This window comes from Salvelinus namaycush, chromosome 10 (genome assembly GCF_016432855.1).
Source record: "Salvelinus namaycush isolate Seneca chromosome 10, SaNama_1.0, whole genome shotgun sequence".
In the NCBI taxonomy this organism is placed as follows: domain Eukaryota; kingdom Metazoa; phylum Chordata; class Actinopteri; order Salmoniformes; family Salmonidae; genus Salvelinus; species Salvelinus namaycush.
The window spans coordinates 21,506,147-21,578,235 of NC_052316.1; the positions used below are offsets into that span (position 1 = coordinate 21,506,147).

General features: G+C 42.5%; 2 protein-coding genes across 2 annotated transcripts; one reads left to right on the forward strand and one right to left on the reverse strand.

The window, feature by feature from the left end:
- The first annotated feature begins 799 nt into the window (after positions 1 to 799).
- On the forward strand, positions 800 to 7,696 carry lrrc40 (leucine rich repeat containing 40). The gene is made up of 15 exons (XM_039002515.1): positions 800 to 1,087; positions 1,329 to 1,510; positions 1,691 to 1,764; positions 3,500 to 3,629; positions 3,747 to 3,870; positions 4,020 to 4,159; positions 4,298 to 4,470; positions 4,758 to 4,848; positions 4,996 to 5,041; positions 5,200 to 5,305; positions 5,482 to 5,589; positions 5,776 to 5,886; positions 6,142 to 6,219; positions 6,332 to 6,517; positions 6,839 to 7,696. The coding sequence occupies exons 1-15, from the start codon at positions 940 to 942 to the stop codon at positions 6,942 to 6,944; spliced, it is 1,803 nt and encodes a 600-aa protein (XP_038858443.1). The 5' UTR covers positions 800 to 939; the 3' UTR covers positions 6,945 to 7,696.
- Positions 7,697 to 10,322: 2,626 nt separating this feature from the next.
- On the reverse strand, positions 10,323 to 58,410 carry LOC120055212 (leucine-rich repeat-containing protein 7-like). Its single transcript, XM_039003133.1, has 25 exons — positions 58,389 to 58,410; positions 57,991 to 58,193; positions 55,621 to 55,738; positions 55,372 to 55,450; positions 53,327 to 53,416; positions 48,163 to 48,219; positions 46,235 to 46,298; positions 41,342 to 41,416; positions 40,777 to 40,921; positions 37,790 to 37,862; positions 33,673 to 33,802; positions 32,920 to 33,035; positions 32,096 to 32,165; positions 31,866 to 31,965; positions 31,291 to 31,415; positions 31,007 to 31,207; positions 30,678 to 30,847; positions 27,684 to 27,784; positions 24,574 to 24,757; positions 16,931 to 18,734; positions 14,882 to 15,001; positions 13,615 to 13,848; positions 13,229 to 13,321; positions 11,674 to 11,748; positions 10,323 to 10,430 (listed from the first exon to the last, which is right to left on the reverse strand). Exons 1-25 carry the CDS (start codon positions 58,408 to 58,410, stop codon positions 10,323 to 10,325), a joined length of 4,557 nt encoding a protein of 1,518 aa, XP_038859061.1.
- Positions 58,411 to 72,089: the final 13,679 nt, after the last annotated feature.

The following is a 72,089-nucleotide window of genomic DNA, read 5'->3' on the forward strand; positions in this document are numbered from 1 at the left end:
TTTTATTTTTTATTATTGTCCTATATATTTTATCTTCCAATTCCAATAAAAAATCAAAAAAACATAAAACATCACAAATATATTTTCTATTTATGATTTTTTATTTTATTAAATAAAACAAACAAAAATAAGAAATAAAAATCACTACAAATGTAGGCTACTACAACCAATGACTACAACTTAATGTGGCCAGCTGTGACCACGGGATGCTGACGTGACGGTAAATCAGAGAGGAACAGGCGAATATTTGATTGAATCTAGTAATCCAACTAGAGATACTGTATATAACGACGAGAGAGTCTTGTGTAGTCATCCCAAAGGCTTTTTGGTTTGCTTATTGTGGACAGTATTTTGACGGGAGTAAACTCTCTCGCTTCGCCTCATCCTCTTTTTATTTTTAACCTTTATTTAACTAGGCAAGTCAGTTAAGAACAAATTATTATTTACAATGACGGCCTACCCCGGCCAAAACCGTTGTTATTATACGTCAGTGGATCCAACTCATCCAACAGCCACAGAGTTTCTAATACTGTACTGTCTTTGACTCAGCTGCTGAACCTATTCCGGGTCAAGGTTTTCACGTACTACCAAATTAAGAGTCCATATTGAAATCATGAAGCATCATTGGATAAAATAGCAAAAAGTTAATTATATCGATCATTACTAATTCCTATTTCAGATAGAGGTACAACAATGAACAATTCAATATACATCGCTTTTCACAACGTTTCTAATTTTGAAAAATGACTTTTACAATTAAATATTCACATTTGAACCGGAAATGATCGTTTAACCCAGAAAGGCTTACGAAATGCTTGGCTCTTAAATATAGCTTTCTATCGGCAATTTACAAATACATAGCGAGCTAGCTAGCTAACATCATTGGCATGACTAACAAGCTGGTTTGACAAAGTTAGTGGTACTAACAACATATGAACAATGTCACGCTTTAAAAGAGGTGCCAAAGGGGATTCTAGAGCAGGATTTAGAACAGAAAAAGAGGAACCGGCTGCTGTCCCTTATGGATTGTTGAAAACCGCCAGAAAAAGCGGGCAGCTCAATTTGTCTGGGCGAGGGCTGACTGAAGGTAACTGTCAGGGAAGAAAGACTCTGCCTATTTATCATGATGACACATTAAAATCATGCTGCATCATTGAATAAATAGCAAAAAGTTAATTTTATCGATCATTACTAATTCCTATTTCAGATAAAGGTACATCAATGAACAATTCAATATAGGAAGGGTATGGTGTTGATTGAGGACCACTTGAATGAGTGCATGTAACGTTATGGTAATGCTAACCATTTTACCACTATTCTCCACTTAGTCCCACAAAGTGTCTGGAGGCTGAACTTAGACACACCCGAGGAGGCCAAACAGAACCTGTCCTTTGGGGCAGATGATCGCTGGTGGGACCAGACAGATCTGACCAAGCTGCTTCTCTCTTCAAACAAGCTGGAAGCTCTGTCAGAGGATGTCAAGCTGTTGCCAGCCCTTACTGTTTTGGATGTGGGTATTGTTTTTTTATGACGTGTTTTGTGTTGCCTGATTTAAGAAGTGATAGACTAGGCCCTTTCAAAGCTTCAATGGAAGGTCTATGCTCCAAGATTTATGGGAGAACTTACTTTGACAAGTTTGATGTTTACGATGACCCTCTGACATTCTGTCTTGTCTTTCCACTTTCCCAAGGTCCATGATAATCAGCTTACCTCTTTACCCACATCTATTGGAGAGTTGCAACATCTTCAGAAACTCAGTCTGAGGTATGGGAGGATTTTGTCAACTAAAGTTACTCAACAAATGAGAACAGCACACCAGGAATGACTTCCATTATAAAGAAAGAAGAGGTCTCTTTCCTCTATAGGCTGACTTTTTCTGAAATGCTGTCCATTAACTGGATGGGTATAATTTGTGGAACATTCCAACAGGAATCTGTTCCAAAAACTTTGTAAAGTACAAGGTTGCTAACAAACAACGCATACAAAGTAACATGATCAATTCACCTAGCTAACTAGCTGCCGAATAGGCATCAACTCACCACGTAGCTTATTCTTAATGTTTGTCGATAGGATACCAGATTGAGGACAGACATTTTTCGGAATAAACATTGTGAGTGAAAAACTTAAGTAAATAGCCCACTCCCTACCCAGTATCTTATTCTGCCGCTATACATTTTATTTGTCACATGTGCCGAGTACAACAGGGCAGGGGGGGGGGACCTAAAAAAAAAAAAAGAGATAAGAATAGCAAATAATTTAAGAGCAGCAGTAAATAACAATAGCGAGGCTATATTCAGGGGATACCGGTATGGAGTCAATGTGCGGGGGCACCGGTGTCGAGGTAATATGTACATGTAGGTAGAGTTATTAAAGTGACTATGCATAGATAATAACTGAGAGTAGCAGCATAAAAGGGGAGCAATGCAAATAGTCTGGGTAGCCATTTGATTAGCTGTTCAGGAGTCTTATGGCTTGGGGGTAGAAGCTGTTGAGAAGCCTCTTGGACCTAGACTTGGCACTCCGGTACTGCTTGCTGTGCGGTAGCAGAGAAAACAGTCTACGACTAGGGTGGCTGGAGTCTTTGACAATTTTTAGTGCCTTCCTCTGACACCGCCTGGTATAGAGGTCTTGGATGGCAGGAAGCTTGGCCCCGGTGACGTACTGGGCCGTACACACTACCCTGTGTAGTGCCTTGCGTTTGGAGGCCGAGCAGTTGCCAAACCAGGCAGTGATGCAACCCGTCAGGATGCTCTCGATGGTGCAGCTGTTAAACCTTTTGAGGATCTGAGGACCCATGTCAAATCTTTTCAGTCTCCTGAGGGGGAATAGGGTTTTTTGGTGCCCTCTTCACGTCTGTCTAGGTGTGCTTGGACCATGTTAGTTTGTTGGTGATGTGGACGGCAAGGAACTTGAAGCTCTCAACCTGCTCCACTATAGCCGCGTTGATGAGAATGGGGGCGTGTTCGGTCCTCCTTTTCCTGTAGTCCACATTCATCTCCTTTGTCTTGCTCACATTTAGATAGAGGTTGTTGTCCTTGCACCACACGGTCAGGTCTCTGATCTCCTCCCTATAGGCTGTCTCATCGTTTTCGGTGATCAGGCCTACCACTGTTGTGTCATCAGCAAACTTAATGATGGTGTTGGAGTTGTGCCTGGCCGTACAGTCATGAGGGAGTACAGAAGGAGTACAGGAGGGGACTGAGGGAGTACAGGAGGGGACTGAGCACGCACCCCTGAGGGGGCCCCTGTGTTGAGGATCAGCGTGGCGGATGTGTTGTTACCTACCCTCACCACCTGGGGACGTCCCGTCAGGAAGTCCAGGATCCAGTTTCAGAGGGAGGTGTTTAGTACCAGGGTTCTGAGCTTAGTGATGAGCTTGGAGGGCACAACTTTGTATGCGTTATTTGTTGGCAACCTTGTTATTTACAACGTTTTTGGAATAGATTCCTGTTGGAATGTTCCACAAATTATACCCACCCCCATTATCTCTCTGTTGCAGTCACAATAAACTGAAAGAGATACCGGAGGAGGTATGGAGTCTGAAGAACCTCACCTGTCTCCAGCTGCAGCAGAATCTACTGGAGCACCTGCCAGAGGGAGTGGGACTGCTCGCTAACCTGGATGATATCGTAAATTCAGAACTGGGCATGAAACACTACTAAAATGTGTCAGTGTAACAAAGTGATTATCTTAGATTAACTCTTTGGATGATCCTCGCTGACTTGTTTTTGTATTGTTGGTGGGAGGATCTTTCCAACAACCAGCTAACTGCCATCCCTGACAGTCTTGGCAACTTGAACCATCTGGTGAAGCTGAACCTCTCCCACAACAAGCTGAAGAGCCTCCCCTCAGGAATCAGTGTCATGAAAAGTAAGACGGCAATGGCAGCAAATGTTTTGCTTTGTGTGTTGTTTAGGTTTTGTATGTACTGCCTACCTGTTAGAAATGGATGCATCCACTGTTATATTCTTGACATGAACATGGCTGAAGCATAACATCCTGTATGAACGCCTCCACAGATTTGAGACTGCTGGACTGCACACACAATCAGCTTGAGAGCATACCTCCTGTCTTGTCTCAAATGGCGTCTTTAGAGCAGCTCTATCTGAGACACAACAAACTGCGCTTTCTTCCTGAACTGCCCTCCTCAAGGCTCAAGGTTAGGATACTGATGATCAGATTTCCTTTGAGAAGGAACTTTTGAGTCTCAATGAGATCACCTGTATGAATTAATTGGTAACAAGTGCCCTATGCAAGTGCCCTATACTCTGACAGCTTTCTATCACCTGTCTGGTAGGAGCTGCATGTTGGTAATAACCAGATTGAGGTGCTGGAGGCAGAGCACCTGAAACACCTGAGCATTCTGAGTGTATTGGAGCTGAGGGACAACAAGGTGAAGACTCTCCCTGAGGAAATCAAACTACTCCAAGGCCTGGAGCGCCTAGACCTAGTCAACAATGACATCAGCAGGTAGGTTTGCCTGATCAGATCTCCCCTGGTCTCTCCTCAGTGGTTACTGTACTTGGTCCACCTCACAGGTTGTGTGCTGTTATTCTTAACTCATTTGTTTATTATTTAGTTGATTTAGCCTCTTCCATCAGTGCATATAACAGATTTATACACAGCACAAATATAAACCAATTAAATAAGAACAAAACTCACAAGTCAAAACACCCCAAAATGTCCTGTGTAGTGTTTAGCTGCCTGGATATCTTATGGCTGTGCTACTGCATTTCTCCCTTGTATGCGTGAGCCAGTCTGCCAGCTGCCCTTGCCCTCCTGCCCAAGCTGAAGATCCTGACTCTAGAGGGCAACCCTCTGAGAGGCATCCGCAGAGACCTCTTGACTGTGAGTTAGTTAGGACGACATCTCATTACCTTCTGGAAGCTACTACAGTTTCACCACTACAGTAGAACCTCAATTACCTCACTGTAGAGTTGCAATGTAGCCAATTGCAGAGTCTGTGATAGGATATGACTTTTGTGTCCTTCACAGAAAGGAACCAATGAATTGCTGAAGTACTTGAGGGGTCGAATAAAAGGTACAAGGATGTTTGTCTTTTTCTGTCTATGCAGAAGGTTCTCGTATTCAGTGAATAGACCGTTTTTATTTACTTTGCAAGGTTTTGTGGAAAGGCCACTGTTGATTTACCAGACTGTCTCATATCATTGGACTGACATTTTTCATTTGGATCTGTAGAGGATCCAGATGGCAAAGGAGATGAGCCTGACACTGCCATGACTCTGCCCAGTCAGGCGAAAATCAACGTGCACACAATTAAAACACTGAAGACATTGGACTACAGGTGTGTGTCAACTATTATTTTTGTGCCGTGTTTGAAGCTCAGTTAAGACATTCTGGGAAAGTTAAACTCAAACGTTCTACCACAAAATGATATTGCATTGCCACAGCATGAAGATAGTTGTGATGTAATGAAGTGTTGTCAGTAAACTGTTGCTTTGTGTGTGACCCTGGTTCCAGTGAGAAGCAGATGGCATGTGTTCCTGATGATGTGTTTGATGCTGTGGGAAGTGAGCCTGTCGCCAGTGTCAACTTCAGCAAGAACCAGCTGGCTGCAGTGCCTCCCAGGTACCTTGCTTGTAATCAGTGACTTCACACCACAGTCTGGGCCTATGGAGGAAAAACCCTCAGTGTGAGAAGAATCACACCACTCCTAAAAGTCACCACAAAGCCATTGATAGAGAATGTCAGATACAGTAGGACTGTTGTGGTGATAATGTTGGATGAGTTTGTGAGTCTCTGCTTGGTCCTCAGGGTTGTGGAGTTGAAGGATTCTGTTTCTGACATCAACCTGGGGTTTAACAAGCTGACCAGCCTCCCCTTGGAGTTCTGCATGCTGCAGCAACTGGCACACATAGACCTCAGGTACACTGACAATCAGCCTCCACAGCACATCTGTCAGCTCAAATATCAGAAGGCCTTGTCTTTCCAAATAAAAGTACCGTTTGTGTTGCGGAGGTCAGTGAAACGAGAGGCTAAACCTTTTTTAGACTCCGAGGTATGCATTTCTGGTGGGAGCATTGTTTTAACCCAGTCTTAAATTGGTACATTTGCTTAAGATGGTAAATCGGTGCATGTGAGACATTTGTAATATGCAGTTTATGTTGGCTTTTCCCTCAGAAACAATCTTTTGACATCTCTGCCAATGGAAATTGAGGCCCTAATGAAACTGCGGAGCATCACACTGTCATTCAACAGGTAAGCAGTCTGGTCTTAAAGGGATGTAGTCATCGTGCTGTACATAGAAAAATGGATTCAAAAACGGATTCAAATTCAAAAACGGATTCAAATTCATGTCATATTTTGACAGGTTTAAGTTGTTCCCAGAGGTCCTGTACCGGGTTCCTAGCCTGGAGACCATTCTTATCAGTAATAACCAAGTGGGAGCCATTAACCCACTGCAGCTCAAAGCTCTAGACAAGCTGTCCACTCTGGACCTGCAGAACAATGACATCATGCAGGTGCCACCTGAACTGGGCAACTGTACGAGCCTGAGGTAGGGACCGGGATGTGACACTGGGTTTAGGGGACAATATATGATGTGACGAAGATATAAATGGACAGGATTTCAAAAAGCGTGGTAATATCTGGTTTTATTTAGATAGGGGTGGAAGCTGCAGGAACTGTGCTATTTGTGTCAGGTAAATGTTAAATCGCAATCAGAAAAGGTATATGCGCTAGGGCATCCAACTCAGTGATCCATATAGTTGTGATTTTGCTCCGAGCTGTTGTTGTATAGAGGGAAGTATGTGTTTGTATATCAATATTTTAAGCTGTCTTGAAGCTGGTCTCACTAATTCTCTCGTCTTTCCCTTAGAGCCCTCATGCTGGATGGAAATCCTTTCCGCAACCCCAGAGCAGCCATTGTATCCAGAGGAACTGATGCTGTCCTGGAGTACCTACGAAGCAGGATCCCTACATAGTCAACTGCATTAAAGCCAAATGAGATACAACACACCAAATGAGAAAGTACAATTTTATGATTAATCAGTGTTTGTTTTTGCCTTGAAACTAACTGCCATTATTCTGTAAAAGTGTTCATGACATTCGAGCCTGATGATTTGAAGTGTACCTTCTCTTGTTTGATCTAAGATATAAAGTTTGAATGATTACTACTGGGAGACTGCTGTAACAATGTTTACAAGATCTTCTACCAAAGGCAATATTTTAATTGCATTCCAAACTGAAAAGCCTGTCTTAGTGTGGGTTCCTTTTCTCAATATATGGAAAAACAATAGCAATTCCACTATGCTTATTCTTTAGGAAAGTTTTGCATTCAATGTTTAATAACATAATGCATGGGTTTCATTTTGAATGTATGGCAATTGCAAGATAATCTGACACTTCTACTGATTTGGCCTTGGCCTGTTTGATACTCTGATCCAAACGAGACATTTTAAAATGTTATATCATTCTCAAGAATTCATTTGTAATGACATTGAGATATTTGTTGTTACACTATCTAATAGCCTGGGGGAAAAAACATCTGTGTCCTTCAGTCACTTTTTATGTGAGACAGAAGACCTTGTATAAAAATCACTACTTCTGTCTGCATGCACTCTGTCATTGTATTCATGAAAACTGAGTAAGACAATTGAACCATGTCTGTTTCAATGACTCCAACAACTATAATGATTGAAATCCAACCACATTAAATGTGTACAAGGCAGATGTGTTTGGTGCTTTGATCCTTTGTTATTGTCTTTAATAAATACACAGTATGATACTGTTTAGAAAAATAATATTTTTATGTGGCAAAACACAACCTAGTCATGGAAAGTCAAGTGTGATGGATGGCAGTAAGATACCAGACTTACCATGAAATATTACATTTTAGTCATTTAGCAGATGCTGTTATCAAGTGACAAATTAACTTCATAATTTAGGGGAAGAAAATACTGGTTTTGATGGGATTGTATAAAGACCACAGAGGACCATGAAAAATAACAAGTGACATTTTTATTATTTGTACAATATACTTTTATACATTATTCAAAACACTTCTTAAATACTGAAAAATTGTACTTCCAAAGCCGAAAATGGCTCTGTATTTGCTGCACAGCATTTTTCGTTCAATTTTATAATCTTTTTTTAATAAAAATGTATCTTAAATATGTACAGATAGCATCTGCGAAATGCAATCTAAACACACAATATATACTTTACCAATTACATTTCTTTGTGTTAATACAGAAATAAAACTGGAAGGTTTAAACTTGCATGTGCAAATAAATAGTATAATAAATTATTACTAAATTTGTCCAACTAAACAGAATAATTCTCTTTTAATAGTTAAAATTACTTTTTGCACAAAAAATGAAGCAGCATTCAAGTCCAATAAGTCTTCATACTGCAGAAGCTTGGAGTACATTCACAATCTATGAATAAATTATCTCAATGTGTTTTCATTCACAATTATTTACATCAATACTGCAATTTGACTGAATATTACCATATATTCGCTTTTTTATATTTAATTGTATTTTAAACACATACAAAAATGACTATTTTTATATTCATATATATAATATTTGTATAACACAAATTCACAATTACTGTAGAAATACATTTGATAGTACAGCTTTTCTTCAAGTCGTAAGATCTTCATCCATACTCTTTCATTGTCCTTATAAAATCTCGCAAATTGAACAAAGCTATATATTTGAGCAAAGGTATATCAATATATTCCGAATAATTACCTGAAAACATTTAGTAAAAATAATTATATTATCAAACTTTCTGTAACAATATCTTGAATATTTGAACTCATAATTGACTGCATACCGAAGTACCACTTACCAGCTTAGCTTGGCACAAATTCAACCAGGGTCCCTCCATAGGGTTATAGGTGCTTAGTTTTCTCAAGAATGTCACATTTGATGCTACATTTGACAAAAATGTTATGAAAAATTCAGGGCTCATCAGGGCTCATAAGGAATACGTTTTTGATTGGGATAAAATGGCACCAATTTTGACAATATAATAATCTCATCGGTTTGCAAAAAGAGAGAAATCTCTTTATAAGAGAGATCCTAAAATCTATTTCAAAACACAGAATGTATCCCAAAAACATATTCAAAGACCATGCTGTAACATCAGAGCTTAAAATGAACACCATCCAGAAATGTAGCAGGGTGAAATGCTTATTCTGGGCAGCGGCATTGTTGAAAAAAAACATCATAGTTCTCGCATTAATACTTTTCCAATGATGCGTACTCATAATAAACTGAGCTTGAAATGAAGTTCTAAAAAGTAATTGGTGTTCCACAGAGTGGTGCTGAAAAGCTAAGCAATATTACTCACACCACTTCAAATCAGTGCGAACAAAACCGCTCAAATGTTTTTTTATAGAAACACAGACAAACAGATGAGAAACGATGTTACAATTGTGCTTAAGTGCACAAACAATGGATTTTTCTGTACATGAATGTGGGGGTATGTATACATTACATACTCCTTGGCACAATTACGGGAAACCACATAATATAGCCAGCAGATGGCCCTCTAGGGTAGTCTTGTCATGTTTAAAAAAAGATTTTCAGAGGTGGGATAGAATATTGCTTCTACTTCAATTTTGCTCATGTGTGTAAACATATACATATACATTATTGAGCATTGAGCACCTACAAAAAATCTAGTTCACAGAATGCAGTGACTGGTTGGGTACAGAGATCAACATAGTTTTAAAACAATTAAATAAACCGATGGGAAAACCTATAATAAAAAATAAAAAACTGATTATAAGTTGGCCCTGTATTAAGGTTGGAGACAAGTGCGATTTCTTTCTTCTGTAACAAAAAAAATTATATTTTCAGTACCATTCCCCTCTCTACTGTTCATGTCTTTATTGTAAATGAAAATATTTACACAAGGCATATACAAAGTTGAGGCAGTGTTTATGGTGAATGTAATTCCTAAAGAGCTAGTGTGTTTTCATGCTCTGAGAGTAAAATGAGAAGCTACAATGAAAAAGGTACAAAATAAAAGGCAATATAAATAAGCAAAAAACTTCCAAATAAAAACAAAGATCAAATAAAAATAAATAACATGAAATTACTCCAACCTACAGCCTCGGGCTGAATGAGAAAAATGACTTTCATTCACATCAACTCAGAATATACATTTCCTGTTTACACAAAATTCATAGATAGGTTATAAGATATGTATCCTATAGTACATTTGGCACTAGTATTTGCCATTGGTCCAGCAATTGGCAAATGTCTCTGTTCATAGATAAAAATCGGTTGTACACATTTCCACAAACCGTTTGGGTGAGAAGCAATGGTGTTATAAAAAAATATTTAAATTGTGCTCTCCCTCAAGATTACCAAGTCCACAGGTTTCTGGAAATTCTTCAGAAGAGACACAGCAGTTTCATGTTCCATGTGTAAAAAACTATGTCCATTGCCCTGCAATGCAAAAATGAAGCAGAAGGTGAACAGAGTGAAGGGGGTGAGGAGGGGCAGGGCGGGGCAGCACGGAGAGGACTGGAAACAGTCCTAGCTCAGGAGATAGAAACACAACACTGTCAAGGAAAAGAGGAGAGGAAGAGCAGAGAGATGCACACAGGAAGAGAAGGCGGTCATGCTGTAAAGGAGAGAAGGAGGAGAGAAGCTGGTCTTTAGAGGTCTGTCCTTCAGCTAACACTTGTATCTGTGGAGAGAGTAGAGAAGTGCCTGCTTCTGCAGGCTACGGGTGGGTGAGGAGCAAGGGGCGAGGGGAAAGGGGCGAGGGCTTCTACTAGCACACATTTAAAGCGACACAGATATAACAGACATGCCAATAACTGTAGAGACTATTCCAATCCCATTAAGTTATATTGGCACAGAGAGCCTGACTTGTTCATGTAGGCTTCACTGTCATGGGTTTGGATTTATGACTGACAAATATAGCCTGAACAGTAGCTTCACATGGACCAGGAATCTGACAATCTACAGGGGTACAGTGCCCTCTCTGAACTATGGTAAACACTTACTTTGACAGCTTCATCCCTATGTACTGTATGTGTGATGGTGATTACCCTTTTAGACAGCCCTCTACCTAAGCTAAATACACCACCACATCATAGTGTGCAATTAGTTTCTTATCACATTGGGTAGAAGAACTCTGATGCTCATCCTAAAAGGTTTACTCCTGAAGTATTTACGAGAAGAGATTTGAGGATCTGATAATACTGAAATAGAGGAAGAGACCAGATTCAATCTTTGCTGCAAAGTTGGAAAGATGGAGAGGATAGTTGAGAAAAAATTGCAGAAAATGCTCCAGGGGTTTCAAGGTTATCAAAAAAGTTGAGATCATTACATTGCTGGTCGATACTATATATAAAACATCACATTAGGAATCCTATATATCAGTAAAGTTACTTACTTGTATGTTATCCACTTACATTTTTCAGTCTGTTTCTATGGGCCTTTATTAGGATACATACAGTATAAGCACTATTAGTCGAATACCTGACTGAGGGACAAGTAAAGCATGTTGGAAGTTTGACAGAGGTCAAAAAAGAGGACCATGCTCACTTGGTAGACACATGTACGTCCAGCACAAAATGCCACATGCAAAGCCTCTACTGGCAATGTGGCGGAAGGAGGATGCGCTCTCACAGACTCAGAGGACAATGATGATCGATGCAGTGATGAACAACATGGTTACCTTCAGTATTTTGTCCCCAGGCTGAAGCAGGTTGGAGGCCGGTCCATCAGGCTGTACCCTAGTAACAAAGATACCCTATAAGTCAAAAGTGATATGAGGTTAGGAACCACATGGTGAAGATTGTTTAGAATCTTTGCCTTTCAAACTGGGTGTTTGGCGCTTTTTTTTTGTGTTTCCTCGAACTCAAGTTCTGTGCATGATTTTGATGATGTCATTGTCAACATTAACTTTATAGGTTTAGCTGGACTGTATAAAGCAGACAACTACCGTAAGGATCTGTCACAAGATCAAAAATGGAAGTGTTGTCTGAGTGCGTTAAACTCAAGAACTACATGTACTTACATGGCATTTACATCTAACTTTAATGAAAAGATATCAACAGGACCAAAACAGATACGATAAAAATATATATATTTTTCCAGCTATTTACAAAGTTATGGACCCTGTGGGGGATGTTTTTTACATTTCATGTTTCCAAAAAATGTCTAATCAAGGCAGAGATTATAAATACACCAATCTTTGCATGCGTTTAAACCATATGAAGATGATCATAATACCATATGAAGATGATCATAATACCATATGAAGATGATCATAATACCATATGAAGATGCTTATTCAACACAGTTAAACAGTTAATCCTCACTTGAAGCCCGAATAACGTTACTAACATCTAATGACTCATGTATTACATCAGGGACTCCTTGAGGCATCACAGGAAAGCAGGCCCTCAGAAGATTCCCTCTGTAATCAGCATGCACCACCTTTCAGTGGGGTGCTAAGATGGGGGATGATATGCATACAAAATATACAACACATTCAATGGCTATAACAATGTGTACAAAATTGAATTTGAATTCTATTTCTATGGCTTACAATACTTTCCCCCTGCAAATATAATGTCAAGGAGAAGAAACTAGGGACTGGATTCGCGGAAGATCCACGTTATGCTCAATTGATATTTAAAGGCAATGTTCCCGCTACTGCATTCACGGTAAACGCTGCATATGTCATCTAAATCGGAAATTACCTTTACATTTTTACGTGGATCTTCCACGATACTTCTGCGATAAGGATTTAATCCAGCCCTAGGCTTTGATGTTTCAAAACGACAAGGGAAAAACAACAACAACATTTGAACTGATTTAGAATTTGTTTAAATGCAAAGCTATGGACATTTTTCTCACTGCATCCTTTCTTTGCTGTTACCATGGTAACAAGACAGTATTGAACGATTGGGCATTTGCCAACCTTACGTCTACATTACGATTCATTGCCACAAAAATGTGAGGTATTTTCTTGATTCTTGCTCATTATTGGCATATAATAAAAAGGTTCAAAGTTAACCAAGTCAACTGCAGCACTGCATAGCATACAGCATTGTAGTAGCACCTGTTACCATGGAAACTCTGAAGTGAGACATACAGTGCTGTGCAGTGGTTATTCAAACAGCTTAAGGAACAGACTACAGCAGAGAGAAATGGAACATGTTCCTATGGCACAGGCTGCACAGTATCAGACCCCCACAGAGAACATTTAGCTGCTTTAATCTTACCATGTCAGAAGGCTTGAAGGGGTTCCCTTGGCCACTGATTCCACCTGAGATGCTGAACCCTAAGCCTGGATTCTTCTCTATCCGCACACAGAACTGCCAAACGACACAAAAACTTCATATTGCCAAAAATATAAATTCGATATTGTATTACGATACAATTACGTGTTGCAAATCTCTCCTCTCTATATACCGGTAGCCAGAATATAGGCCTCTCAGAGATCTGTTGTCGACCAGATTGAGAGAGGGAAAGGAAGAGAGAGAGGAGAGTGAAAGGATGCCTAAGAGGAAGAGGGTGAGAGAGAAGTACAAAGAGACAAACACAGATGGAGGGACAAACACAGAGACAAACAAAGAGGTGGAAGTGGAGCGAGGGAGTGATGGCCAACCTGCTCCTGGAAGCCGTCCATGCTTTTCTGGCCTTTGGTCTGGATGAGACAGCGTGCGCTCTGGGGCCGGGGACTGGTGGTGGTGGCCATGGGCAGAGGAGACTGGTACTGTTGGATGGAGATCTTGTTGATGGCGCCCTCGTACTGCTGGTCCCGCACCGAGCGGTGTGGGGGTGTGGCCGATGCGGACGTCACTATCATTGTCTGTGATTGGTGGGGGTGGTGGCCGCCTGCCTGTGGGTAATTCAACCCGTTAGGCAAAGAGTCAGGAAGCTGCAAAGATGCAAACGTCACGTCTTACAAAATGGCGGATAACAGACAGATGAGGTGCAGCATGCTTCAGCCCCTTTCTCTGTTAGTTTGGTTTTCTTCAAGCCTGAATGACCATATAAAGGCTTTCCTGCAAACCCTATCATCCTACATGATACTCTTAGAAAAAAAGTACTATTTAGAACCTAAAAGGGTTCTTCGGCGGTCCCCATAGCAGAACCCTTTTTGGTTCCCTGTAGAACCCTTTCCACAGAGGGTTCTACATGGAACCCAAGGTAGTTCTACCTGAAACCAAAAAGGGTTCTAACTGGAACCAAAAAGGGTTCTCCTATGGGGACAGCCGAAGAACCCTTCTGGAACCCTTTTATCTAAGAGTGTACAAGTAATAAAACAGGATACACAACTCACAGTTTTCTCTGTGCATTAATATTTCATAGGAAGTCCCTGGTCTACCTTTTTCATTATTGTTGCACAGACACTGATGGCTAGAATGTGACCACAATGAAATGACAGCCAAACTAACTGAAAAACAGAGGTTGCCAGGGAGACCAAGCAAGAATGGAGCGCTGCTGGAATGATTCATGGTGCTTAGCAATTACTCCTGACATTTAACAACATTGACATAGCAATCACAGCTAAATAAAGGAGCCCATCTTAAAAGAACAGGTGGAGTAACCTTAAGAAGTACAACAGAGACAAGACAAGGGACCCTTTATGAAGCCTTATGTGGTTATACTGTATGTCCTTGTAATGTCACCTTTGTTTAAAACAATGGATGTGTGGGGGGTGTATTACGGTTTGACATTAAATGTACTGGTATGTCATAAATAAATACATGAATGAGCTACAAGCTCAATGTTTCAGTCAGCAAGCTGGGTGATAATGAGCACTATATCATCAGCATAGTTTAGGCTCAAATTAACAGTGACATTACACCACATATCTAACACTCCAAACAGGCCTCTCTCTGGGTCCTTTGTCAGTGTAAAGCACAAACCTTTTTCATTATATTTTCTGGGGGCACGTCTCTCCTGCCCAGTGAGTAGGGGGCCCACTGAGTGGTGGGAGAGACCACCTCCTGGCCGTTGTCTAATATATTGCTCTGTTGAGAAGGGGTCTGGAGAGAGAATAGGGTAAAGGAACAGGGTTCAGAGTATCATTTCGGCTATGGGGTTAACCTGCGTTTTCTGCCAAAATGACTACAGTTTTACCAGAGATAAAGATGAATTGATTTACTGTGTTAATTATAAGGTTATAATCGTTGATAATAATATGACTATTGACGGAGCACTGCAGCTAGTAAAGCAGTGGGTGTCCTTGGATCAATCATGACCTTAACTTCTTTATAATAGTAAGCGCAAAGTCCTATGCGTATGAATATATTAGTTGGGTTATTTGCCTGCTGTCATTTTTCCACATACAAAACGTTTTTGTTAAGAATAGATTGTAACAGGTTTAGAGATATTCTGAATGATGGGTTGGCTTTCAAAATGATATATTATCTAGGCACTAAAATACCTATACGAGAAAGATACAATCTCCGCTTTTTATTACAATGTGCTTGTCTATGTCCTGAAATGCATGGTGTCTATTCACTAGGCTCCATTGGATTGAGGCTACTGAGTGACACAGTAATACTTGTACAGAGGACGGCTGTAACCCATAGAGCAGAGCAGACACCGTAGCTGACACATATATTGCAGACATGCAACACACTGCAGACATTTTAAGATTTCAGACAACAGATAAAAGACAGCACTTGGCTTGAAGTTGAAATGGGAGGGATTGCCATGTCTGTCATTTTTTGGCTTGTTTCACACCAACACAGTTGGTGTCATTTGGCTGAGAAATGGTATAATACTCGGCTTCACTATGGATTCTATACTGATACTGTAATACATGAGGCTTAGCCCATCACATGTCATGGTGTATCTGTAGACTAGTTTTTGTTTGATGTTGAAATATGGACTATAATAAAAAATATATACGGCCATAGCATTTCAATATTTAAGGCAAGTGATAACAAATATTCACATTCTCCATTGGCAATTGTAGGTATTGGTAATATTGTGCTTCTTATGATAAATGTTGTTTTTAAGCTTTTGTCCTTACAAAACAGTACAAATGCAGTACACACTCTATCACATGAATGTTAAAGGGTTCAACTGCACTGAGGCTGTTTCTGTGTCTTCTGGTTCATACTCACATTGGGTAGAGGTAGCCACTGTGTTGTTTGGTTTTCATGCTTATTCGTGTTATTGTAAAAGTTTATTGTCATGCTTCTGCCGGCATGCGGTGCGGCATAGCCTCCAGAGTACAGCATGCCGAAGTTTACTGTGTTGTGCTTAAGGACAGCGCTCTGATTGGAGGGAAACAACCGCGTGACATGAGTAAATGGGTGAGCCACTGGGTAAACGGGATTGCACCAACACACATTGCGTAGCTGCAACAGATAAAGTGAGCTTGACAAACAGAACAACAACAGTACAGAGTTACTACAGTACCAGAACAAACACATTAAAAACACACTCATGGATACAGTACGATTACGTATACCATACAAGCAACAGTATGTACTTTTCTTTAAGAGATGTATAGCACTGAAGTACTTGCCTATATTATCAAGGGCCGATTTCCCGGACCCAGATTAAGCCTAGTCCTGGAGAGCTTTTTAGTTTAGAACTAGACTTAATCAGTGTTAGGGAAACTCATCCAAATTGTTGTAGTACAGACAGATATACTTGTCTTGTTAAAGTATGATATCATACTAACAGTAATAGTAGAATGAAAATAGAAGAGAAAGGAGGTAGAGAGGAAAACCTACCATGTTTGTGCTTCTTATCACAATCAACATAAGTGATTAACATACATATAGAGAAACATCAAGTGGGTCTGGTGCCACAACTGGCGCACATTACTAAGCAGTGGACTGAACACGTTAATTAATACTGACAGTCATGCAGTCATGTGGTGTGTCAACAGAAGCTCCCATATAGATGTTTTGTGAGCATGTAATAAACTGTGTTTAAGAAGTTGTCAGACTTACCCGGTCTAATCGTTTGGCCTCTATATGTCTAAGCAGCTGTTGCCTCCAGTCTACTGGCATCTTAGAGGACATATCATCAGGCTTATGCTGCAGCTGCATGGTGCGCATTTTCATCTCATCAGGGCTCTTTATATTCTCAGTACACGTGCTCAGATTATAATCTGGGGGCATCTTCTCCAACAGTGCAGCCATTGTGGGTCTGGCAGACACAGGCCTGGCCTGGGACGCCCCAAACGTCTCTGTGCTGTAACTCCTGGCCGACAGGGGGCGTCGCTGCGTCAGGCTCTTTGTAGGGTAGCCCAAGATAGGCTTCTTGGGCTCCTGGTAGGAGGAGTAGTCTTCCTCGTACCTGCCATTCCTCTTGTTGTACTGTTGGTCCTGCTGGGCCATGCTGGGACTGTTCTGTTGCTCCAGAATGCCTTTGAAGTGCTGCCGGCCGTAGTGGTCCGACATCTGCTGCATCTCCTGGGCCTCCTGAACCCTGCGGAACAGAGCCAGCTCTGTGGAGCTGACCAGTGAGTCAGCCCGCCTCAGGAACCCAGGCCGGGAGCGCTGACTAGGGATGGGGAAGGGTTGCTGCTGCTGGGACGGCTGGTTCTCCTCGTTGACTGAGGGCTGAGAGTAGGAGAACATCTGGTCCATGGGAGGGTAACCCCGGTAGCCCCTGGGGCTCACCAGCTCTTTGGGCAGGGTCTTCCCCGGCTGGTTGACATACTCAGGGGTGTTGGGGAAGGGCGGAGGGGCCCTCCTCTCCTGCTGCTGATTCCTCATATCCATAGCCCCCTGAGGGTTGAAGCTCTGGTCGAAGTGGTAGACCTTCTTGGGGATGGCAGGCTTCTGCTGCTGGCTATTTGTGCCGTAGGCGTCATCATCGTCCAGCATGGGGGCAGACTGGCTGCGGGACATGCTCTGCTCCATGGGGGCCGGCATGTCTGGACGGTCAACACTCCCATGGTTCTCTATGCTGGAGCTGTAGCTGTCCACGGGGATGCTGTACACCTTGTAGGAGCCCATGTCTATTTCGTCAATGCTCTGGGACTTCTTGAACTTAGCCTTCACCTCCTTCATCATGGGAGAGAGGCGCTCAGAGCTCTTGCTCATCACCATGGCCCCAGAGCTTGGTCTAATGGGCTTGGATTGGACATGTTGGTACATGCTGGATATGTTGGCCTGCTGGTTGCTGCGCCCCTGACCCTGCCCCGAGTTCCTGGAGTCTAGGTAACCCCATGTCCCTGTAGAGGGGAACGTGCCCGGCAGCTCCCCATGATGCATCTCCTGCTCAAAGTCCTTGCGGTCAGGGTTGGGGCTGTTGCCTGGGGAGCTCAGTTTTGAGGGGAAAGCTGTGCGGTCCTCGAAGGGGCTGGGCGTTCGCGTCCAGTTCTGCCATGGGTTGGGAGGGGGAGGCTGAGGCACTTCATTTTCAGGCGTGGTGCGGACATTATGAAATTGGTGGGAGGGGTGTGGGTGTTGGTGAGGGGCCTCCTGCAGCTCCAGGGGGACGCCCACGATGCGCTCCTGCCTCATGAGGGGCCGGCGGCCCCCGTGGGAGGTGGAGGAGCTGCGGGACTTGGAGCCCAGCATGGGGTTACCACTGCTGCTACTACTGGGGGTCTTCAGAGGAGCCTCCTCAGACACGAAGCCTGTGTTGTCGTAGTGGGAGGTATCGTTCCACTGGTCAAAGGTGTCACTGAGGGGGCGTCGCTCACTGCGCTGCTGCAGTGTGCTGGAGGGAGGGGTCTCTCTGGGGTCTCTCTGACTCAGTAGCGGCTTGGTTTCGATGGGCTTGGGGAACTGCTGGACCAGCCTGCAGAAAGAGCGTAAGCACAGGTATGACAGCGTATAATTTCATTAAGATGTACACACCAATCAAAAGTTTGGACACACATACTCACTCAAGGGTTTTTCTTTATTTTTACTATTTTCTACATTGCACTACTACTATGAAATAACATATATCATACAGTAACCAAAAAAAGTGTTAAACAAATCAAAATATATTTTAGATTTTAGATTCTTCAAAGTAGCCACCCTTTGCCTTGATGACAGCTTTGCACACTCTTGGCATTCTCTCAACCAACTTTATGAGGAATGCTTTTCCAACAGTCTTGAAGGAGTTCCCACACATGCTGAGCACTTGTTGGCTGCTTTTCCTTCACTCTGCGGTTCAACTCATCCAAAACCATCTCAATTGGGTTGAGGTTGGGTGATTGTGGAGGCCTGGTCATCTGATGCAGCACTCCATCACTCTCCTTCTGTCACGTTGGCATAAATGGTCGGGAGACAGGCGCAGGAATGCGTAATAGGGTTTTTTATTTTACTCCAATTTACGGCGTGCCGTGTAAAGGCACGGGGACGAAGCCCAAACAAACACTATACAAAACACAGAGTTGAAACCCAAATAAAAGAGCGAGGAGTACCTTGAATAAATAACACAAGCGCACAATGATATTATGAGACCCGTAATCACCTGCACAATCCACAATGGCACGAAAGACAAAACACACAGCACAGGTACTCACACGCACCAACAGACATTGTAATAATAATCGACAGGACAATGGTAAACCAAGGACACACTCATACAATTACTACAGTTTTTCTCAGTCGCTTTGGTGCATTTTTTAGATCAAAAGTGCAATTCTTGATACTACTTGTACAAATTCCAAATCATCTAGTCATTTGTGCACATCATTAAAGCAATTTCTTATTCCTTTGAACAAATTGCAATTGATAATGTACAAGTGTCAGCTTTTTTCCACAATTGCTCATGTCATGTTGATCAAAATATAGTAGATGGTTCTCTGTTGAATAGTCTTACCCCTCAAAACATCTAGGCATTAGTACCTTGCATAAGCCATTACATGCAAAATTGTTGAACTATTTGTCATAAACTGTCAAGCATAGTTTTACACATTTCTATTAGACCTTTTGTACAAAAACGTGAATTGATGAATCGTGCAGGTGAAATTGACCCTCACTCATGAAGGAATGTAAAGTGTTAGTTCAACCAACAATCAACCAGTTGTCTAAATTGCTCAAAGGTGCATCTCATGAAGAATCAATTGGCAAGCATATATAGACAGACCACAACACAGAGTTGCAATTTTCCACTAATGGATGGACCAGGAAACGAACAGGGTCAACAGCCAAGAGGAGGAGGAAGAGGAGCAAGGATGCGTGGTGGAAAGCAAAACAGAGGAAGAGGCAGAAGAGGACATAGGCGCATATCTGATGACATAAGGGCCACTATTGTAGACCATGTTGTCAATCATGGCCTTACACTGGCTGAGGCGGGTCGAAGGGTGCAGCCGAATATTGGGAGATCAACCGTGTCCTCAATAGTTCAAACGTTTCGAAGAGAGAACAGGTATGTCCACCAATGTACAGTGCACTGTTACTGTATATAAGCAGTATACTGAATACTTCCTACAATGCTTCATATTACAGTAGTCCACTTGTATTTCACAGCATACAGAAATATACTCTATACAGATACATACTGCACCTTACATGCACCCACCTGTATGTTTTACAGTAAAATGTGTGTTCGCATAGTTTTTGTCTATGTGAAAGTGTGCGATGCATCACTGCATTTTTCCCCACATAGGACTGCAAGATTACCTCAAACCGGTGGCAGAGGACGCCTTTTCACACCTCAACAGGAGGAGGCTATTTGCACCATGGTCTGAGCAAATAATGCCATGAGACTCAGGGAAATACAGAGGACCATTATAGAAGACAACGATGTCTTTGAAAACATCCATACGGTTAGCATCGCAACCATCGACAGGGTGCTGCATAGAAACCAGATGAGTATGAAACAGCTGTACCGTGTACCATTCCAAAGGAATGAGGACAGAGTTAAGGAGCTACGGTACCAGTATGTACAGGTAAAACATATATCTATGTAACTACTTTACAGCAACATTTTATAGTGATACATAGTACAGTAAGCATAAACTGCACACATTTCCATTGCTGTGGAAGGAACATGCAATATATGTACATTTTATGTCACTCTTCCTTACCAAAACAAATTCAACTGTGTGTTCTGGGATATAGCGTATAATGGAGTTGGGATCAAGTGAACCCTCTCACAACTTTGTATACGTGGATGAGGCTGGCTTCAACCTGACCAAATGCAGAAGGCGGGGTCGGAATATCATCGGTCACAGAGCTACTGTGGATTTGCCAGGCCAACGGGGAGGAAATATCAGCATGTGTGCTGCTATTTCGGAGCATGGTGTCCTAACCCATATCCCCCTTATAGGGCCATACAACACCCAGCATCTACTCAACTTTTTAGAGACTCTCTACAGGGCTCTCATCCCTGATGATGAGAGGGGTCTGTTTAGAGAGGATTTGCCAAAGTATGTGGTCATTTGTGATAATGTGAGTTTCCATCGATCAAACATCATAAGGCAATGGTTTGTGACCCACCCGAGGATGCTCATAGAATTCCTCCCACCTTATTCACCATTCCTTAACCCAATTGAGGAGTTCTTTTCAGCATGGAGGTGGAAGGTGTACGATCGTCAGCCACACACACAGATGACCCTGCTGGCTGCAATGGATGCAGCATGTGAGGACATCACAGTAGACGCCTGCAGAGGATGGATAAGGCATTCCAAAAGATTCTTTCCACGTTGCATTGGAAGGGAAAATATCCGGTGTGATGTGGATGAGAATATGTGGGCCGACAGACAGGAACGTCTGGATGTGTAGAGACAGCACAACAGTGCTGCGGGCAAAGTTGTGCCTTAGGGGTGGTTTCCTGTGTTTCTTTCTAATTTAGTTTTTTTTCCTTTGTGCCCCTTGGGTTGTCCAGTCTCTTTCAATCAATAACCCACATACAGTAACATGTAAATAGTACTGTTGAAATTGATATATGCCATAGAAGTGCAGTCTTGTGCATTTTCAATACAGTAACTGTCATCCAAACTGTAGCCTAAGTTTACATCAGGTAATACTGTCAAAGTACACAGTTACATTGACAACATGCCTAAACATTTTGACGACCTTGTTCGTGAACAATGACTCAATGACTTATCATTCTGATGACACTGACATGATCATTGGCATGAATATTTACTTTTGAGAGATGTACTAAGGATTTTTAGTGACTGACTAGCTTTAGAAACATATCTATTGAATATTGCAGTTTGTACAAATTGTTCTGAGAAATGCACTTATTATTTTGCACATGTTAGGGATGATGTGAAAAATGCACCAAAGCGACTGAGTAATCACTGGGAATAGGGGCCAGGTGTGCGTAATAAAAGTTCCAGAGGGATCCGTGACACCTTCTTGGTCAAATAGCCCTGGAGGTGTGTTTTGGGTCATTGTCCTGTTGAAAAACAAATTATAGTCCCACTACGCGCAAACCAGATGGGATGGCATATTGCTTCAGAATGCTGTGGTAGCCATGCTGGTTAAGTGTGCCTTGAATTCTAAATAAATCACTGACAGTGTCGCGAGCAAAGCACCCCCACACCACCACACCTTCTCCTCCATGCTTCATGGTGGGAACCACACATGCAGAGATCATCCGTTCATCTACTCTGTGTCTCACAAAGACACGGCGGTTGGAACCAAAAATATAAAATTTAGACTCATCAGACCAAAAGATTCTTGGCCCAAGCAAGTCTCTTCTTCTTATTGGTGTCCTTTAGTAGTGGTTTCTTTGCAACAATCGACCATGAAGGCCTGATTCACGCAGTCTCCTCTGAACAATTGATGTTGAGATGTGTCTGTTACTTGAACTCTGTGAAGCATTTATTTGGGCTGCAATCTGAGATGCAGTTAACTCTAATGAACTTATCCTCTGCAGCAGAGGTAACTCTGGGTCTTCCTTTCCTGTGGCGGTCCTCATGAGAGCCAGTTTCATCATAGCGCTTGATGGTTTTTGCGACTGCACTTGAAGAAACTTTCAAAGTTCTCGAAAGTTTCGGAATTAAAGTAATGATGGACTGTCATTTCTCTTTTCTTATTTGAGCTGTTCTTGCCATAATATGGACTTGGTATTTTACCAAATAGGGCTATCTTCTGTATACCACCTCTACCTTGTCACAACACAACTGATTGTCTCAAATGCATTAAAAAGGAAATGCATTAAAACCTGTTAATTTAAATGCATTCCAGGTGACTATCTCATGAAGCTGGTTGAGAGAATGTCAAGAGTGTGCAAAGCTGTCATCAAGGCAAAGGGTGGCTACTTTGAAGAATCTCAAATATAAAAAATATTTTGATTTGTTTAAAAAAAAATTGGTTACTACATGATTCCATATGTGTTATTTCATCGTTTTGATGTCTTCACTATTATTCTACAATGTAGAAAATAGTAAAAATAAAGAAAACCCTAGGAATGAGTAGGTGTGCCCATACTTTGACTGGTACTTAGAATCCATAGAATAGAGGGTAACATTCATAATCGACCTGAAAATATGCTTTGAAATACAGATGTCTTCCTTGACTTGGAGTTTTGATAGGTCAAATCAAAGGCTGCATTAAAATAGTAAGGTACTGTTTATTTTAAAGTAATGTTTGTCTCAAGCTATACTGCTGACATTTGAAAGGGAATATTTTTTGAAATATTTTATCAAAGGAAAATATGTCCAGATTTGAGCTGGACTGTTTTCCATAGAGGTCTGAAAGTAACAGTAGGAATATCAAACAAGTCAACGTGAATTTTATCCACAGATGAAAAAAGGATTTTTCACTGAGAGCTCCATCTGTAACCAGGATTCAGTCAGAAGAAATGTAGTGTTTCAGTTGCATTTCAATGAAGATGAGAGTGGATAGAGAGCCCAACCCCTGACCTTGGTCTGAGAGAGAGAGAGAGAGAGAGATAGAGAGAGAGAGCTAGAGAGAGATAGAGAGAGCTAGAGAGAGAGAGAGAGAGAGAGAGAGAGAGAGAGAGAGAGAGAGAGAGAGAGAGAGAGAGAGAGAGAGAGAGAGAGAGAGAGAGAGCTAGAGAGAGAGAGAGAGAGCTAGAGAGAGATAGAGAGAGAGAGAGAGAGAGAGAGCTAGAGAGAGAGAGAGAGCTAGAGAGAGCTAGAGAGAGAGAGAGAGAGAGAGAGAGAGAGAGCTAGAGAGAGAGAGAGAGAGAGAGAGAGAGAGAGAGAGAGAGAGAGAGAGAGAGAGAGAGAGCGAGAGCGAGAGCTAGAGAGAGAGAGAGAGGTGTGCTGTGCTGCGCTCTGTCAGTCTTATGGAGATGTATGTTAATGAGAGATTTAAAAGAGCCTTGTTGCACCACTCTCTCCCCTCACACAGCCTCTTGACAGCTGGAGTTCCAACCCTTGTTCACCCAGGTGCTCTACACAACATCCCTGTCTCAAGAAACAGACAGCTGGAATCGATGCCTGCTAAATGACATATTTACACAGTATAGAACAGTACTGGAAGTGACCCAGCTAGCAAGCACTTATCAGACCACAGGTGGCTGAGGCAGCACACCATGGTAGGCAAACTGACATCAGACCATGGTCGGCAAACAGACGATATGGGGCTATGCTGAGCCTCTGATTTTGCCGATGGAAGACCGATCATAGGTCACCGTAAGCTTGCTATCAGGCGTGTGTCTGTAGCTGGCCACTGGTTCTGTGTGAGGACTGTGGGTTGAAAGCCGGTGAGCCACTACCCACCTGTTGGTCCAGTGTTGTTGAGGCACTCCTCCATCCTTCCCAGCAGCCTGCAGGGCGGCCACGTTGCCCGGGGGGTTAGAGGAGCCAGAAGAACCCTGGGATGGAGAGTAGTCCGAGTAGGTGGCCGACGAGCCACTGTTGTTCAGGCAATGCATCTTATCCAGATCTGATTCATCTGTAGACTCTGACAGGGAAGGGCAAGAGAAAAGCATTGACATGTCTCTGATGTCATCTACCTGAAAAATGAATTTGAATAGGGGCTTAAGGAGTTATGTTATTTTCAAAAGGTCACTGCTCATGTTTCTACTTGAAATGTGGGTTAAAGCTGGGTCTCCAGGGGAGCAAAAGCTATTGGAGAGAATTGGATGCTGTTCTCCTCAATCCAACAGTGACTCGTTATGTAATGGATTGCAATAAACATGGGCGATTCCACGCCAAATATTTTTGGTATCTCGGATAGTTCTGGCAATTCTCACATAGGTACTTCATTGGGAGAAAGGATGTTTAACATGCTTTTTACATTTGTATCAAAAACCTTTTTTTGTATAATGAGTAACATTGACATTTTATGCCCTTTATAGACCTATACATGCCTTCTGTAAGACCATATGATCTGTGAACCATATATGATACAGACAACATCTTGGTGTCATTATACTCCTTATAGTGGTCTCTCTAATATGTAGTATATCTTTATGCTGAAATACACATTTTGATGTGTATTTATTCAATGCGATAAATAGTAATATTAGTATTTCTAAACGACCCTTTTTGATTAAGCTTATTTTTTGACATATTGTTTGTAAACATCTCTAATTTACAGAGTGTGGTCTCTGGTACTTTTAATGATATGACCCATTTTATATATAGAAATTGACGTTATAGGTCAGTAACCAATCACAGCCCTCCTTTAGGATTGCACATTCAGCAAGACACCAGCAGAGGGAGTTTGCATTTAATCTATTTTCCCATTCACGGTGTTGGTGGTGCTCATAAAATGTATCAAACCTTCAGAATTAGCAGAGAGACCACTCTAGAAATGTGATGACCTTGTAGAGTATATTGTCCCGAACAATCTGTCTTAAAATGAACACAATCTAAAAGGGTCGTTTTGAGGAATAAATATTTTTAATGTTGAATAAATGAATGTGAATATTTGTATTTCAGAATATAGACATACTACATATTAGAGAGACCACTATAAGGAGTATAATGACACCAAGATGTTGTCTGTATCATATACGGTTCACAGATCATATGGTCTTACAGGAGGCATCTATAAAGGGCATAAAATGGCCAATTTCATCATGATTTTCAAAAAAATCATTTGTGATACAAATGTAAAAAGCATTTCAAACATCCTTCCTCCCAATTGCCAGAACAATCTGAGATACCAAAAATATTATTCCCGCTCCCGCTGGCGTGGAATCGCCCTTATTCTTTATACCGTACCTAATTAGAATACAAAACTCCCCAAGGACATTATATAATAATTGTGCATTGTAGGACTATGCTTTGTAATCTCACATGAGGAAACAACCATGCAATTAGAAATAACAATAGCAAACACAGGGATTTTCACTGTAGAGTTTAGAAAGCTTGAGGCTTTTTCATGTCAGAACAGGATAAGAGCGGAGAGTGAGTGTATTTACTGATAGGGGTCAGCCTCCCACCGATTGAGATATCAGCCCAAATGGCCTGCAGCAACTAGTCAATCAGCTTACTCTCTGGTTTATCAGTTTGAAAGTATGGCCCAAGATATACAGTACCAGTCAAAAGTTTGGACACACCTACTCATTCAAGCGTTTTTCTTTATTTTTACTATTTTCTACATTGTAGAATAATAGTGAAAACATCAAAACTATGAAATAACACATATGGAATCATGTAGTAACCAAAAAAGTGTTAAACAAATCAAATATATTTTTATATTTGAGATTCTTCAAAGTAGCCACCCTTTGCCTTGATGACAGCTTTGAAAACTCTTGACATTCTCTCAACCAGCTTCATGAGATAGTCACCTGGAATGCATTTCAATTAACAGGTGTGCCTTGATAAAATGTAATGTAGAAAATAGTAAAAATAAAGAAAAACCATTGAATAAGTAGGTCCAAATGTAACGTCTCTCGTCGGAAGGCATGGACCAAAGCGCAGCGTGGTAAGTGTTCATGATATTTTATTTCACAAAAACACAAAATAACAAAGTGAAAAACCAAAACAGTTCTGTCAGGTGCAGACACTAAACAGAAACTAACAACCCACAAAACACAGGTGGGAAAAGGCTGCCTAAGTATGATTCCCAATCAGAGACAACGATAGACAGCTGCCTCTGATTGGGAACCACACTCGGCCAAAAACAAAGAAATAGAAAACATAGAAATAAAGAAACTAGAATGCCCACCCTAGTCACACCCTGGCCTAACCAAAATAGAGAATAAAAGCCTCTCTATGGCCATTGGGGAATTATATTATTTTATACTAGTATAATTGTTCAGAGAAAGAGATTTTGTTTAACAAGTAATCATTGTTTATCTCAAAAAGGTAGGGATAAAAATGATTGACACCTCTAAAGATTCTTATAAAGTATTAAAACGTTTTTTTACCCATTTTCCTAGCATTTTTACCCATTTTCCTAGCATGCAATGACTACATCAAGTTTGTGACTCTACAAACTTGTTTGATGCATTCACAGTTTGTTTGGGTTGTGTTTCAGATTATTTTGTGCCCAATAGAAATGAACGGTAAATCATTTATCGTGTAATTTTAGAGTACCTTTTCTTAGAAATAAGAATATAATATATTTCTAAACACTACATTAATGTGGATGCTACCATTATTATGGATAATCCTGAATGAATCGTGAATAACAATGACTGAGAAAGTTACAGAGTGTCAAAGATCATACCCCCAACACATGCTTTCCTTTCACCATTACCAATAACAGGGGAGGTTAGTATGTCTTGGGGGCATGATCTTTGACCTCTAACATCACACATTTTGGTTTTCTGAAATGAGTTTAGAGGAACAGAGAGCAGTGATGATATAACCTTAATGATAATGGTTGTGTTTGTACTGAAGTAGAATCCCAGCGATGGGAGTTTACGGCCTACCTTTCTTGTCTTTCCCCAGTAATACAACCTTTGGTTTGTACATAGACGGTTCCACCAGGGTGGGCCTCATATCAGAGATACGGATATCATTCGGAGAGCCGCTCATAGAATCCTGAGAAAAGTTATTACACATTGTTATTTCTGAACAAAAGACAAAAAGACAAAAACCGATACACAGCTTGGTTAACATTTTCAACGACTTAACTCCACAAGCTCAGTGAGGTTCCTGAGGCAGGAACTAACAAAAGGACACAAATATAGTACATAACTGATCATTATTGTACTGCTTATACTGATAGTGTCATCAGTAACTGATATATTTTCTCTATATCTTAGTGATGTGTAACCCACTGGAGCATGTCCTATCTGTGACTTCCTTCTCTCTTAGGGCTTAGAGGCCCAGCTGCTTGCTACAGGAGAGCCTACTTCCCACACCTGATGTCCCACATCTGCAGCCCTGCTCTGCTCACTGCACCCCCACAGGGCAGGCTGAGGCAGCCGAGCGGAGAGAGACCACCAGGCCTGCTTGCCAGGCGACTCCAGGAACCACATCCCAGGAACACTCACTAAACAGCACTGTCTCACTGGCATATCTGTATCTCCCTCCATCTTCTTTTTCTCTCGTGTAAAAAAGAGATCGCAATATATCCGATAATTCTGCGCTATATGTTTCAAAACATATAATTGAATGTCTATAAATCCATGAGGCTACTATGAGGGTTCAGCATGTTCAGTGTTACATGACACGCAACGACAGCTGCAACCGCTTTCTGCTTTGGGTAAAAATGTCACCTTAAATCACTCCAAAGATTGTGTCCATAATTTACCAGCACCTTCTCTGTGGCTGGGAGTAATTGGTATGCCAGGCTTGATGCTTTGGCCACGTCTCAGAGGAATGCTTGATTAACTCAAAACAAACAGCTGTGAAGAGACTGTAGTGTGGTGATGCCAATAAGTGCTGGAGTTAGCCTTGGCACTGCCAGTCTACTGCCCGTTTGCACACTACTGTGTATACTATATATGCCATGATGCAGACTTTGCATAAAACATTTTCCTCTTCATAAGTACTGCACATTATATACATTACATATCTACAGTTTCACTGTTCATTAGAGAGAGTTATCGGCTTTCATCTTCATATTTCATGATACTCCGACTTTGTTTCTCCAGATGTTTCATAGTCTTTGTCAGCGTGCAAAGAGGCAGTGTGAAGTCACGCCAGCCGAGCCGTGGTTGAGCAGACTGTCTAATGTCTGATCTCACAGCCACTTACTATGAGGCAGAAACAGGAAGAAGCTGTAACGGCCGAGGACGCATTCTCTGGCTGTGGCAGCTTGGGAACCACGCGATGTAAAGAAATCTAAGCAAAACAAACAAACACACATACGAACAAATAAAAGATGGAGAGGAAGTTTTCATGGTTCTACAAAAAAAAGTTGTGTGAGGTAAAGAAGCATGGTTTATGGCATCAGCCCCCCCACCCCTTTATCCCCACACCCCTCCAGCCGTCCAACCCCCCCACCCCCCACCCCTCCATCCCCCACCCCATCCATCCCCCCACCCCTCCATCACCCACCCCATCCCATCCATCCCCCCACCCCTCCATCACCCAACCCCTCCAGCCCCCCTCCCCACCAGCCCCCCAACCCTCCAGCCCCCCACCCAGTGACCCAGTTCTCGTTGTGGCACCGCAGCACCCAAGGGTCTCTTTCTCCCTGGGGTTTTATGGGAGGAGACAGCATGAGGCAATCCAAAGCAGTTATGGACACAAAGTACACAGGACATTGCAGCTCTGTCAGAGGTAGAGATATAGCAGAGTGCCAAGCACAGGAGGACCTTCCAGATATAGGGTTAGGAAAAGAAGTGGTTGCTAGCTGACTCCTTGGAAGTTGGAACCTACTTCCACTGGAAAGGGGATTTTAGATGTATTTTCATTTTACAAGTTAAAGTTAAATCTAATCTACATCTCATCTTAAATATATGCAATGTTAAAAGGACTCACAACCAGCATGAGTGCATTTACAACCCTGATGTAAATGGCCCAAACTCTGGGCTCCTATAGAGCTTACAAAGAAAGAAATGACAGTAAGCAGATACAAGATACATATTGTATGACCTGTTTTATTAATCTCCAGATGCTGACCACTTGACTCTGGGAACAGGCGCTTATTCAGATCTAGCCTCTTGGAGTCCTCTGAATGCAATTGACATTTAACACTGACCTTTGCTCTGTTTGTTCAACAGCCTCTGCTGTTCGTTGTGCAGTATTTCAAGCCTTATTAAAGGCTACAAATTCTGCACCAGGTTGCCCCCTGGGGACTTGCAAATGCACTAATACTTGACATTTGAGTTATGGCCGAGTTAACCTCCATTTCAGCCCCAATATGATATTATGCCAAGATAATGCACCTTTTTGCACACAGCATAAATAAATTCTGAAAACAGCACCTCAGCAGACTACCTGTCTGACACAGACTCCTCTGCGTATTCAGAGAGAGAGCTAACAATTTAACAAAGACCCAGTTGAGGCCATCATGGGGCCTTTGAGGCTTCCAGATGAAAGGATTCTATGATCTCTGCAGGTTTCAATCACATCACCTCTAAAAAGCTGCTGCGCTACAGATCCATGGCCCTGGGTTTAATACATTGCTCTCTCAAACTTTGTCACACCTGGCCATAAGTCAAAAACACTGAAACCTGATACTACATTAATCTATGTCTTTGAAAAAGTTTGGACACACCTACTCAGTTCTTTCAATGAAATTCAGTTCCATGCGTTCAATACAGGTGGTCTCACCTCTACCCGAACTCTCACATTGAGATGTCCAAGGCAACTAAGGACTAAATCTGACATAACGGCCTGAGAGGACCTTGAGGCTGCAGTGTAAACATTCATATCATTACTCTCTCCCCCACCGTGCCCAATACAAGCTGTTGTTTTGTTTTACTTTCCTGGTGTTACAAGGGCGTAATAAGTGCTACAAACTATTCAACATTTTCACAAAGAGATAAGGAAATTGCTCCTGTACCTCTGAGCTCTCAGTCAGATCCTCCTTGTCCTTGCGCTTTGGGATGTCGATGGCAGAGTTGTGGATGATGCCCTGCTCTGTCATCTGAGTCTTGTTGAACTCTCTCTCTCTCTCTAACATCTCTCTTTCCATCACCTGGAACAGAAGATCACTCTGAGTGACTGGGTGACACATATCTATTGTATTCAGCCAAAGAGGACTATGTATAATCTAATCATTTGTTTTTGTATTTGTGTGTGTGTGAGAGAGAGAGAGTGTGGTGGTATGTGTGGGTCTCTGGGTGTGTGGTATGACCCGGTCTGTTACCTCTTTGGGGGGCATGGGCCAGGGGGGCTCATACTGTTCTTGTTTTCGTGACTCCATGTTGGTACCAGAGGAGTTAGTACCAGTGCTGAGGGGAAGCTGGTTCTTGCCCACCATGTTCTGCACTGACTTCACCATGTTCTTCAGGTCCTCTGGGTACGGTGTGGGGTAGCGCTTCAGATTGATCTCAACCTGGACAGACAGGACGAGCAAAATAAGCGGTAATAACAAAATAAAACGGGGGAAACTGAGGTCAACAGAAAGTCCTGTGAAACCTTGACTTTTCCAGAGTTGTCCTCCTCCTCCTTCTTCTCCTCGAACTCAAAGGCTACGGTCATCCTCTGCTGACGCTGCTCCTCCCATAAGGTGGGGTTGAAGCTGTCGCTGTCTGACTGGTAGTCTACAGAGAGGACGGGCAGAAAAACAGGGAGGTGTCACTGACTTATTGTGCACTGGTCTCACACTGGTGCTGTTCTGACATGCTCACTTCACCAACAGCATACAGTGCACTGGCCCCTAACCCAACCATCTGTCAAACTCCCTCAAGTGGAACCTCAAAATGGATTCAATTCCTGAGTAAATTTACACCTCCAGTCTATCTGACCCTCAAAGGGTAGTTCAGTGACACATGCTCTGCACACATATCACTATACCCATTACTATGAGGGATACCAGTGTTATTTCAAGCACCATTCATCAATTGTAAATACATATCCATGGCACGTTACCGATCACAAAATCACATACTCATAGTACTGCAACATCCACTTTGTGGAAATACTTGGCTATGAGCATTTTCCCTCATGTCAGCATGTGTTACATTTCCACCCACAGTATCTGGCTAGCTCACCCTCATCATGTCGTGGTTGCTGAGGGAACATGTAGTTGGTGAGGACCCTCTGCTTGGTCTCTGGATGAGCCTCTGTCTGGAGAGGGATCAGGGCCTTGGACTGCACACAGAAGACAATCACACATCATTGACACTTCAAGTATAGCTAACACAGGTAAAACAATAGAATTGATCCGAAAATGTAAAGGTGTGTTTCTTTCTAACAAAACAACATATAAGATCATATTTACCTGATTGTCTGAAAGCCAAAGAGCAGCAAGATCTTTTAGTTTTGTGAAAGTGAATGGGAGATTCTTTAATCTGTGTAAGAGAGAAGAAGACGAAATAGGGAGTAAGAAGGCATATCATCTCAATGAGTACACTGTGTTCTGATGTGTTCAAGGACACAGATCATCATTAAGTCCCCTGTGAAAAGCCAATACTATTCCTCTGCCAAGGAACTATAACAGCCTGCCTGCCTCTGACTGACTGACACCCACTACTCACCTTGGCAACACGCTCAGCAAACTCTGCCTCACTTTGACAACAGAAATATGTCAGAGGGAGACAGTGTTGTGGGCTACCGTAGGTAGGATGATGCAGGGTTGGGGTGTTCGATGCCCGTTCTGAGGCAGCCTATCAGCTCTGTGGTGTGTGGTGCTGCGTGTAGAGGCAGGTCTGACTAATGGCTGTCGTGTGTTAAGTGATGGTCAGGTTTAATTACCTTGGATCCAGTTAATCACTGGCAGAGCAACCAAACATCTCATAAAGAGCTTTCTTAATTAGCCCGTGGGCAGGGGGAAGTGCTTTCTAAGGCTGTGCAGCTATCTTAATGTGCTATTAACAAAATAATAACCACTAGCTAGCTTCCCTAGTTTATATAAAATCCTCAGAAGAATGCCCCACTCCACCTACGCTCTATGTAAATATATAGACACACAACACAAGCCTTTTCCTCGTCAATGAGAGTGTGAGGAACATATGGATTCGCTGTGTGTCTGTGTTTCTGTGTGTGCGTGTTTTTGTGTGTGCGTGTGCTACTGTATGTATACATAGCAGAGCAATCGGTAGATACCTATTGTCGCTTAAGTTGAGAACACGTAGTTTGGTCATCTGCCCGATCTCGTCAGGTAGAAACTCCAGCTTATTGGAGCGTAACGACATGACTGTCACATTCTTACAGTTCCCAATCTGCAACAAAAGAGCCAAGCAGATATTTCAGTGATCACTTTCCATCTTCCATACACCAAACCATATAAATTACCAGTTTTGAGGAAGCTACTCTGAAAATATAGTTTACCATGCTACCAATTACTTCACACTGGAAGAAGTTAAGCTACACTAAAGCTACCCTTAGGAAAAAGTAGATCACTACATCCAAACTACTTTGTGCTAAATTATCATATCTCAATCTGAAATGTCATAGACTACAAATTGCAAGAATAGATCACTCTGGAGTCAGATGTTAGCAGCATGTGTGATTTAGCCTATTCAACGTTTCAAGTGAAAATTAGGCAGGTCTGACGCTGAAAAAGCAAGACAATTCTTGCCTACCTCACCTATATATTATTTTTGCAAAAAAGTAGCATGTAGTTCCAGTAGTTAGCTACACCGCTGCATGGCAAAAAAGTCATTAACTACTGACAACACTACCAAGATTTGAATTTATTTCAACTGCCACCAAGCTACTGCAAAATGTAGTTAAATTACTAGTTGAACTAGATGTAGTTCACTATTCCCCAACACTGTTATATACACAACCAAAAGCATTGTGTATGTGTGTGAGTGTACAGGAGCACTGTGAGGATATAGGGACAGACGGACGTACCTCCCTGGGTAGTTCAATGAGAAAGTTTTCATCAGCAGAAAACGTGCGAAGGTTGGGCAGGTAGCCAATGGTGGGGGGCAGGGACTCTAATTCATTACAGCTGCAGTCAAACTCCTCTAAAAGCGATAAACTGGGTAGAGGAAGAAAGAGGAGAACGAGTCCCTTAAGAATCCTTCATGCCACAGCTACTTCCACTTGGTTAGTTATTAGTGTAACATCAACATGTAAAGAAGCAGAATAACCAAAACTCTATCAATAAAAAATAAAGGAAAAACAACCACAAATCTGCATAGATTTTCTACTACACATGTCTTTGATGTACCATATTAATATGTGCATATCATTTTGTCAAGAACCTGTGAAGCACAGACCTACTTACACAGACCTACTTAATTCGTATGCAAAAAAATGGGCTGTGAATTATTGAAGTGGAACATTTACATACACTTAGGTTGGAGTCATTAAAACTTGTTTTTCAAACACTCCACAAATGTCTTGTTAACAAACTATAGTTTTGGTAAGTCGGTTAAGACATCTACTTAGTGCATGACACAAGTAATTTTTTCAACAATTGTTAACAGACAGATTATTTCACTATTAATTCACTGTATCGCAATTCCAGTGGGTCAGAAGTTTACATACACTAAGTTGACTGTGCCTTCAAACAGCTTGGAAAATTCCCCAAAATTATGTCATGGCTTTAGAAGCTTCGGATAGGCTAATTGACATCATTTGAGTCAATTGGAGGTGTACCTGTGGATGTATGATAAGGCCTACCTTCAAACTCAGTGCCTCTTTGCTTGACATCATGGAAAAATCAAAATAAATCAGCCAATACCTCAGAAAAAATATTGTAGACATCCACAAGTCTGGTTCTTCATTGGAAGCAATTTCCACGCCTGAAGGTACCACATTCATCTGTACAAACAATAGTACGCAAGTATAAACACCATGGGACCACGCAGCCATCATACCACTCAGGAAGAAGACGCGTTCTGTCTCCTAGAGATGATCGTACTTTGGTGCGAAAAGTGACAATCAATCCCAGAACAACAGCAAAGGACCTTGTGAAGATGCTGGAGGAAACAGGTACAAAAGTATCTATATCTACAGTAAAACCTGAAAGGCCGCTTGGCAAGGAAGAAGCCACTGCTCCAAAACCGCCATAAAAAGACAGACTACGGTTTGCAACTGCACATGGGAACAAAGATCGTACTTTTTGGAGAAATGTCCTCTGGTCTGATGAAACAAAAATATAACTGTTTGGCCATAATGACCCTTATGCTTGGAGGAAAAAGGGGGAGGCTTGCAAGCTGAAGAACACCATCTCAATCGTGACACATGGGGGTGGCAGCATCATGTTGTCGGAGTGCTTTGCTGCAGGAGGGACTGGTGCACTTCACAAAATAGATGGCATCATGAGGAGGGGAAATTATGTGGATATATTGAAGCAACATCTCAAGACATCAGTCAGGAAGTTAAAGCTTGGTCGCAAATGGGTCTTCCAAATGGACAATGACCCCAAGCATACTTCCAAAGTTGTGGCAAAATGGCTTAAGGACAACAAAGTCAAGGTATTGGAGTGGCCATCACAAAGCCCTGACCTCAATCCCATAGAAGATTTGTGGGCAGAACTGAAAAAGCGTGTGCGAGCAAGGAGGCCTACAAACCTAACTCAGTTACACCAGCTCTGTCAGGAGGAATGGGCCAAAATTCACCCAACTTATTGTGGGAAGCTTGTGGAAGGCTTCCCGAAATGTTTGACCCAAATTAAACAATTTAAAGGCAATGCTACCAAATACTAATTGAGTGTATGTAAACTTCTGACCCACTGGGAATGTGATGAAAGAAATAAAAGCTGAAATAAATAATTCTCTCTAGTATTTTTCTGACATTTCACATTCTTAAAATAAAGTGGTGATCCTAACTGACCTAAAACAGGGAATTTTTACTAGGATTAAATGTCAGGAATTGTGAAAAACTGAGTTTAAATGTATTTGGCTAAGGTGTATGTAAACTTCCGACTTCAACTGTATCATAATGATACAAGCATTATTTCACTCAAACATTTTGAGGAAAAGCCACAGGTAGATTCATTTCAGCAGCAGGGTGCATTATTTGTTGCTGACAGATACAGCCTCAGATGACTGATCCCTCCTTGGTGTAGAGACATTAATGGAAACAAATCATAATTGTGTTCCTTATAAGAGTAGATCCATCTAAGACATGTACAGACTACAGAAAGGTGAAATCATGAATCAAATGGATTCATGAGGATCATGGCAATATTCAATACCATGACTTGATAGAAAGAGAGATTTTTACAGACAAACCACAAAATTGATTAAACTTTATTAATTCCATGAGGGAAAATGAATAGTTAATGTTGCTGACTCACTATCTGGTGGTGCCAGTATCTCTTTTCAATCAAATTATAATCAACAGTATGCTTTTTACCAAAATCGGGAATATTAAATACTGAACTTCATGAATGACAAACTTAACTCTATATCTTATAATATACTTTAAACTCTAAAGCCACAGTGTTTATTGAGTCAAATGCCCTTGCCTCTTTGTCACATTTGAAAGGACAACGTGAGCAAAATCAACAACAACTGTCCAGTTTTTAAATTCAAACTCCAACAGAGCGTTTAGTGTAAAATGTCATTGTATATGAACAGGACAGGATGAGGGGAAGAGCTTCCTCCCCACACTGGAAAGACTTCATTTAAGCAATAAGGCCTGAGGGGGTGTGGTATAAGGTCAATATACCACAGCTAAGGGCTGTTCTTACGCACGATACAATGTGGAGTGCCTGGATACAGCCCTTAGCCGTGGTATATTGGCTATATACCACAAACCCCTGAGGTGCCTTATTGCTGCTTACCAACGTTATTAGAACAGTAAACAGTTAATTTTGTGTCATACCACAGCTTTAAGCCAATCAGCATTTGGGCCAATCACCATTTACAATTGTATTTATTTATTGTACACACAGCAGAGTCATTAGCTCAACATTTGTCTGAACAGGCTGGCCCAGCTGGCCTCCCATATGCAGGCTTTTTACTAGATCTGCTTCCCTGGCCGGAACATACAGACAGGGGACATTAAGGTGAGCACTTGCCTGAATAAACATGCTGTGGCGAGGAGGAACGTGTACAGGAGACAGGGATTTACAGTCTACTTACCCTAATTTGGCGCGTCCACTAAGTGGCCCATTTTAGATGCATGTGAAATAACCACAACACACAAAACCGACCAATGACAAACCAAGAAAAAAAGGTGTACAGGAAACAGTATCACAGGCTTGGGGAGCAGCAGTGGGGGAGGCAGGGCATGGTAAGGATGAACATGACATGATGAGCTGTAAGGTGGTGACCCTGACCTATGACATCACAGTGACTGGGCGTCTTCAGACTTGACCCTCAGAATTGCCTCTGACTCATTCTAGTTTACAGATTAAACTGATATAGTATATATAAAACAAGCAAATCAACTTGGCTGGCTATTGTGTTTGAGTTTACAATACTAGCAGAGGAAGCTTGGGAAGTATTTTTTTTTTTATTGTTTTACATCAGAGTCAAGTCCTCTCAGACAGCCTCCATTTTAAATATTGCACAACAAATTAATGGCACACCCCCAAAATGTATCTCTCTCTCTCTCTCTCTCTCTCTCTCTCTCTCTCTCTCAGTGCCGCCAACTGAGACACAATGTTCTACATCACTCTGTACTTGGTGTGAACAGTGATGGAGCAAATCAGCGTTAGTCGATGTGAGGTGAGAAGCAGCATCAAGGAGAAGGTGCCAGAGTGAGACAGCAGTTTCAGACCCCTTCTATCCACAGGCCGTGTTTACTACAGAAACAAACCACTCGCATAGAAGACGAGCTAAGATTAAGATGCAATGTGTCAACTGAATTTACCATCAAAATCTGTGTCTCTGACGGCTTTTAATTTGGTTATGCAATAGATGCCCTAAAACGGACTAACATTCAGTTCAATGATAGATATGCACTAATAAACAAGACTTGGAATTTAGTTTAGCTTTTGGCCACATCCTTTCAAAACATGTTATTTGGGAAGTTCAGGGATTGCAATTTGAGAAGTGAAAGTACTCACCTTCCAATGGTGTTAGGCAGTGAGGTGAGCTGGTTGTCATCCACTTTTAGTGTTGTGAGCTTCTTCAACATTCCTACAATGGAGACAAAGACATAACTCTAGTTTCACTATTCATTTGATGTTATGCAATTGATTATTTAAAAAAAAGAACAAATACAATATGAGAAGCAAAGTTAAAAGAGAAGAACATGGTTAAAAGGAATTTTTCAAACCCATTGTCTACATAATCCTCTTACCGGTTGATTCATTTAATGGCAGGAAATTATTGACAAACTTATTAAGTACAAAATAACTTAATCGTTTGTGCAAATTAAATTTGAGGATTCAAACAAACACTTTTATCTCTCCAAATAGGAATGGAATTTTAATGACGCATCTGATTGATAATGGCAAACCAACTCAGGGATTTGCGCTCTCAGATAACAACCTCCAAGAGGAGCCGCCACGATGAACGCAGTCATTACAGAATGAATCATCCTCTCCTCACCTCATCTCCTAATCATCCTTTCTTGATCCTTTTTCTTACTCTTTCTAACAAGGATACCCTATTGTTCCAGAGGGGAGAGAGCAGAGACAATCTAACCAGGATACCCTATTGTTCCAGAGGGGAGAGAGCAGAGACAATCTAACCAGGATACCCTATTGTTCCAGAGGGGAGAGAGTAGAGACAATCTAACCAGGAGATCCTACTGTTCCAGAGGGGAGAGAGCAGAGACAATCTAACCAGGATACCATATTGTTCCAGAGGGGAGAGAGCAGAGACAATCTAACCAGGAGACCCTATTGTTCCAGAGGGGAGAGAGCAGAGAAAATCTAACCAGGATACCATATTGTTCCAGAGGGGAGAGAGTAGAGACAATCTAACCAGGAGATCCTACTGTTCCAGAGGGGAGAGAGCAGAGACAATCTAACCAGGAGATCCTACTGTTCCAGAGGGGAGAGAGCAGAGACAATCTAACCAGGAGATCCTACTGTTCCAGAGGGGAGAGAGCAGAGACAATCTAACCAGGAGATCCTACTGTTCCAGAGGGGAGAGAGCAGAGACAATCTAACCAGGAGATCCTACTGTTCCAGAGGGGAGAGAGCAGAGACAATCTAACCAGGAGATCCTACTGTTCCAGAGGGGAGAGAGCAGAGACAATCTAACCAGGAGATCCTACTGTTCCAGAGGGGAGAGAGCAGAGACAATCTAACCAGGAGATCCTACTGTTCCAGAGGGGAGAGAGCAGAGACAATCTAACCAGGAGATCCTACTGTTCCAGAGGGGAGAGAGCAGAGACAATCTAACCAGGAGATCCTACTGTTCCAGAGGGGAGAGAGCAGAGACAATCTAACCAGGAGATCCTACTGTTCCAGAGGGGAGAGAGCAGAGACAATCTAACCAGGAGATCCTACTGTTCCAGAGGGGAGAGAGCAGAGACAATCTAACCAGGATACCATATTGTTCCAGAGGGGAGAGAGCAGAGAGAATCTAACCAGGAGATCCTACTGTTCCAGAGGGGAGAGAGCAGAGACAATCTAACTAGGAGATCCTATCGTTGCAGAGGGGAGAGAGCAGAGACAATCTACCTAGGAGATCCTATTGTTGCAGAGGGGAGAGAGCAGAGACAATCTAACCAGGAGACCCTATTGTTGCAGAGGGGAGAGAGCAGAGACAATCTACCTAGGAGATCCTATTGTTGCAGAGGGGAGAGAGCAGAGACAATCTAACCAGGATACCATATTGTTCCAGAGGGGAGAGAGCAGAGACAATCTAACCAGGAGATCCTATTGTTGCAGAGGGGAGAGAGCAGAGACAATCTAACCAGGATACCATATTGTTCCAGAGGGGAGAGAGCAGAGACAATCTAACCAGGAGATCCTATTGTTGCAGAGGGGAGAGAGCAGAGACAATCTAACCAGGATACCATATTGTTCCAGAGGGGAGAGAGCAGAGACAATCTAACCAGGAGACCCTATTGTTGCAGAGGGGAGAGAGCAGAGACAATCTAACCAGGATACCATATTGTTCCAGAGGGGAGAGAGCAGAGACAATCTAACCAGGAGACCCTATTGTTGCAGAGGGGAGAGAGCAGAGACAATCTAACCAGGATACCATATTGTTCCAGAGGGGAGAGAGCAGAGACAATCTAACCAGGAGACCCTATTGTTGCAGAGGGGAGAGAGCAGAGACAATCTAACCAGGATACCATATTGTTCCAGAGGGGAGAGAGCAGAGACAATCTAACCAGGAGACCCTATTGTTGCAGAGGGGAGAGAGCAGAGACAATCTAACCAGGATACCATATTGTTCCAGAGGGGAGAGAGCAGAGACAATCTAACCAGGAAACCCTATTGTTGCAGAGGGGAGAGAGCAGAGACAATCTAACCAGGAGATCCTACTGTTCCAGAGGGAAGAGAGCAGAGACAATCTAACCAGGATACCATATTGTTCCAGAGGGGAGAGAGTAGAGACAATCTAACCAGGAGATCCTACTGTTCCAGAGGGAAGAGAGCAGAGACAATCTAACCAGGATACCATATTGTTCCAGAGGGGAGAGAGCAGAGACAATCTAACCAGGAGATCCTATTGTTGCAGAGGGGAGAGAGCAGAGACAATCTACCTAGGAGATCCTATTGTTCCAGAGGGGAGAGAGCAGAGGCAATCTAACCAGGAGATCCTACTGTTCCAGAGGGGAGAGAGCAGAGACAATCTAACCAGGATACCATATTGTTCCAGAGGGGAGAGAGCAGAGACAATCTAACCAGGATATCCTATTGTTGCAGAGAGGAGAGAGCAGAGATAATCTAACCAGGATATCCTATTGTTGCAGAGGGGAGAGAGCAGAGACAATCTAACCAGGATATCCTATTGTTGCAGAGGGGAGAGAGCAGAGACAATCTAACCAGGATACCCTATTGTTCCAGAGGGGAGAGAGCAGAGACAATCTAACCAGGAGATCCTACTGTTGCAGAGGGGAGAGAGCAGAGCAGTTCTATGGCCTCACCTATGCTGTCAGGCAGATGCTGCAGCATGTTGGAAGAGAGCAGGAGGTCCTCCAGGCACTCACAGCCAGAGATGTCAGTGTCCAAGCTCTCAATCCTGTTTTTAGCCAGGTCCAGGTAGCGCAGCTGCCTCAGCTTTCCTATACACTTCAGCAGAAGGGGAGGGAGAGACATGGAGAGATGGATGTTAGAGCGGTTGAAGAGAGCGAGAGACAGAGAGAGAGACAGAGACAGAGACAGAGAGAGAGAGAGAGAGAGAGAGAGAGAGAGAGAGAGAGAGAGAGAGAGAGAGAGAGACAGAGAGAGAGAGAGAGAGAGAGAGAGAGAGAGAGAGAGAGAGAGAGAGACAGAGAGAGAGAGAGACAGAGAGAGAGAGAGAGAGAGAGACAGAGAGAGCGCTGTCTCCGGCTAGCCATTGTTCCAACATGTGGGTTTGAGGGAACTGTCTTGCAAGAGTTTCCCTATGGTAGTGCATCACAACCGCCATCTACAGACTTCATCAGGGCCAGTGACAAATGAAACAGACAGATAATGACTGGAGGTAGTAGTGAAGGGCTGTAGGCCTACCCCAGGTATCTTCTGCAGAGAGTTGTTGTCCATCCACAGCTCCTTTAGGTTATGGATCTGCTCCAGGACTTCAGGCTGAAACACCAAAGACACACAACATCCTGTAGCTGTCTAGAACAACCAGCAGCAGGAGGGCTGTACCTTAGAAAATAGCCCAGAAACTAGGGCAGAGACATAAGAAAGCCCTGGCAACTTGGAGTCAGGGCAGGGCGAGGAGTGGCATGTAATTTATCATCATGGTAAAGGAAGTGGGATTTTAACACCAACAATATAAGAAGTGAATCATCTCATGCCACAACACCAATGGGGGTAATTACAAAACAAAGTAGGCTTGTCAATGACGGCATATGCACACAGAGTGGTGCAAAGTTACGATCCTCAGTCGCTCCTCCAGATGTATTCTCGAATCATCTCACGTTCCTTATTCTATAATGGAAAAGGTGTGTTTGAATCGCTGCACGGGCCACAGAGGGGGGTAATGAATGAATGGAGCTCTGTGAGTGATTTTATTCGATACAGGCCTGTGTGGAGAGGCCTGGCCAGACTGTGTGTCTCTCTGGAGTAAAGGTTATACCCGACTATGTGTAAATGACTCCATTAGGCCAACCTGAGAGACTAAGTGACAGACAACACAGTCCTTCATGCTGCCCTAATCAATTCCAATCTCTCTCATCTAGGTGTTTCATGCATTTCTTTCCCCTGCATGGTGTGGCAGTCAATAAGGACTCCAAATTGTATTGTGGACTATTTTATATTTAGACTATTTCTGATTATTATTTCTGACAGCTTTTTTCTCCTAGTTGTGAGGGTAGCTACAGTATCTTGTGTGTTTTCTAAAAAGTAGTGATGTTTTATTAAGTTTGCCAAGGGCATTCTCCTAAAAAAAATGGTATGTGCTAGCGTCAGTGACAGAATTTGTGACAGAAGTTAATAGAATCTCAGCATGGAAGCAGCTAAAACCCAACAACAACAAATACAGGAGGTACCCAACCACTTTCTCAAAAAGAATAGAAATTCCTACAGTATCATTTGAGACTTTACAACATAGCAATCTAAATCAGACTGATGCAATGCATATTCTATTAACTACTCAAAAAAAGTATAATTTAGAGTAAACTTCAAACCCCAAAAAACGAATGAAGTTTCCGTCCCACTAAGGGTATAAAGAAGGTCAACTGGCATTGGGTAATGGATGCGGTGCAAAAAATGTCCCATGTAGTTGCTGTGTCCCCTACCTGCCCTCTACCCTCCCAAAACATCACACACAATCTCCAAATCCCTCATTGAACTCTTGGAGTGTTGTGTGTAGTATGACTCATTAATCCAAAACTCACAATCTACAGTAGAGCTGGAGTCAGTACAGTAGCACCACACTATTTTACTTGTAAGTTCAGCTTTAATGAGAAACAAAGAGAAGGGTTGGCATGGTGGACTGTGTTGGCACCTCTACCATGCCTCCTGTTCTCTCCGGATGGAGATTAAACACTTGGATGGTGCTCAGTGCCATGGAGCTTCCTGTGCAGAGGCATGTCCTCTTGTCTGTCTTTGAAGCTCTGCGATGTCATTTCCTCTCTGCTGATGACATCCACTGCTCTGCTCTACCCCGGCCCTCCAAGCACCGGCATCTGCGTCCCCCCTCCTCCCTCTTCCCCTTCTCCAGGCAGGGACTTTAATTAGGAAACTTTCCTCACTCTCTGCCTCTGTGACACACAGGACTCAGCATCTGCTCGTGGCTCAGCTGGGCCCACATGTGCTGAGGTCATTGTTTGGTTTCGTCACATGACAATGCCTCTGAAGTTGCATTTTTCTGTAGTTCTGTCAGTGGCAGACGTTTTCACATCTGCATCTTCTGCATGTGTTTAGCCTAGAGCAAGAAGGACAACGTTTTCAGTCTCATTCATATCAATGAGCTCTTGTGCTGAATGCACATAAGGTGCATAAGATAAGGTCTTCTGAATCCTGGTCTTATACATGTAAATGTTTGCAGTTTAGTAAAACCGAGTAGAAGACTGATTGCCACTAAATAAGGCATGAGCTGAAATCAGATGGAGAGAGCTTTCATAGAGCTTCTGGTTCAGCCAACCTGTTAGAAGCTCTGTTGACTCTGAATTACATTCCAGAGCTTAGTTAAATTAAGGGGAAAGGTGTCTGCCTTCACAAAGGAATACCAGTAAACCAGGACGGAATTCTGGAAACAAATCCATGAATTCTCCGTGCTGAAAAACACTGATAGAATAATCTAACATTTGCCACAGAAACCATCAGCTGAAGAAATGCAATAGGCATGTGGCACAAAGTATGGGGCAGATGAGGAAGCAACAACAGCTTAAGGAATGCGAGAAAATGCATTCTATTTTCCCTGGGCGTCAAAATCAGCAGGCAATAAAGCTAGACTACAGGATTCTATTTGAGGGGAATTGAGATGCAATTGGCAATGTTGCTCACACTATCAGCAAAAAGCAACAGGAGTCCTTGAATGGGGAAGGGATAGGATGAGAGAGGCCATAAGTGGAGGGAGGAAGGCTTGTATTTAAGTAGGACACACAGATTGTGAGTTCAGACTATAGCACCAGGAAGAGTTGATGGGCGCTCTCTCTCTCTGCAGTAACTTGGGGGCTTCAGCAAAGCATGCTTATCACAATGCCAAACCATCTGCTCCCTTGGAACGGGCTGTGCAAATTATGCCTTTTCCTCAGTTCCCAAGGACAAAGGACAAAGTCCTGGAAATACTAAAGGTACATCAGACGTGACAGAAAGTATAGACGAGGGGTGCCCAAACTTTTTTGGCCCGCGACCCCATTTTGAGATCAAACATTTTTCGTGACTCCACCATGTAAACAAAGTGACGTAATCAACGGCCAATGTTGACTTTTTAAACTGGGGTTATGACAGTCTATTACAAATCAGTCTGACAGTACTTTTGACAGCATTTCAATCTGAAGGAAGTATGGTTTGAAGTGACTGAAATGCATCAGAAAGGTCATGGGGAGTTCAGAAGACCATCAGGTAATCATTTTGTATGATCTTGATATTATTCTCCTCCCAGTCTGATTTAGTGCCTGGTCTTGTCCACTCTGTTCTAATAACTCCTGCGTGGCTTGTGGGCATTGCAGGGAAACAGAAGACACATACGTGTTCCTTAGAGTCTTATCTTTCAGTGATGGGGTCATAATATTTTGTAGTTTAAACTGTTCAAAAAAATAGAGCCATTTGTAGGAAGAAAACAGAAACAGCTCTGTTTAATACATCTAGCGGCTACCGGCTATGAAGCAAGTTCAATCTTTTTTATTTAATTTCAGAGTTTCTCTCACAACCCCATTTTCAAATAAGGCGACCCCACATGGGGTTGCGACCCCTCGTTTGGGAAACGCTGGTACAGACCTTACAACCAACTCCAAACAGAAAAATGCTCTTATGTTTAAAATTCGATGGTTGGAAAATACAGGAGTCATTCTGAGATGGGTTTGTGTGCCTGTTAATCTTGACCTTGAGTGAGGAGGAGGCAGATGCTGCTGTGTGCATAGTGAGTGTGTTCCAACGCCACAGTGAGTCACAGAGGGGTCCGTGGAGGCAGCCCAGCCCTCAGTCTGACAGCACATTTAGACATGCACAATTAAGGCATCAGTGGGACCTGTGGCACAGAGCATGTTATGCATGGCATCACCCAGCAGCTCTCCCAGGGGCTCCGCAGTCCCAGCACAGTGTGTGATCATGTTAACCAAGGATGTCTTAGAGAAGTTACGCCCTTGAAAAGCCTCCCTCCTTCAGCATTCTGCATCCACACACTTCATATTGCCCCATTTTAGATATCGCATGGATTGTCGGTCAATAATCATGCCCCATTTTAGATATCGCATGGATTGTCGGTCAATAATCATGCCCCATTTTAGATATCACATGGATTGTCGGTCAATAATCATGCCCCATTTTAGATATCACATGGATTGTCGGTCAATAATCATGCCCCATTTTAGATATCACATGGATTGTCGGTCAATAATCATGCCCCATTTTAGATATCACATGGATTGTCGGTCAATAATCATGCCCCATTTTAGATATCACATGGATTGTCGGTCAATAATCATGCCCCATTTTAGATATCACATGGATTGTCGGTCAATAATCATGCCCCATTTTAGATATCGCATGGATTGTCGGTCAATAATCATGCCCCATTTTAGATATCACATGGATTGTCGGTCAATAATCATGCCCCATTTTAGATATCACATGGATTGTCGGTCAATAATCATGCCCCATTTTAGATATCACATGGATTGTCGGTCAATAATCATGCCCCATTTTAGATATCACATGGATTGTCGGTCAATAATCATGCCCCATTTTAGATATCACATGGATTGTCGGTCAATAATCATGCCCCATTTTAGATATCACATGGATTGTCGGTCAATAATCATGCCCCATTTTAGATATCACATGGATTGTCGGTCAATAATCATGCAGCATTTTAGATATCACATGGATTGTCGGTCAATAATCATGCAGCATTTTAGATATCGCATGGATTGTCGGTCAATAATCATGCAGCATTTTAGATATCGCATGGATTGTCGGTCAATAATCATGCAGCATTTTAGATATCGCATGGATTGTCGGTCAATAATCATGCAGCATTTTAAACTAACCTCACAGTACCTCTCTAATGTACCAGCCATTTCCCATGGCACACTTGCACGCATTCACGCACACATGTACACACACAAACAGCGGGCGGCGGGAGCAGTGCTGGAGACGTAATGAGGGTGCAGAGCAGAGCGAGGGGGGCCCGGCTCTGGCTCGTCTTCCAGGTCTGCTGGGTCATGGCTGCCTGTGTGGTGACAGCTGCTGTCCACGTGACTGCCGTCTTCAAAGGGCCTCTTTTCTTACCAGTTCAGTGAATTCATTGCTTCCCAAGTCTAATCGCTCCAGCTGTGACAGTCTGTGTATTGACCTGCAGCAAACAAGAGGGAAGAGCCTCAGATTCTGGCATAGAAACAAAGTCACCATTTAGAAAGGCCAATCACCAGCCAAACTCCTTCCCAAACAGGCCTCCTGCATCTGCCATCGCAGAGTTGCTAACCAGATATCCCCACACATTCACACAATATTCACTACAAATATAAATAGCTAAAATCAAAACAATGCAGTTAGTTAATGATTAATATAACATGAAATGGCTTTCTCCATTGCACCATGTAACACCTCAAATTAAACTCTTTCATCCATGCAGTGTACACAATGTCAGCCGGGGAGAGCAATGTCAGAATGATTTCATCTAAGATGTATTGCACATCATTACTGGTTGTATTGGCTTGCGATTGCAGAGAACCTTTGTCTTGAGTGGTGCGCGTCCATTAGTAAAATCACTAAAGCGGATAGTCTGTCATGTATGTTTTATGTCATGATATACAGCAGCTGGGCCATATAGTTCATTTCAATGATGATGTGAGAACAAACAGATCAGATCCCTCATGGCAGAATATCTCCCCAACCTTGATTACATATCAAAATCCTATTTGTAATCTATACCCTTCCTCTAGGACACACTTCCCCTCCAATGACTCCATGATAACGTGATACACTCATTAACTGAATGAGGACATTACACTCATCTTCAAGGGGAAACATGTTTGAGTTGGTTTACGCAGATGAATAAACATCCCTTGCTGTGCCACATTAGAGGTGACAGAGGATGAGTGTACTTCATTTGACTCAATCTCTAGTGTGAGGGATGGGGGTAGGGTTATTGTTATGGTGGGATAAAAGTTGTTTTCAAATCAGGACACCTGAGTGAGCCAGCATGCACCAACCAATGTGAGCAGTGTGTGTCTGTCTCTTGGGCACGCTCCACTAGCTACACACACACCGGTACACACACACTCCAACATGGGGCCTTCTTCACATTTCATTTAGACATCAAATAACAAGACCACAGCACTGCGCCCCTCCTCTGACACATGCTACCCATCGCACAGAGAGACTGATGGCATTTGCTTTAGAAGCTGCTATTTACCATGCTCTGACTCTGATCTGCCCATTAAGATTCCACCTCAGAATGTTACTCAGGCTATTTTCCCCCCAGGGTGTGGTGCAGGGGGAATGGTAAAACCAAAGCCTGCTGTGTGGACGAGTACCTTGGGCAGGGTTGGATTATTCATAGGGACTGAATAGGCATGCTGGCTGCTAAAGCTGTCAGTGCTTCCATTAACAGACACTTTTCATGGCTATTTCAGTGGCTACTTCAGTAGCTCCTCCATTGGAGAGAGGGGACAGACGTGAGGTGGGTAGGCTGTGTGTAGGCTGGATGGAGTGGGACGAAGGCTATCATTTATTTTAAGTGCTTGGTGAAAACATGGAGACGTTGCAATAAAATACTGTCTTAATATGTGGATAGATAACACTCAAACAGTTAAACATTGTAGTTCTCTCTATTTGTATGAATCAGTGATATTGGCTGCAAGTGATCCAGGCTGTATCACAAACGGCCGTGATTGGGAGTCCCATAGAGCGGCGCACAATTGGCCCAGCGTCGTCCGGGTTTGGCCGGTGTAGGCCGTCAATGTAAATAAGAATTTGTTCTTAACTGACTTGCCTGGTTAAATAAAGGTTACCTGGTTAAATAAAGGTTAAATAATTTAAAAAAAAAATGTAATTATCTATGTACTTTATTGAAAAGTATGTTGGCAAAGAGTTTAGTTTCAGCCTGGGATGTCTTTTACTGTACCCTTTCCTTTCCATCCCATGATCAAACACGTCTCTGTAGCTAACTCTAGCTGCCCTGGTGATGTGAGGTCTCTGCGTGGTTAGTCACTCACTTTGGCATCGTTTTCAGGTGGTTCTCTCGCAGTTCCAGGATCCGTAACTTGGAAAGTCTGAAAGGTAGACGATGTCAAAAACACACACAATCACGACAAGACAAACAAAACAAATTATAGGGAGGGTATATTCCTGGAAACGTTTGAAGTTTACCAGAAAATTACCAGAATTTTAATCTTTCAAGGATTTTATGTAATCTATCACAAGACATTTAGTGGCCATTGGGTACTTCAGATTGTCACAGGTGCCTGTAATAATCTCTGGCACTATGCATGGCTTTATCACATGTAAAATACATGAAATAATTGAATAAGAGTAAAAAAATTGAATGACAAAGTTACAAAACATTATCCTAAATAAAAATGATAAACTCAGGGTTCCAGCATGAACTTACCTTTATACAGTGTATTTGGTGCATTCGGAAAGTATACAGACCCCTTGATTCACAGCCTTATTCTAAAATGTATGAAATAGTTTTTCCCCCTCATCAATCTACTTACACACAATACCCCATAATGACAAAGCAAAAACATGTTTTACGTTTTTTTGGCAAATTTATAAAAAATGTACTGAAATATCACATTTACATAAGTATTCAGAGCCTTTACTCAGTACTTTGTTGAAGCACCTTTGGCAGCGATGACAGCCTTGAGTCTTCCTGGGTATGACGCTACAAGCTTGGCACACCTGTATTCTTCTCTGCAAATCCTCTCAAGCTCTGTCAGGTTGGATGGGGAGCGTCGCTGCACAGCTATTTTCAGGTCTCTCCAGAGATCAGGTTCAAGTCCGGTCTCTGGCTGGGCCACTCAAGGACAGTGAGACTTGTTCCGAAGTACCCACAGCATGATGCTGCCACCACCATGCTTCACTGTAGGGATGGTGCCAGGTTTTCTCCAGATGTGACGCTTGGCATTCAGGCCAATCTTGGTTTCATCAGACCAGAGAATCTTGTTTCTCATGGTCTGAGTCCTTTACGTGCCTTTTGGCAAACTCCAAGCGGGCTGTCATGTGCTTTTTACTGAGGAGTGGCTTCCGTCTGGCCACTCTACCATAAAGGCCTGATTGGTGGAGAGCTACAGAGATGGTTGTCCTTCTGGAAGTTTCTCCCAACTCCACAGAGGAACTCTGGAGCTCTGTCAGAGTGACCATCAGGTTCTTGGTCATCTCCCTAACCAAGGCCCTTCTCCCCCGATTGCTCAGTTTGGCCGGGTGGCCAGCTCTAGGAAGAGTCTTGGTGGATCCAAAATTCTTCCATTGAAGAATGATGGAGGCCACTGAGTTCTTGGGGACCTTCAATGCTGCAGACATTTTTTGGTACCCTTTCCCAGATCTGTGCCTCGACACAATCTACGGACAATTCCTTTGACCTCATGGCTTGGTTTTTGCTCTGACAAACTGTCAACTGTGGGACCATATATAGACAGGTGTGTGCCTTTCTAAATCATGTCCAATCAATTGAATTTACCACAGGTAGACTCCATCAAGTTGTAAAAATAAATAAATAAATAAGTAAATAAGGTATTTCTGTTTTTTATTTTTTATACATTTGCAAACATTTCTAAAAAACTGTTTGCTTTGTCATTATTGGGTATTGAGTGCAGATTGATGAGGGGAAAAAAACATTTTAATACATTTTAGAATAAGGCTGTAACATAACAAAACGTGGAAAAAGTAATGGGGTCTGAACACTTTCCAAATGCATTGTACAAACTTTAATTTATTTTACTATGTCAATATGTATTTGTTGTCAATGTTTTGGCGTCAAACTGGTGGTAGCTTTGAAAAATGTCAATAGTTGGAAGAGTTGCAGAGTTAATTGGAAATAATGCCATTGTTGACTAGATGCTTTTTTCATTAAGTATTATATTTTCTCTTGAACCTTATGGTCTATCTATTAGAAACTCATGGACAATATAGACATAATAAATGCATACTTTACAGTTATCCAAGTAGAAATGACCAAATTTACGATAGATTGCCTTAGATTTTCTGTTAATTACCAAAATTACTGAAGATTACAGTAACTTTGGTAAATTAACCCTAGTATTAATAGATGTTAATGATATGCATAGGACTGTAAAGTATTGGATCAGAAAACATGACACCCCAACCTTAAAACTTCTTCTCAATAGGGGGTGCTGTTTGCACTTTGTAATAATTTCGTTCCCAAATTAAACTGCCTCGTACTCAATTCTTGCTCGTACAATATGCATATTATTATTACTATTGGATAGAAAACACTCTCTAGTTTCTAAAACCGTTTGAATTATATCTGTGAGTAAAACAGAACTCGAGTTAGAGCATTTTTCCTATGAGGATGTGAGAATGCAGAATTCTGCAAGCTGTTCCCAGGTCAGTTTATTAATTTGCCTGTCTTCTATTGGTTGAGATGCACTGCATACGCCTTCCCCTGGATGTCAGCGAATAGTGAGATTTGAAATGGAGTCTCTAGGCAGATCTGAGAGGTTATAAATAGCTTGGGAACGAAGGGTCCGGTCTTTGTTCACTTCGCTCTGACGCAGGAAGGACCTTGGCATGTCGTAGTAGAAAGCTCCGGTTATAGCTCTTAGATATATCCGGCTCTGTTTTTATTCGATATAGCTGTTAAAGACATCATAATGTTGTTATTTTAAACCGAGTTATATCAGTTTATGTCAGTATATTGCGATTTTCGGGTATTTATTTGTGTTGCGTTCTATGGAGTTGGGGATGTCTGGCCCACATGGCTAATGTTTACTGCTAATTGCAACGTTGAAGACTACATTCTACAACCGAGCAACGATTCTTTTGGACAAAGGACAACTTTCCCAAGATTCTGATGGAAGCACATCAAAAAGTAAGAACTATTTATGCTGTTAATTCGTTGTTCTGTTGAAAAATGTAAAATGCATAATCCGCCATTAATTTCCGTGCGGTCTCGCTTTAACGCACGCTGTATGTCGTAGTAACGTTAATTTTAAAAATGTAACACAGCGATTGCATTAAGAACTAATGTATCTTTCATTTGCTGTCCAACCTGTATTTTTTAGTCAAGTTTATGATTAGTTATCGATTAGAATAGGTGCCTCTCCCAAGATTTCTCCCGACATTTTGTTGGCAGCTTGGCTACTTTTCTCATTGTATAACCACGATTTGTGCCGCTACATATGCACATTTTCGAACAAACCCTATATGCGTGTAATATGATGTTACAGGACTGTCATCTGAAGAAGTTTATGAAGGTTAGTCAAAAATTATATATCTTTTGCTTGCTTGTTACGATCGCTAACCTTTGCTGCTGGTAAATGGCTTGTGTTTCTGGCTATTGTGGTAAGCTAATATAATGCTATATTGTGTTTTCGCTGTAAAACACTTAAAAAATCTGAAAAATTGGCTGGATTCACAAGATCTTTGTCTTTCATTTGCTGTACGCTGTGTATTTTTCAGAAATGTTTTATGATGAGTATTTAGGTAATTCACGTTGCTCTCTGTAGTTATTCTAGTCGCTTTGGTGAGAGTTGTGATGGTGGCTGCAATGGTAAACTATGATTTATACCTGAAATATGCACATTTTTCTAACAAAACATATGCTATACAATAAATATGTTATCAGACTGTCATCTGATGAAGTTGTTTCTTGGTTAGTGGCTATTTATATCTTTATTTGGTCGAATTTGTGATAGCTACCTATGCAGGAAAAAAATGGTGGAGTAAAAAAAGTTGTGTCTTTTGCTAACGTGGTTAGCTAATAGATTTACATATTGTGTCTTCCCTGTAAAACATTTTAAAAATCAGAAATGATGGCTGGATTCACAAGATGTGTATCTTTCATCTGGTGTCTTGGACTTGTGATTTAATGATATTTAGATGCTAGTATTTACTTGTGACGCTATGCTAGGCTATGCTAGTCAGCTTTTTTACTGATGGGGGTGCTCCCGGATCCGGGATTGGGAGGAATTAGAGGTTAAATTCCATTACACTGAGCCCAAGAGCAATACCACTGCTGTTTTGATGAACTGTTACTTTTTCTCAATTCATCACTTTGTGGGCTATACTCGGCCTTGTGTCAGGATGGTAAGTTGGTGGTTGAAGATATATCCCTCTAGTGGTGTGGGGGCTGTGCTTTGGCAAAGTGGGTGGGGTTATATCCTTCCTGTTTGGCCCTGTCCGGGGGTATCATCGGATGGGGCCACAGTGTCTCCTGACCCCTCCTGTCTCAGCCTCCAGTATTCATGCTGCAGTAGTTTATGTGTCGGGGGGCTAGGGTCAGTTTGTTATATCTGGAGTACTTCTCCTGTCTTATCCGGTGTCCTGTGTGAATTTAAGTATGCTCTCTCTAATTCTCTCTTTCTCTCTTTCTTTCTCTCTCTCAGAGGACCTGAGCCGTAGGACCATGCCCCAGGACTACCTGGCATGATGACTCCTTGCTGTCCCCAGTCCACCTGGCCGTGCTGCTGCTCCAGTTTCAACTGTTCTGCCTGCGGCTATGGAACCCTGACCTGTTCACCGGACGTGCTACCTGTCCCAGACCTGCTGTTTTCAACTCTCTAGAGACAGCCGGAGCGGTAGAGCTACTCTTAATGATCGGCTATGAAAAGCCAACTGACATTTACTCCTGAGGTGCTGACTTGATGCACCCTCGACAACTACTGTGATTATTATTATTTGACCATGCTGGTAATTTATGAACATTTGAACATCTTGGCCATGTTCTGTTATAATCTCCACCTGGCACAGCCAGAACAGGACTGGCCACCCCTCATAGCCTGGTTCCTCTCTAGGTTTCTTCCTAGGTTTTGGCCTTTCTAGGGAGTTTTTCCTAGCCACCGTGCTTCTACACCTGCATTGTTTGCTGTTTGGGGTTTTAGGCTGGGTTTCTGTACAGCACTTTGCGATATCAGCTGATGTAAGGAGGGCTATATAAATACATTTGATTTGATTTGATCACCAAACCAGATAGGAAATGCTGCTAAACCCATTGCTTTATTAATGCAAGCCCCAGGCAGGTGCTTTTTACCAGGTGTTGTGTGCAGAGAATAAAGAACAGTCTGTTTACAATGTAAACCCACCCAGGCATACTTGTAACGGAGCGCAGAATAAAAGCTCCAATCCAAACTCTATACATACACAGAGGGCCCAAGGACTCACAGACACAGAGCAGGGTACTCCATAAGCTGAGCTCACCTGCCAAAGTTGGCGGGGAGGTACTCCAGAAAGGCATCGTTTAAGAAGAGCTGTGTCAGGTTGAGGAGCTGGGTGAAGCCGTCTGGGAGCCTGCAGTGGAGAGATTGAAAATGAGAGAGAGGGAAGGGAAGAGAGAGAATGGTAGAAAGAAAGAGAGCAGGTTCCTGTTAGTTGGTGCCAGGGTACAGGATTTACAGAGGCTAAGGACCTCAGACACATTTAAAGTCAGGCTAAATGTTAGCCCGCCCCATTCCCATGACAACTCCCCTTAACCAGCTCCACTCAGCGCTGTCAGAAAAGCTAGCACACTGCAGCACTACAGAATGACTCATACTCATACCTTGGTGCCCCAAGGTTCAATATCCGGCCCACTACTGTTTACAACATATATAAATAACATTGGTAATGCTGTAAAATATATATAATTGTATGCAGATGAGACAGTGTTGTATTCCATTGCTCCAGCGGTTAGCCAAGCCTTTTCACATTTTAAGTCCGATTTTCAAGCACTGCAGAGGTCATTTTTTGATCTAAAGTTAGTGCTAAATGCAAACAAAATACATGCTTTTTCTAGGTCCCAAAAACCCAGATTTAAATGAATTTGTAATGCCTAGTTTGAACGGTACACAAATTGAGCGAGTTCCTTCGTACAAATATCATGGTATCTGGCTTGGTGACAAACTGTCGTTTAAAAAATGTCACTGAGCTGGTGAAGAAGTTGAAGTTTCAGGTGTTTTTTTTTTTACAGAAACAAGCATGTCTGACTTTTGTTAATAGGAAGGAAATTGTCCAGGCCACTTGTATGTTTATTTTAGATTACGGGGATATTATCTATACGCATGCAGCAGCAGCTAAACTTAAACCACTAGATACTGTTTCATTGTGCCCTTAGGTTTATTACTGGTGATAGTTGTACAACTCACCATTGTGTTTTGTATCAAAAAATGGGTTGGGCCTCTTTGTATGTAAGGAGAGAGCAGCATTTTCTTGTGTTTATCTACAAAGCACTCATGTAGAAACATCCTATGTATCTATCATCATTAATTAAATGTAGACTTATAAAATGGCCAAGCTCAGGCTTGGATAACAGCGGAGGTCCCTTCAGTCTCTACAGAGCTGGGTAAAGCTGATTTTAGTTTTCTTGCACCATTTACGTGAGATCTCTGAAATGAGATGTTCTGGTCCCCATTGGTCAGTTCTGAGTACTAATCAGAGACCTTTATGTTGATAAATGTGTCTGTTTTTTCTTAATATGTTTGGAAACGTAGTATATTGTGTGTTTGATGTATTTATGCAGGGCTCATCTGTAAAAGAGACCCTAGTCTCAATATAATAAAAAGACAATCAGTAATACATCCTTACTCTAGTCTACGAGGACCCATGTGTTTATCAACCTATGATTTCCCACCAACAAATGCAAAATGTATGGCGTAAAAAATGTTCAGTGGCAGTGCAACTCCTTCTGGCTTTCCAATGTATTTAATAGCAGGAGTCACATCATGTCAAGAACTAGCAGAGAGACCTGCATTACCCTCTGTAAGAACAGAAAACGACTCAAATCAAATTCATTGGTCACATACACATGGTTAGCAGATGTTAATGCGAGTGCAGCGAAATATGCCATATTTAACAAATGGCATATTTACACAATGCAGTATCAATTAAGATAATTAACAGGGCAGGACAGAAATGTCTTAGTTTAACATTAATGGAATTGTTTCTATTCTTCTATTCAAATAATTTCAATTCAGAAAAAAGCCTCAGATAGACAAATAGAACAGTCTCCCATGTAGTTATTTACCTCTTTATGTTTATCTGTTAGAGTTGCCCTTGGGCGATTTTGGAAAATATTAAAAAGATTGACCCATAATTTCTACAGCCATTTTTACTGAAATATTCATGGATGTTTCTTACTGAGGTAATCTGTGGTTGTTGCTTGGTACATAGCGACAGACACAGCTGTTGGTGATGATAGTACAGCATTACCATTGTCCCTATAGACTACAGCCATTCCACCACAATGATACACTTCTCTTTTCACTTACTTGGCAATGGGATTTACACTTGCCTCCACAACAGATAAGCATTTACAGCATTTAATGTTGTCTGGGAACTCTTGAATACCTAAAGATGGAATGGAATAGAAACATGTTTGTCATTCATAACCAATTACCATGCCTCATTCTTTTGTACATCATGCAAACATTTAGAGTCACAGTATCAGTAGAAAGTAGAGATTTCGAATAGATCAGAGTAGAAACTAGCAGAGATTTCGATAGATCTCACTCGCTTACCGTTTTTACTGATGTCTAACTCCCTCAGGTTTACAAGGCTGGCTATGGTGGTTGGCAGGTTTGACAGGTCATTGTCAGGCATGCTCAGCTTCCGGAGAGCCTGACAGTTAAATAGTTGCTTTAGAAAGAGAGGCAGAATAGAAGAAACACAAGTTATACTCTTAGCCTGCTGAGTTGAAAGAGTGTAGACTTGGTGAGACTTCATGCATTGAGTTTCAATGAGGCTGGTCTCTAGTGATGCGATGCTGTTAAATGGGATAAAGTAATCCTTCTAACCCCCCCCCCCCCCCCCCTTAAAAGATTTAGATGCACTATTGTAAAGTGGCTGTTCCACTGGATATCATAAGGTGAATGCACCAATTTGTAAGTCGCTCTGGATAAGAGCGTCTGCTAAATGACTTAAATGTAAATGAGTAACGTCTCTTTCAACATTCTAACGGGTTTCCCATTGATCACTGTAAGAGCAGCCACTCTCAGCTGAGTAACCTTGTGGGACAACATTAGTCCTCCACAGCTCTATATAGAGGGGGGAGCCACATCAGAGAGAGAGAGAGAGAGAGAGAGAGAGAGAGAGAGAGAGAGAGAGAGAGAGAGAGAGAGAGAGAGAGAGAGAGAGAGAGAGAGAGAGAGAGAGAGAGAGAGAGAGAGAGAGAGAGAGAGAGAGAGAGAGAGAGAGAGAGAGAGAGAGAGAGAGAGAGAGAGTGCTATACAGAGTTATAGTGTGCATGTGCATCACAGCATGCCACTTGATGTTTGAGATAACAGGTTACAAATTACCATCACAGTGTATCATGAATAATGAATAGATCAACTTTTACATTCAAAGCCAGCCAATACAGTATCAGCAAGCGCCTTCTCCTATATTTGACTGCAGTCCATTCCTTTCTCCATGAAAAGGAGAGAATAGAAAGGGAGACGTTCTGAGTCTCTGCATCCCAAACGGCACCTTATTCCCTATATGGCCCATGGTTAAAAGTAGTGCACTACAAAGGGAAGAGGGTGCCATTTGAGATGCAGTCAAGGAGACATTACAGTCCAGTGGGGACATTACTATAACATGCCCATTATGAGAGGCCATTACTCTTTAAGAGCAGTAAGAACCAGAGGGGGAGTAGCTACAACAATGAAGACTGGAGAGGAGAGCCAGCATTGTCCAGTCTTGCCCAGGGCATCACTCTGATACATGAGCCACACTTACATAAAGGACCACACACTCTGGCTCTATCAATGCCTGGTCTTATGCAACCCTGTGAGGAGCCACACTGGCCCTGAACTCTCTTCACAAAGACCCTAACCTAACGCAGCAGGCGTAAAAAAAACGCCTGAGCGGGATCCCCATATTCGGTTGTCATGAGAAAAAGAAGTTGAAGATACTGAAGTCTGCCGACTTAAAGCATCTAATTGGGAGTTTGTTGATGAACACTGTGAAATTTCATGAAATGTAGTAATTCCACTGAACCACTCTGAAGGATATCACAGTTAATTGCACTGTAAACATTCAGCCAATACATTGTTGGATTTCAATCAATGTTGTATTAAACGACTACGATGTATTCAGCCAGGGGTTTCAATTTAAAACAAAGACACTATTGTCAAGATTGTAATAGATCTCCGTTGAAAGTCTTACCGAAAGCTACATTCACAGATTGTATTATTTTCAATTCAATGTGAAGGTCAGACAAGAGTCAGCAAGTCCATTTGTGTTTCACTCTCTGCTTCATAAGCAGCTCATTTACAGACAGGAAGGACATTGCGGCACTGTTTGGTCTGTGGGGGTCTGGTTGGCCTGGCAACTTATTTAGCCAATCAACCTCCCAGAGGTGTCCAACACTGAGTGCCACATGAAGAGAGAGTGCATTGAGCTGAGATAATGTTTCCATCGATCATTACGCCATGCTTTAGTAATGTGGGGGAAATTCAAGGGAATGACTGTTGTCTGAACTATTTGGCTTTATAGAGCCTCTTTTCTACAGTTCACCCCTTTCATTTCCCGGGCCCAGCCTTGTCCCCAGCCTCGTCCCCAGCCTCAGTCCCAGCCCCAGGCTCAGCCCTGTCCCCAGCCTCAGCCCCAGCCTTGTCCCCAGCCTTGTCCCCAGCCTTGTCCCCAGCCTCGTCCCCAGCCTCAGTCCCAGCCCCAGGCTCAGCCCTGTCCCCAGCCTCAACCCCAGCCTTGTCCCCAGCCTTGTCCCCAGCCTCTTCCCCAGCCTCAGTCCCAGCCCCAGGCTCAGCCTTGTCCCCAGCCTCGTCCCCAGCCTCAGTCCCAGCCCCAGGCTCAGCCTTGTCCCCAGCCTTGTCCCCAGCCTCGTCCCCAGCCTCAGTCCCAGCCCCAGGCTCAGCCCTGTCCCCAGCCTCAGCCCCAGCAGAACCCACCTTGGGCAGCTCCTCGATCTGGTTGGCATCCAGGTAGAGCTCCTCCAGCGTGCGCTCGAAGCTGAATATCTCCTTGGGCACCTGCTGCAGGCTGCAGTGGGAGTAGTCCAGCACTGAGATGACCTCCTCCTCACCCCGGAAGCACCGGCATGGCACCAGGCGCCCAATGATCTTCCTCTTAGTCGTCATCTCCAGACACTGCACTGTTGAGGGGGAGGAGGAGATGGAGGAGGAGAAGAGAGAAGATGGAAAGAAAGGGAGAGAAGACTGTGTCAATGTAATGCATTTCAATCCCATATTAATGTGTGCTGACACCAGGCTAGCGTGTCCTGAGTTATCGACAACATAAACTAGCCGAGCGTTCCTCTGACCCACTCTGCTTTAAATAATCTCCCCACTGCTTGGCCCTCGCTTCGCCATCCCCGTGATTAGGTCAGGACAGCATTGCAGAAGATTAAATGTAATTAGCCGCAGCCATGCTGAACCACGCTCGTCGACCAGGCTCTTAATTGTCTCCGACAAAGTTAAGTGCAGTTAGCCAACCTGAGTCAAAGCCACTATTCACACTGTTACAAAGCACAGCAATACCATCATACCAGTGCCACATCCTAATTATACTGACGAAAAATACACTGCTCAAAAAAATAAAGGGAACACTTAAACAACACAATGTAACTCCAAGTCAATCACACTTCTGTGCAATCAAACTGTCCACTTAGGAAGCAACACTGATTGACAATAAATTTCACATGCTGTTGTGCAAATGGAATAGACAAAAGGTGGAAATTATAGGCAATTAGCAAGACACCCCCAATAAAGGAGTGGTTCTGCAGGTGGTGACCACAGACCACTTCTCAGTTCCTATGCTTCCTGGCTGATGTTTTGGTCACTTTTGAATGCTGGCGGTGCTTTCACTCTAGTGGTAGCATGAGACGGAGTCTACAACCCACACAAGTGGCTCAGGTAGTGCAGCTCATCCAGGATGGCACATCAATGCGAGCTGTGGCAAGAAGGTTTGCTGTGTCTGTCAACGTAGTGTCCAGAGCATGGAGGCGCTACCAGGAGACAGGCCAGCACATCAGGAGATGTGGAGGAGGCCGTAGGAGGGCAACAACCCAGCAGCAGGACCGCTACCTCCGCCTTTGTGCAAGGAGGAGCAGGTGGAGCACTACCAGAGCCCTGCAAAATGACCTCCAGCAGGCCACAAATGTGCATGTGTCTGCTCAAACGGTCAGAAACAGACTCCATGAGGGTGGTATGAGGGCCCGACGTCTACAGGTGGGGGTTGTGCTTACAGCCCAACACCGTGCAGGACGTTTGGCATTTGCCAGAGAACACCAAGATTGGCAAATTCGCCACTGGCGCCCTGTGCTCTTCACAGATGAAAGCAGGTTCACACTGAGCACATGAGCACATGTGACAGACGTGACAGAGTCTGGAGACGCCGTGGAGAACGTTCTGCTGCCTGCTACATCCTCCAGCATGACCGGTTTGGCGGTGGGTCAGTCATGGTGTGGGGTGGCATTTCTTTGGGGGGCCGCACAGCCCTCCATGTGCTCGCCAGAGGTAGCCTGACTGCCATTAGGTACCGAGATGAGATCCTCAGACCCCTTGTGACACCATATGCTGGTGCGGTTGGCCCTGGGTTCCTCCTAATGCAAGACAATGCTAGACCTCATGTGGCTGGAGTGTGTCAGCAGTTCCTGCAAGAGGAAAGCATTGATGCTATGGACTGGCCCGCCCGTTCCCCAGACCTGAATCCAATTGAGCACATCTGGGACATCATGTCTCGCTCCATCCACCAACGCCACGTTGCACCACAGACTGTCCAGGAGTTGGCGGATGCTTTAGTCCAGGTCTGGGAGGAGATCCCTCAGGAGACCATCCGCCACCTCATCAGGAGCATGCCCAGGCGTTGTAGGGAGGTCATACAGGCACGTGGAGGCCACACACACTACTGAGCCTCATTTTGAATTGTTTTAAGGACATTACATCAAAGTTGGATCAGCCTGTAGTGTGGTTTTCCACTTTAATTTTGAGTGTGACTCCAAATCCAGACCTCCATGGGTTGATAAATTTGATTTCCATTGATAATTTTTGTGTGATTTTGTTGTCAGCACATTCAACTATGTAAAGAAAAAAGTATTTAATAAGAATATTTCATTCATTCAGATCTAGGATGTGTTATTTTAGTGTTCCCTTTATTTTTTTGAGCAGTGTATAAACTCAACATGTAAAGTGTTAGTCCCATGTTTCATGAGCTGAAATAAAATATCCCAGAAATGTTCCATACACATAATAAAGCTGTTTACATCCCTGTTAATGATAATTTCTCCTTTGCCAAGATAATCCATCCACCTGACAGGTGTGGCATATCAATAAGCTGATTAAACAGCAGGATCATTACACAGGTGCACCTTGTGCTGGGGACAATAAAAGGCTACTCTAAAATGTGCAGTTTTGTCACACAACACAATGCCACAGATGTCTCAGGTTTTGAGGGAGTATGCAATTGGCATGCTGACAGCAGCAATGTCCACTAGAGCTGTTGGCAGATAATTTAATGTTAATTTCTCTACCATAAGCTGCCTCCAACGTTGTTTTAGAGATTTTGGCAGTAATCCCATCCGGCTTCTTCAACTGCGGGATTGTCTGAGACCAGCCACCCAGACAGCTGATGAAACTGAGGATTGGCTCCCCAGCGCCCCTGCCAGTCATGTGAAATCCATAGATTAGGGCCTAAGGAATTTATTTCAATTGACTGATTTCCTTATATGAACTGTAACTCAGTAAAATCGTTGAAATTGCTGCATGTTGCGTTTATATTTTTGTTCAGTATAGTTTACATCAACTACCAAGGAGAAGTATAGTCATTTCACACAAATAAAAATGTAATATTCTGCTCTGGACAACAACTCCTAAGCACTATTTCTTAGGGCTAAAGGAGATTTACTGGGTAAAGTAAATGGTAGATATCAGGGCTCATAAAATGTACTATTAGCATACATTTTCCATCTGTCTTTTTTCACTATCACAAAACTGTGCAAATGATGCCACATCAATACGTACAAAGTACGTTAACAAGGTAGTAGAAGCTGAAATATCTCTATAAGTGTAAGTCCTCTAATCCAAAGTGGTTACGTGTGCCTATCCACAGTCATTAAAATATTGAATAATAGAAAGGAGACAAACATTGGACTAACAATAATTAGACACTGATCTGGACGTGATTAATTTGTTAGTGCTCAGTCAGCAATAGAATAGTCTCTCACAATGCCTCTCTGCACATCCCCACTGGTTAACTAACAGTGGAACATGTTTATGTGAAGACAAGGAACATGTTTGTGTGAAGACAATTTGCACTAAATAATTAGCAGCTCTGCACTCAAAATTATAGAAGACAATTAGTTTGAAAGTGTCCTTTCATCCTTTCACGATGTGGTAAGATCTGAGTTGTATCTGAGTTTATAGAGTCTGCGAGACCATATTCCTTTCTCTTGGAGATTGTATAAACGTTTTTTTCCAATGGGCTCAGGAGTGGCGAAGGTCGAGCCATGCTTTCTCCGAAACATGACCCGCCAAGCCTCGCTTCTTAACACCCGCTCACTTAACCCGGAAGCCAGCTGCACCCATGTGTCTGAGGAAACACCGTTCAACTGACGACCGAAGTCAGCTAACTGGGGTCGAACCCCAGGCTGTAGCGACGCCGCAACACTGCAATGCAGTGCCTTAGACCGCTGCACCACTCGGGAGGCCATAACGAGATCTTTTGAACAAAAGTCAATCATTCCCCCAATTAAATAACATTTCTAATAATAAAGCAGTGGTATAAATGTGATTAGAAATGGATTGGTTCAAGCCCTGAATGCTGACTGGCTGACAGCCGTGGTGTATTAGACCATATACCACGGGTATGACAAAACATTTATTTTTACTGCTCAAATTACATTGGTAACCAGTTTATGATAGCAATAAGGCACCTCGGGGGTTGTAATATATTGTGTCGTGCCTAAGAACGGCCATATACCACACCACCTCGTGCCTTATTACTTAAATGTACCCTTGTGATAATTAAAACGTTCTTCTATTATACTGAACCCATCGTTCAGCCTCTGCTGGGAAATCAATGCCAAATTAACAAGATACTTGTTTATCCTTTTAGTTTTTCCTGTTTTAGTCCTTGTAAATGCCACATTAAACACCACTAAAAAATACCAAGACGTGTAGCTGTGATTGTCCCCTAACCTTGGGCTGCTCTATGCCACTACAACTAGCGTGTGAATTGCACTGTCCCTGTACAAATCCATCGTTCACTGTAACGTCACTGTAAGTTTTTTGTCTCTGTTTATTTTGAAAGATGCAGTCACATCAGTTCTGGCAGTCAAACAAGGTTATTCATCAGAGGCTAAAACCATATGATGAGATTTGGATTCCTACAGACGCAGCAGTAGCAGCTCTGAGAGGCGTGCCGTTGGTTAGTGTACTGTGCTGTGTAGTGTGTACAGTATGTAGAGTTAGATGTAGAGGTGTGGGGCCCAGCTAGCGTGGCTCATGGCGGGGAGGACAGCTGTGCAGGTGGAGAGCAGGGGCAGCTGGGTGCTGTTCCACAGCCCCCACCAGCCAGTAGTGACTCCACAGCGAACAGGCTGGGTCCCACCACTCATCTTTGTTTTTCACCCAAAAACACACACACAACAACAATTTTTATTTATTTATTTAATTCACCTTTATTTAACCAGGTAGGCAAGTTGAGAACACGTTCTCATTTACAATTGCGACCTGGCCAAGATAAAGCAAAGCAGTTCGACACATACAACAACACAGAGTTACACATGGAGTAAAACAAACATACAGTCAATAATACAGTAGAAAAATAAGTCTATATACAATGTGAGCAAGTGAGGTGAGATAAGGGAGGTAAAGGCAAAAAAAGGCCATGGTGGCGAAGTAAATACAATATAGCAAGTAAAACACTGGAATGGTTGATTTGCAGTGGAAGAATGAGCAAAGTAGAGATAGAAATAATGGGGAAAGAGGTAGTTGTTTGGGCTAAATTATAGATGGGCTATGTACAGGTGCAGTAATCTATGAGCTGCTCTGACAGCTGGTGCTTAAAGCTAGTGAGGGAGATAAGTGTATCCAGTTTCAGAGATTTTTGTAGTTCGTTCCAGTCATTGGCAGCAGAGAACTGGAAGGAGAGGCGGCAAAAGGAAGAATTGGTTTTGGGGGTGACCAGAGAGATATACCTGCTGGAGCGCGTGCTACAGGTGGGTGATGCTATGGTGACCAGCGAGCTGAGATAAGGGGGGACTTTACCTAGCAGGGTCTTGTAGATGACCTGGAGCCAGTGGGTTTGGCGACGAGTATGAAGCGAGGGCCAGCCAACGAGAGTGTACAGGTCGCAGTGGTGGGTAGTATATGGGGCTTTGGTGACAAAACGGATGGCACTATGATAGACTGCATCCAATTTATTGAGTAGGGTATTGGAGGCTATTTTGTAAATAACATCACCGAAGTCGAGGATTGGTAGGATGGTCAGTTTTACAAGGGTATGTTTGGCAGCATGAGTGAAGGATGCTTTGTTGCGGAATAGGAAGCCAATTCTAGATTTAACTTTGGATTGGAGATGTTTGATGTGAGTCTGGAAGGAGAGTTTACAGTTTAACCAGACACCTAGGTATTTGTAGTTGTCCACATATTCTAAGTCAGAGCCGTCCAGAGTAGTGATGTTGGACAGGCGGGCAGGTGCAGGCAGCGATCGGTTGAAGAGCATGCATTTAGTTTTACTTGTATTTAAGAGCAATTGGAGGCCACGGAAGGAGAGTTGTATGGCATTGAAGCTCGCCTGGAGGGTTGTTAACACAGTGTCCAAAGAAGGGCCAGAAGTATACAGAATGGTGTCGTCTGCGTAGAGGTGGATCAGAGACTCACCAGCAGCAAGAGCGACATCATTGATGTATACAGAGAAGAGAGTCGGTCCAAGAATTGAACCCTGTGGCACCCCCATAGAGACTGCCAGAGGCCCGGACAACAGACCCTCCGATTTGACACACTGAACTCTATCAGAGAAGTAGTTGGTGAACCAGGCGAGGCAATCATTTGAGAAACCAAGGCTGTCCAATGGCCATAGCACAGGCAGAACAACCTTCTTTCCAGAAGCCACATTTTCCATGTATTGGTTTTTGTATTGTTCTGTAATCCTATTGTAAAGGAGACAAACAACCCTGTTTTAATCGGAGCGCCTTGTAAAGAGCCTCTCTCCAATACTGTAGAGCAGAGCAGAGCAGGGAGATAAATTATATTTCAGCTTGGGAGACATAAAGCCGGTATGGAGCCGGGCTCTCTGGGGGCAGGAGTATATCACACAAGGTCACAGTGAAATCCCTCTATCACATCCCCACTCCTACTTCCAGGAACACAGCAGCAGCTGCCAGTTCCCTCTCCTCTTCTCCTGTCCTCACACACACAGCAGCATCAGGGGTCACACCCACAGAGAGGTGTCAGCAGCCAATCAAAATGCAGGGAAGAGGCTGTCTGAGCAGCAAAAAACACCCTTAGAAATATCCAGCAGCTTCGTGTGGGTTTCCTAATCAGATCCTTTGAGTGAGATCCCTGCTCTTATGACTGGTTGTATAGCATAGAGCCAGAGGGCCTCTCATAGAAGTATAATTCTGATTATATAGGGCCTCTTCACACAGATCAGACCTGCAGGACTCCAGTGCTAGGCTCAGCTGTGTGTGAGAATATTCCCAATGGGGCTAGAGAGAGAGAGAGAGAGAGAGAAAGAGAGAGAGAGAGAGAGAGAGAGAGAGAGAGAGAGAGAGAGAGAGAGAGAGAGAGAGAGAGAGAGAGAGAGAGAGAGAGAGAGAGAGAGAGAGAGAGAGAGAGAGAGAGAGAGAGAGAGAGAGAGAAGTGACAGAGAGTGGTGAAGGTGAAGACAGGCAGCAGAGAGAAAGAAGGAGCAGCATCAGCCAGATAAGATAAGGTCTCCTTTATCTCCACAGTAGTAAAGAAAGCTGACTGACAAAGCCACAGCAAGATTTTACACACTTGATCCACAACGCATGAAATGTATCTATTTGTTTTAGGCACCATTCATTGTAAGACTGTGGCTATCTTACATAGCAATCCTAAACAATTCAGAAATGTGATAACGAACTGATGCCAAGACTATGTTCTCTCTACAACCAACAATAAACGAGTGTTCAAATTCCTGATCAAGATTAGCTGCATTACACAATGAACCCTATAACCCACTGAATCTCATTTTTCTGTAAGATGTATTGCCTCTAGAACAGAAAGATTGCATAAAACTGAATGAGTTCATCAGCAATCTGACATTGTGGGAAATCTATGGACTCAATCTATGGTCTCATTTAGGTTGGTCTCATTTACTCTAAGAGCAGGGTGAAGAAGTACCCCAACGCTCAATCAAGTCAAATCGAGTATTGGAGTATACAAAACAAAGTAACATACGCATATGCTATGCCTGTAATGCAAAATGTATCACTTGTTGAATTGTATACAGTTTATTAAGCTTGTATTTTGAATATTCTGTTGTATACAGTACAATGACTATTATTCTATTCTCTCCAGTCTACCAAGTGTCAGAGAGAAAAGGAAACAGTAAAAGAAAAGCACTTTGGTGTGTTGTGTTATCATCAGTGAGTTCTGCTCAGGGTGCTATGGAAACTACATGACGCAGGAGCAGATTCTGCAGAGGTGAGGAGCGAGGACACCGGCTCAGCTCCATCTCTATCTCTCTCTGTCAGCCATTCTATGGGAACAGCTCTGCTGATAAGATTTAATTCGCTAGACGAGTCATTCCAAATGTCTCTAACGTGAGCCCTCACTCTTGAGTATAAAAGATGTACTCTTTTGTTGGCTTATCAAGAGCACTGCTGAGAATATGCACATGAATGGAGATGTTGCCTGTAAAATAAGTTTATTTTTGGCTACAGATTTTAATAAACAGCCAGCTGTCTTATTTTTTTAAGGAAAGTTGTAATTTGTGTCTATCTATATCAGTGGCTCCGGTGAGCAAACCCTTCTCTCCCAGGAAATGTGGAACAGTAGAACACTGTACATACTCATTATAAATGCATGCGTACCCAACAGCTGAATTCCTCAAGGTCAGCTAGCAGCCAACTTTACAAAAGCAGCTCCTCACAATAGCTCCAATCCGTTACCACGGTAACCATCTTTAAGGGGTCAATGTATTTTATAGAGAATTGTATTTATTTATCTGACAGTTGATATTAGACACGTTCAGGAACCAAGGAAAATAAGCATTGATTTAGATGTCCAGAGAATGTTGTGTAATACCCTTGTTAAAACCAAGTATTGAGTTTATTTGTTATAATTAAGTTGTATCAGATATAAAAGGTGATCGAATTGTACCTGAATTGTAATGTCGTTAATGCATTTATTTTGAATAAATATTTCTTTAATGTACAAGTGAATAGATTAGTTTACTTTTAAGTTTTGACCAATAAGGTAGTTTGTTAAGCTGAGGCTGTCACGTTCCTGACCTGTTTTCTGTTGTTTTGTATGTGTTTAGTTGGTCAGGACGTGAGCTGGGTGGGAATTCTATGTTGTGTGTCTAGTTTGTCTGTTTCTATGTCCAGCCTAATATGGTTCTCAATCAGAGGCAGATGGTAATCGTTGTCCCTGATTGAGAATCATATATAGGAGGCTTGTTTTGTGTTGGGATTTTGTGGGTGTTTGTTTCCTGTCTCTGTGATTGTCTGCACCAGATAGGTCTGTGTCGGTTTTTGCACATTTGTTATTTTGTATTGTTGTTTGTAGTGTTTTACTTGTTCTTTATTAAACATGTTTAACACTAGCCGCGCTGCACTTTGGTCCTCTCCTTCACCCCTGGAAGAAAACCGTTACAGAGGCCAATGGGAGAGTTGACCTGGTTAACAGGAGGCCTGGGAAAGAGACGTTGAAGAAAGAAAAAGAGACGTTGAAAAAAGGATGGGGAGACATTATCAGTGTTGGTGAAGAAAAACTATAAAAGAAGAAGATAAAAGTATAACAAAACCCATCTCTACCGAGTTTTGAAGGAAATACTGATTTGATTTTATTAGAGAGTTATTATTATTTTCTTAAGAAAGACTTAGTAGAGACTGAAGCTACCGTCTCATCGTGGAGGTATTTGACATCCTCGAGGTTAGCCTAGCATCGTGCGAGACCTGGAGAGAATTGCTTGTGGAAGATTAATGAGTTCATGTTTCCATGGGATATCTGTTGCTGCTAAGGAGTACTGTCTGCACTGATCTCTGTGCTTGCTGTGGATCTTGTGAGGACACCTGCACGGAACTGCTATAGTTCGCTGAGAAAATATCAACTAGTAGTGAGTAACCACAACCGTGGGGTGCTTGGGGACTTCATGTGTGTCGTCATTTTTTTTCCAGCTCCAACGCACGCCAACGGGTTAAAGCAAGCTTGCAAGTAATTTGGACGATGGTTGTGTGAAAAATCATTGGGGTTTATTATTTTCATTTCTTTTGATGTGATACATTGAAATTGTGATAATATACATCTTGAACCTTTATGTCTGTTGCATTGGTGGAGTCATTTACTGTTTCAGTTTCATTTAAATGCAATGGAAAGCATATCCTTATAGAATAACAAAAATCTATAATCATTCTACCTGAAGTTAACACCCTAGTTGTCATCACCCTAGATAGTTTACAATAGGGATTCTTATTGGAGATGTCCTTCTCACCTACCATGCTGTTGAGATATTCTAAGTAACGTAATATCGTGAGAGTCAAATTCGAGCCTGGTGAGAGGGTTACAGTCGCAACTGCACCATATAAACTATCTTCAATGTTTACAGCATCTGATTGGTTTACAGAAGAAGGCTAAAAAGTATGTATTTTTCCTCTGTGAACAATATATTAATAAGAATGGATGCTGCGGTAGTGATTGAGAGCTATGCCTTCCTTGCCTGGCTGTAAATAATGGAAGATTACAGTGAACATGAAGGAAAATGGGCTTAGGGTAAATAAATCAAGCAATCTGTAAAAGGTAATTGTAGCACTGGGGCTTATTCACAGAGCCTGGGCAGAGCCTGGCCCACTGACAGAAAGAAAGAAAGACAGACAGACAGACAGACAGACAGACAGACAGACAGACAGACAGACAGACAGACAGACAGACAGACAGACAGACAGACAGACAGACAGACAGACAGACAGACAGACAGACAGACAGACAGACAGACAGACAGACAGACAGACAGACAGACATTTGCAAATAAATTCATTAAAAATCCTACAAAGTGATTTTCTGGAGAAAAAAAATCTCATTTTGTCTGTCATAGTTGAAGTGTACCTATGATGAAAATTACAGGCCTCTCTCATCTTTTTAAGTGGGAGAACTTGCACAATTGGTGGCTGACTAAATACTTTTTTGCCCCACTGTAGATACTTTTGTACCTGTTTCCTCCAGCATCTTCACAAGGTCCTTTGCTGTTGTTATGTGATTGATTGTCACTTTTCGCACCAAAGTACGATCATCTCTAGGAAACAGAACGCGTCTTCTTCCTGAGTGGTATGACGGCTGCGTGGTCCCATGGTGTTTATACTTGCGTACACTTGTTTGTACAGATGAACGTGGTACCTTCAGGCGTTTGGAAATTGCTCCCAAGGATGAACCAGACTTGTGGAGGTCTATAAAAAAAAAATCTGAGGTTTTGGTTCTGACCAACTGGAATTGTGATACAGTGAATTATAAGTGAAATAATCTGTCTGTAAACAATTGTTAGAAAAATTACTTGTGTCATGCACAAAGTAGATGTCCTAACTGACTTGCCTGTCACGCCCTGGCCTTAGTTATCTTTGTTTTCTTTATTATTTTAGTTAGGTCAGGGTGTGACATGGGGGATGTATGTGTTTTGTATTGTCTAGGGTTTTTTGTATGTTTATGGGTGCTGTGGTTTAGTTGGTTAAAGTGTCTAGTCTAGGTGTATGTATGTCTATGGTTGCCTAGATTGGTTCTCAATTAGAGATAGCTGTCTATCGTTGTCTCTGATTGGGAACCATATTTAGGCAGCCATATTCATTAGGTAGTGCGTGGGTGATTGTCTATGTCTTTACGTTAGTTGCTTGTGTCTGCACTTTAGTTTTATAGCTTCACGGTCGTTTGTTGTTTTGTTTAGTTTGTCAGTGTTCGTTTCGTTTTCGTCTTCAAATAAAAGAGGATGTATTGTTATCACGCTGCGCCTTGGTCCTCCTCTCTTCCACAATGTTACGACGATCGTGACATTGCCAAAACTATAGTTTGTTAATAAGAAATTTGTGGAGCGGTTGAAAAACGAGTTTTAACGACTCCAACCTAAGTGTATGTAAACCTGTTATTGACAGGTATTAGTCAATAACAGGACATTGATTTAATATTTTAGGGCAGTTGAACTTGTTTGACTGCTTGAGGAAGAAGAGAAAAACACTAAAATCTCTACTTTTACAACCCAATAGCCCTCTGTCACAATTTGTTAACAGCGTATACAAGCAAGGTGTGTTGTTCGCCACCTACAATTCAGACATCAGTCAATTGACATGTACTGTCACGATTTTGTAGTATCTAGCAGCTATGGGAATTTGCAACAGCTGGATGAGCCCAAGTTGAAGTTTGACAACTTTGTGAATGGCTCCTTAGAGTGGAAACACAAAGGAGAAGTCCCAAAGCAGTCAATGTGTCACGACAGTATGAACACCTATACAAATCTATCAAGAGATACACACAAGAGGGAAGTTAGTACAAATATAGCATGCCTAACTCTCATCCATCTCCCCTACTTCTTCTACTCACTCTCTTCCTGTGCCTGCTGCCCTGTCAGAGGAGATGCAGTTTATTTAACAGTGAGCAGCACATCCCTCTGAAGCAGCATGGTCCTGTTTGAGTGACTAGACTAGTCGTCTACCTCCCTTGGGCTGGATTGAGAACAGGCCCTGTGGAAGTCACAGCCAGGTCAGGAAGAGAAAGCCCTCCACGGCTCAGTCACAATGTGCAGCCAGACACACAATACAAACGTCTCCAGCTGGACATCAGCCAACAGTGGATTACAAAAGCTTACAGATAAGACTATAGAGGGCACCCAAAGTCACCAGAAACAGACTTCTTGTTTGTTATGCTGCTTTAAAACATTTATAATGGGTATGAATCACACACACAGCAACATGTATGAGGCATACTATTTCCTCAAGAGAATATTAAACTATGTCCGTGCTATTGGAATTTTACAGAATGTCTCAGCTTTAGCTCAGTGGGCTTAGACAGTCTTGTGGCGGGCAAAATACCTGAATTCAAACCCCAGTCAGTCACACTGGTAAACCGTTTGTCAGAAAGAAACTTCAATAGCCTATATAGCCTAGTGTGGTAGACTAGTGTTACAACACACTATATAGCCTAGTGTGGTAGACTAGTGTTACAACACACTATATAGCCTAGTGTAGTAGACTAGTGTCACAACACACTATATAGCCTAGTGTGGTAGACTAGTGTTACAACACACTATAAAGCCTAGTGTAGTAGACTAGTGTTACAACACACTATATAGCCTAGTGTGGTAGACTAGTGTTACAACACACTATATAGCCTAGTGTGGTAGACTAGTGTTACAACACACTATATAGCCTAGTGTAGTAGACTAGTGTTACAACACACTATATAGCCTAGTGTAGTAGACTAGTGTTACAACACACTATATAGCCTAGTGTGGTAGACTAGTGTTACAGCACACTATATAGCCTAGTGTAGTAGACTAGTGTTACAACACACGATATAGCCTAGTGTGGTAGACTAGTGTTACAACACACTATATAGCCTAGTGTAGTAGACTAGTGTTACAGCACACTATATAGCCTAGTGTGGTAGACTAGTGTTACAGCACACTATATAGCCTAGTGTGGTAGACTAGTGTTACAACACACTATATAGCCTAGTGTGGTAGACTCGTGTTACAACACACTATATAGCCTAGTGTAGTAGACTAGTGTTACAACACACTATATAGCCTAGTGTAGTAGACTAGTGTTACAACACACTATATAGCCTAGTGTAGTAGACTGTGTTACAACACACTATATAGCCTAGTGTGGTAGACTAGTGTTACAACACACTATATAGCCTAGTGTGGTAGACTAGTGTTACAACACACTATATAGCCTAGTGTGGTAGACTAGTGTAACAGCACACTATATAGCCTAGTGTGGTAGACTAGTGTTACAACACACTATATAGCCTAGTGTGGTAGACTGGTGTTACAACACACTATATAGCCTAGTGTGGTAGACTGGTGTTACAACACACTATATAGCCTAGTGTAGTAGACTAGTGTTACAACACACTATATAGCCGAGTGTGGTAGACTAGTGTTACAACACACTATATAGCCTAGTGTGGTAGACTAGTGTTACAACACACTATATAGCCTAGTGTGGTAGACTAGTGTTACAACACACTATATAGCCTAGTGTAGTAGACTAGTGTTACAACACACTATATAGCCTAGTGTGGTAGACTAGTGTTACAACACACTATATAGCCTAGTGGTGTAGACTGGTGTTACAACACACTATATAGCCTAGTGTGGTAGACTAGTGTTACAACACACTATATAGCCTAGTGTGGTATACTGGTGTTACAACACGCTATATAGCCTAGTGTGGTAGACTAGTGTTACAACACACTATATAGCCTAGTGTGGTAGACTAGTGTTACAACACGCTATATAGCCTAGTGTGGTAGACTAGTGTTACAACACATTATATAGCCTAGTGTAGTAGACTAGTGTTACAACACACTATATAGCCTAGTGTGGTAGACTAGTGTTAAAGCACACTATATATCCTAGTGTAGTAGACTAGTGTTACAACACACAACACACTAACCAAGAAATTTGATCATATTACTCCAGTGCTAGCTTCCCTACACTGGCTTCCTGTTAAGGCAAGGGCTGATTTCAAGGTTTTACTGTTAACCTATAAAGCGTTACATGGGCTTGCTCCTACCTATCTTTCCGAGTTGGTCCTGCCATACATACCTACACGTACGCTACGGTCACAAGACGCAGGCCTCCTAATTGTCCC

Bases quoted from the DNA above. Each gene is read 5' to 3' on its own strand.
- lrrc40 (XM_039002515.1), top strand. From the start codon at position 940: ATGTCACGCTTTAAAAGAGGTGCCAAAGGGGATTCTAGAGCAGGATTT. The intron at 4,849-4,995 runs GTGAGTTAGTTA...TGTCCTTCACAG, and splicing joins TCCGCAGAGACCTCTTGACT to AAAGGAACCAATGAATTGCT. The intron at 6,518-6,838 runs GTAGGGACCGGG...TCTTTCCCTTAG, and splicing joins GGCAACTGTACGAGCCTGAG to AGCCCTCATGCTGGATGGAA.
- LOC120055212 (XM_039003133.1), bottom strand. From the start codon at position 58,410: ATGGCGAAGCGAGGGCCAAGCA. The intron at 58,194-58,388 runs GTGGGGAGATTA...CCCCCTCAACAG, and splicing joins GGCGAAGCGAGGGCCAAGCA to TGCAGTGTCTGGAGATGACG. The intron at 31,966-32,095 runs GTAAATATGATC...TTCTGTGTGCAG, and splicing joins TTTGGCTTTCAGACAATCAG to TCCAAGGCCCTGATCCCTCT.